The sequence below is a fragment of the Triticum urartu genome, chromosome 5A, assembly GCF_056163025.1.
Source record: "Triticum urartu cultivar PI428250 chromosome 5A, HENAU_Tu73, whole genome shotgun sequence".
In the NCBI taxonomy this organism is placed as follows: domain Eukaryota; kingdom Viridiplantae; phylum Streptophyta; class Magnoliopsida; order Poales; family Poaceae; genus Triticum; species Triticum urartu.
Genome location: NC_141877.1, coordinates 484,946,839 through 485,018,927, shown reverse-complemented (window position 1 = coordinate 485,018,927; position 72,089 = coordinate 484,946,839). Strand labels below are relative to the sequence as shown.

At 45.3% G+C, this 72,089-nt stretch overlaps 1 pseudogene; it reads left to right on the top strand.

The window, feature by feature from the left end:
• Positions 1-62,967: 62,967 nt before the first annotated feature.
• LOC147972145 (uncharacterized) lies at positions 62,968-65,875 on the top strand (annotated as a pseudogene).
• The last annotated feature ends 6,214 nt before the right edge of the window (positions 65,876-72,089 follow it).

Sequence of the window (72,089 nt, the reverse complement as noted above, 5' to 3'; positions counted from 1 at the left end):
TTGACTAAGTCGTGTGAACTCTTACAGTGGTAGACTAGCAGATGTAGGGGTTGTAGGTGGTACGGTCTACCCATCGTAAGGTGCAAACGCTTCTGAAAGACTATGTCTCGGTCATCCGTTTCTCAAACACCCTGTAGTGCGAGAAACCAAACGGAGGCGATCGAGTCTTGTGGGGAAAAGTGCGCAAACCTCTGCAGAGTGTATAAACTAATCATGGTTAGCCGTGTCCCCGGTTATGGACATCTTGAGTATCTAGTACCTGGATTTTCATGTGAATCTCAACATGTTACCCTAAATTAAGTTTGTGGGATTTTAATGATGTTACTTAATTGGGATTGAGAATGCTGTCAACCATTCTCAATGTTTAACAACCACCATGATAGTAATTAATTTTATTCCTTTGAAGTAGGGAAAAATTGGCTTTACGCAAAAACTGTAACCATAGAGCTTTCCACCAGCCAAATATGCATATAGTATAGCTGTTGCATTTCATTACTCTCTATGTGTTACCTTGCCAGCATATTCCATGTGCTGACCCGTTTTCGGGCTGCAACGTTAATGTTGCAGACTTTTCAGACGACGATTGAGGAGTTTTAGGTCGTGGTTCTATACTCAGTGATGCCGTTGGAGTTGATGGACTCACTTTTCTTCCAAGCCTTCCGTTGTTATCGTTATTAGATGGCCTTAAGCCATATTTATTGTAATAAGTTCTCTTTTGAGACACGATGTAATAAGTGTGTGATTGCTACTCTATTATAAATCCTCCGAGTACTGTGTGGTGTCAGCATTACTGATCCAGGGATGACACCGGAGCATAGAGATCAGACTGTTTGAGGTCTGGTCGCTACAGAGATGGTATCAGAGCACACGCTGACTGTAGGACACGACCACTAAGCTAAAGACCTAGATCACTCTCTTCTCTTCTGACTTCTCATCTTTTCTACTCTTTAGGATGGCGGATGCAAGGAACAAGTTCACCCAACCAGATGAAGATACACCCTTTGGACGCCACTTGAAGGAAGTCACTAGATACCTGAACATAGGAATACCAAGCTTCACGGGAACCTACAACACCACTTTACCTGAAGAAGAGCGCTGGATGATTCAAGTTCAAGTTCCAGGAAGGACGTTCATGCCAGTCACTGAGCCCATAGAGTTTTCTTTTGATGCCCCAACTTGGAGTCTAGGAAAGAGTATGGCAGCTCATATCGCCATGGGACGCATTGGAGAAGTCTACCGCAAGGATCTTAAGGATACTATCTACCAGATTTGTGGACGCCGAGATGAACACTGGGAGATGATCAACACCAGGAAGGATAGATCAAATTGCAGCTTTTATTCAGGAGTTAAACCAGCACATTCGACGCCAGGAGAATCAGATGTGCGCCGACATGATAGATCTGAAGGAGGCTAAGACTAGAATCAAGGAACTGGAGGAAGAACTCAAGGCTACACGCGAAGGTTATGAAGAAGAAATTGAAGTATTGGTGGAGAAGAATGACGATCTGATCAAGAAGATTGGAATATTTATGGGAGGCCCGACACCAGTAGATGAAGACGAGGAACCCAAGGAGATTAGCCCGGAGGACTACATCATCATTGACGCCACCGACTCGGAACAAGATAGTAGCGATGATGACTATGTGGATGAAGCAGGAGCAGATATTATGGAGTCTACAACCGTAGAATATTTCTAGTAGACCACCTCATCTGTAGTAGTAGACCACCATGTAAATATAGTAGTCCGAGCACTTTTGCGATAGCTAGATCGATTGTATGCCTTTGTTTGATTGATTGAAGTGAATTGTGTGCTTTTGCCTCATGTGCATACGGGTAGTGTTTTCCCTTTAGACCCCCTCTATTCTTATATCTCATCTTTTCTAAAACCCTCAGATGCCTCCGAGACGTGACCCCGGATTTGCCTTTCCGCCGGAGCTCACCCAGTTGATCCAGCAGCAGAACACCTTGATGCAGTTGCTAGTTCAGAATCAGAATCAGGGGAACAACAACAACAATCCACCACCACCACCACATGTTGACCACTTAGCCCATTTTCTTAGGCTGAATCCGCTGGTGTTTTCCAGCAGCACCGAGCCGATAGTAGCAGATGATTGGCTCCGCAAGATAGCTAGGGAGTTGACCACAGCAGGATGCACAGATGTGGAGAAGGTTAAGTTTGCCGCACATCAGTTAGAAGGACCCGCAGCATCTTGGTGGGAGAATTTCACAGCCACTTTCCCAATCGACACTGTCACATGGGACCAGTTTCAGCAGGCTTTTCGTACTGCACATGTTTCAGCAGGAGCAATGGCCATGAAGAAGGGTGAGTTTCGTAACTTGCGCCGAGGAGGACGGACAGTTGGCCAGTTTGTGGAGGAGTTTAGTAAGCTAGCACGTTATGCCCCAGATGACGTTGCTACAGATGCAGCTAAGCAGGAGAAATTCCTGGAAGGATTGAATGATGAGTTGAGCATGCAGTTGATGGTAGCCACCTTCAACAACTACCAGGAGTTGGTAGATCGTGCTCTTATGATTGAAGGGAAGCGACAACAAATGGAGAACCGCAAGAGGAAGTATGGACAAGGAAAGTATAATTCAGGAGCTCAGCAGAAGCCTCATTTTACCCCTAGACCAGGAGGACATTTTCAGCATACCCATGGAGTAGGTAGCTCGCACGATCACAATGGCACGAAGAATGGTAATGGGAATGGAGGAAGCAATGGACAGAACCGCAGCACCCCATCAACCCCAACCAAGAAAGATTTGAGCCACGTCACTTGCTTTAAGTGTCAGAAGACCGGACACTTTGCAAATGAATGCCCTGAAGGCCAAAACGGCAATGGAGGTTCTGGAAAGAAGCCAAACCCTTTCAACAGGGGACAGGTGAACCACGTTAATGTGGAGGAGGTTGAAGCTCAGCCCGATGCAGTAATAGATAAGTTTTTGGTTAAGGCATTTACTGCACTCGTTCTTTTGATACTGGTGCATCGCATTCATACATCTCAAGGGGATTTGTGGATAAGTATAACCTACCAACCCAAGCCCTTAGGTCACCCATGTTAGTAACCTCGCCCGGAGCAGAGTATGTGGCAAGTCTATGGTGTGATCGGTTACCATTAAGGATTGGTAACTATGTTTTTCCCTCAGACCTAATAGTATTGGAATCACAAGGATTGGATGTGATATTAGGCATGGATTGGTTATCAAAGTATGAAGGGAATATTGAGTGTGCTAGTAAGTCAATTTTTCTTACCACACCAGAAGGGAGAAGGATCAAGTATGTATCCCAGCATGCGCCAAACAGGACACAAGTAAATTGCCTAACAGGAGTTGTGCAGGAGGAAGTACCAGTGGTAAAGGATTTTCCTGATGTATTTCCCGAAGAATTGCCAGGCATGCCACCGGATAGAGACATTGAGTTTTTGATTGAGCTTTTGCCAGGCACTGGGCCAATATCAAAGAGACCATATAGGATGCCAGCAAAAGATTTGGTGGAAATTAAGAAGCAGATTAAGGAGTTAATGGATAAGGGATATATTCGCCCAAGTTCTTCGCCTTGGTGATCACCAGTACTTTTAGTGGAGAAGAAGGATGGATCGTTAAGGATGGTTGTTGATTATCGAGGATTGAACGAAGTAACGATCAAGAACAAGTATCCACTACCAATGATCAACGATCTGTTTGATCGATTGCAAGGAGCCAAAGTATTTTCCAAGATCGATTTGCGATTAGGATACCACCAGTTGAAGATTCGAGAACAGGATATTCCTAAAACAGCTTTTACCACCAGGTATGGGCTGTATGAGTATACCGTTATGTCATTTGGACTGACTAACGCGCCTGCCTATTTTATGAACATGATGAACAAAGTATTTATGGAGTTTTTGGATAAGTTCGTCGTAGTGTTCATTGATGATATCCTGGTATATTCGAAGAATGAAGAGGAACATAAGGAGCATTTGCGCTTGGCACTTGGAAAGCTCAGAGAACACCAATTATATGCCAAGTTCAGCAAATGTGAATTTTGGTTTAAGGAAGTAGGATTCCTCGGACACGTTATATCTGGGGAAGGTATAGCAGTAGATCCCGCTAAAGTTGAAACCGTGACCAAGTGGGAAGCCCCAACTACAGTTGGAGAGATCCGGAGTTTTCTTGGACTCGCAGGATACTACCGGAGATTTATTGAGAATTTCTCAAAGATTGCAAAACCTATGACGGAGTTGCTGAAGAAGGATACTAAGTTCAAATGGACTGAGGAGTGTGAGGCAAGTTTCCAGGAGTTGAAGAAACGTTTGGTTACCTCACCAGTGTTGATATTGCCTGATCAAACCAAGGATTATGATATGAAATTGCATTATCATCCCGAGAAGGCTAATGTAGTAGCAGATGCATTGAGCCGTAAGAGTCATGTCAATACACTAATGACGGGAGAAATACCCAAGGAGTTAGCAGGAAATCTTCGTGAACTATGTTTAGAAATAGTTTCGAGAGGCTATGTAGCAGCATTGGAAATTCAATCAACTTTGATGGATAGAATCAGAGAAGCTCAGAAAACTGACAAAGAGATTGCCGCTATAAAGGAGAAACTGAGCAAAGGAAAAGCTAAAGGATTTCGCAAGGATGAGCACGACACCCTATGGTTTGAAGACCGCGTTTACGTGCCCAACAACCCGGAAATCAGAAAGTTGATTCTGCAAGAGGCACATGATTCACCGTATTCGATTCACCCAGGAAATACCAAGATGTATTTGGATTTGAAGGATATTTTCTAGTGGACCAGAATGAAGAAGGATATTGCGGAGTATGTAGCAGTTTGTGACGTATGTCAGATAGTAAAGGCAGAGCATCAGAAGCCAGCAGGATTTTTGCAACCATTGCCGATACCCGAATGGAAGTGGGATAAGCTAGGCATGGATTTTATCACGGGATTACCAAGGACTCGTTCAGGCTATGACACGATTTGGGTTATAGTTGATCGATTGACGAAGGTAGCTCATTTCATCCCAGTAAAGACCACTTACACCAGTGCTAAGTTGGCAAAGATATACATGACCAGAATCGTATGTTTGCATGGAGTTCCGAGGAGCATCGTATCAGATAGAGGAACCCAGTTTACCTCAAAGTTCTGGAAGCAGTTGCATGAGACGTTGGGTACCAGGTTAGAATTTAGTACAGCTTTTCATCCGCAGACAGATGGACAAACTGAGAGAGTTAATCAGATTTTGGAGGATATGCTGAGAGCTTGTGTGCTAGATTATGGATCTAGTTGGGACGATAATTTGCCATATGCGGAGTTTTCTTACAATAATAGCTATCAGACCAGTTTGAAGATGGCCCCTTTCGAAGCTTTGTACGGAAGGAGGTGCAGGACACCGTTGTCATGGGACGAAGTTGGAGACCGCCAGTTGTTTGGACCAGATTTGATTAAGGAGTCTGAACGGAAGGTGAAGTTGATTCGTGATAGGCTCAAGGTAGCCCAGTCCAGGCAGAAGAGCTACGCAGATTCTAAACGCAAAGAGACAGTTTACGAAGTCGGAGATAGAGCTTATCTTCGAGTATCCCCACTTCGAGGGATTAAGCGGTTTGGAGTTAAGGGGAAGTTAGCGCCACGATTTGTAGGACCATATCGAGTTTTGGAGCATATGGGAGAAGTGGCCTACAAGTTGGAATTGCCAGAAGGATTGGCCGGAGTGCATGATGTGTTTCACGTTTCTCAGTTGAAGAAGTGTCACGCGGAGATGTCCGACATACCTTTGAGAGACACAGTACCATTGGAAGCAATTCAGTTGGATAACAATTTGACTTATGAGGAGAAACCAGTCAAGATCCTCGAGTTTGCCAGTCGAGTCACTCGCAGCAAGGTTATCAAGTTTTGCAAAGTTCAGTGGAGCCACCACACGGAAGATGAAGCCACCTGGGAGCGAGAGGAAGATTTGCTCAAAGACCACCCTCACCTATTTTCTAGCCAACCCGAATCTCAAGGGCGAGATTCATCTTAAGGGGGGTAGGTTTGTAACATCCCAAATTTTCAATTTGGAATGTTATACATTAGGTCATCATGCATACCATATTTTATTTTGCTTTTGGTTTTGATCCTAGAAAATCCTAAGCAACTCAAGGACCCACGGAGAGAGTTGGGGATTTCGTTATTTACATATTTGAGTTTTCTCAAATTATGTAAACAGGATCATTTGGTTTTATTTATTTTATCATCAATTATTTCTATTACAAAAATATGAGAGAGGGAATAAAATGACTTTCCCAAAATATAGAAATATTGAGGATTTAATAAAAAATCAAATAAGTTTTATTTCGGAGTTTTTCGGTATTTTTATTTGAATTTAGGAAAAATGCGCGTTTTTCAAAGTTGTAGTTTGGGCCCAGATAAATGTTCACTTTATCGGGCTTGATTTTAGGAACCCGGCAAAATTTATTTCGTGATTTTTGGAGTCCGTTTAGTATTTCTTTTTATTTTTCTTACGAGCGGAATTAAAAAAAACGCGAACCGACTACGGGCCGTCTTCGGCCTGGACACCGCCGGCCGGGGGCCTTTATATAGCGCCCGGGGGAGAGAGCCAGCCCACCGAACCGAACCCTAACCCTAGCCCCAGGCCGCAGCCGCCGCCGCCGCCGGAGCCGCGCGCCTTTCGAGGTTCGCCGCCGCCTCATTTTCCATGCAGTTTTTTTTTAAAAAAAATTCTGTTCGTCATTTTTATTTTTCGTCGGATTTTTCGTGGTTATTTTCTGATCACGATTTCTGATCCGATTTTTGTTTTAGTATAACTTTTCGCTCGTTTATTGGAATCAGGCGATTCAAGCGCCTGGAGTTTCGTCTCGCAACCCTCTTTCCGAATAATTAATTTAAACAAGTTTTTGCTACAGTAAAATTTGACCTAGATCCAGATTACTAGAACGAAGTTGTTTTCTTTCGCCGTTTGATTTCTTTTGCTTCGTTCGATTTGATTCTTTTTGCCAATAGGAGTTCTTAAGTTGAACCTTCTGGTTAGATCTTCTATTTGAGTTTTACCTGTGCATTAGATGAGTACTTATTGTATGCTTGTTGTTTGTCTGTGATAGAATACCCGGAGTGCGCCGCCTGTTACTTCGAATCTCTAGGTTACGCGGATCATCAGCAAGGCAAGTAACACTTTGATCATACCTTTTCTACAACCCAACTTTATTGCATTAGATCAACCCTCACACATTGCATGATTAGGATCTAATTAAATTGTGGGATGGGAAGTAGATGAGGTAGTACCTATTACCTGTTTATTACCAAACCTTTGGGAGTTACTTCTACGTTTGCTTAGTATGCCATGCTATGCTCGTAGACATGGATTGGGTGAGTGATATCCATGACAGTTGTGAGATTTATAATTAAAGGTTTATCTAAGGTGGCCACATAACACACATCTGGGTGGATTGAGGCACCTGGGGTATCCAGGACTTGCCTGTTTTTCTTTTGGACCGCCACCCAGGCCCAAAGGGATCATGAGATTATTCATACTAGAAACTTCCGTGTGCAGCCACAAGCTATTATGGGCTCTAGCATAGTTGACTAAGTCGTGTGAACTCTTACAGTGGTAGACTAGCAGATGTAGGGGTTGTAGGTGGTACGGTCTACCCATCGTAAGGTGCAAACGCTTCTGAAAGACTATGTCTCGGTCATCCGTTTCTCAAACACCCTGTAGTGCGAGAAACCAAACGGAGGCGATCGAGTCTTGTGGGGAAAAGTGCGCAAACCTCTGCAGAGTGTATAAACTAATCATGGTTAGCCGTGTCCCCGGTTATGGACATCTTGAGTATCTAGTACCTGGATTTTCATGTGAATCTCAACATGTTACCCTAAATTAAGTTTGTGGGATTTTAATGATGTTACTTAATTGGGATTGAGAATGCTGTCAACCATTCTCAATGTTTAACAACCACCATGATAGTAATTAATTTTATTCCTTTGAAGTAGGGAAAAATTGGCTTTACGCAAAAACTGTAACCATAGAGCTTTCCACCAGCCAAATATGCATATAGTATAGCTGTTGCATTTCATTACTCTCTATGTGTTACCTTGCCAGCATATTCCATGTGCTGACCCGTTTTCGGGCTGCAACGTTAATGTTGCAGACTTTTCAGACGACGATTGAGGAGTTTTAGGTCGTGGTTCTATACTCAGTGATGCCGTTGGAGTTGATGGACTCACTTTTCTTCCAAGCCTTCCGTTGTTATCGTTATTAGATGGCCTTAAGCCATATTTATTGTAATAAGTTCTCTTTTGAGACACGATGTAATAAGTGTGTGATTGCTACTCTATTATAAATCCTCCGAGTACTGTGTGGTGTCAGCATTACTGATCCAGGGATGACACCGAAGCATAGAGATCAGACTGTTTGAGGTCTGGTCGCTACAGAGATGGTATCAGAGCACACGCTGACTGTAGGACACGACCACTAAGCTAAAGACCTAGATCACTCTCTTCTCTTCTGACTTCTCATCTTTTCTACTCTTTAGGATGGCGGATGCAAGGAACAAGTTCACCCAACCAGATGAAGATACACCCTTTGGACGCCACTTGAAGGAAGTCACTAGATACCTGAACATAGGAATACCAAGCTTCACGGGAACCTACAACACCACTTTACCTGAAGAAGAGCGCTGGATGATTTAAGTTCAAGTTCCAGGAAGGACGTTCATGCCAGTCACTGAGCCCATAGAGTTTTCTTTTGATGCCCCAACTTGGAGTCTAGGAAAGAGTATGGCAGCTCATATCGCCATGGGACGCATTGGAGAAGTCTACCGCAAGGATCTTAAGGATACTATCTACCAGATTTGCGGACGCCGAGATGAACACTGGGAGATGATCAACACCAGGAAGGATAGATCAAATTGCAGCTTTTATTCAGGAGTTAAACCAGCACATTCGACGCCAGGAGAATCAGATGTGCGCCGACATGATAGATCTGAAGGAGGCTAAGACTAGAATCAAGGAACTGGAGGAAGAACTCAAGGCTACACGCGAAGGTTATGAAGAAGAAATTGAAGTATTGGTGGAGAAGAATGACGATCTGATCAAGAAGATTGGAATATTTATGGGAGGCCCGACACCAGTAGATGAAGACGAGGAACCCAAGGAGATTAGCCCGGAGGACTACATCATCATTGACGCCACCGACTCGGAACAAGATAGTAGCGATGATGACTATGTGGATGAAGCAGGAGCAGATATTATGGAGTCTACAACCGTAGAATATTTCTAGTAGACCACCTCATCTGTAGTAGTAGACCACCATGTAAATATAGTAGTCCGAGCACTTTTGCGATAGCTAGATCGATTGTATGCCTTTGTTTGATTGATTGAAGTGAATTGTGTGCTTTTGCCTCATGTGCATATGGGTAGTGTTTTCCCTTTAGACCCCCTCTATTCTTATATCTCATCTTTTCTAAAACCCTCAGATGCCTCCGAGACGTGATCCCGGATTTGCCTTTCCGCCGGAGCTCACCCAGTTGATCCAGCAGCAGAACACCTTGATGCATTTGCTAGTTCAGAATCAGAATCAGGGGAACAACAACAACAATCCACCACCACCACCACATGTTGACCACTTAGCCCATTTTCTTAGGCTGAATCCGCTGGTGTTTTCCAGCAGCACCGAGCCGATAGTAGCAGATGATTGGCTCCGCAAGATAGCTAGGGAGTTGACCACAGCAGGATGCACAGATGTGGAGAAGGTTAAGTTTGCCGCACATCAGTTAGAAGGACCCGCAGCATCTTGGTGGGAGAATTTCACAGCCACTTTCCCAATCGACACTGTCACATGGGACCAGTTTCAGCAGGCTTTTCGTACTGCCCATGTTTCAGCAGGAGCAATGGCCATGAAGAAGGGTGAGTTTCGTAACTTGCGCCGAGGAGGACGGACAGTTGGCCAGTTTGTGGAGGAGTTTAGTAAGCTAGCACGTTATGCCCCAGATGACGTTGCTACAGATGCAGCTAAGCAGGAGAAATTCCTGGAAGGATTGAATGATGAGTTGAGCATGCAGTTGATGGTAGCCACCTTCAACAACTACCAGGAGTTGGTAGATCGTGCTCTTATGATTGAAGGGAAGCGACAACAAATGGAGAACCGCAAGAGGAAGTATGGACAAGGAAAGTATAATTCAGGAGCTCAGCAGAAGCCTCATTTTACCCCTAGACCAGGAGGACATTTTCAGCATACCCATGGAGTAGGTAGCTCGCACGATCACAATGGCACCAAGAATGGTAATGGGAATGGAGGAAGCAATGGACAGAACCGCAGCACCCCATCAACCCCAACCAAGAAAGATTTGAGCCACGTCACTTGCTTTAAGTGTCAGAAGACCGGACACTTTGCAAATGAATGCCCTGAAGGCCAAAACGGCAATGGAGGTTCTGGAAAGAAGCCAAACCCTTTCAACAGGGGACAGGTGAACCACGTTAATGTGGAGGAGGTTGAAGCTCAGCCCGATGCAGTAATAGGTAAGTTTTTGGTTAAGGCATTTACTGCACTCGTTCTTTTGATACTGGTGCATCGCATTCATACATCTCAAGGGGATTTGTGGATAAGTATAACCTACCAACCCAAGCCCTTAGGTCACCCATGTTAGTAACCTCGCCCGAAGCAGAGTATGTGGCAAGTCTTTGGTGTGATTGGTTACCATTAAGGATTGGTAACTATGTTTTTCCCTCAGACCTAATAGTATTGGAATCACAAGGATTGGATGTGATATTAGGCATGGATTGGTTATCAAAGTATGAAGGGAATATTGAGTGTGCTAGTAAGTCAATTTTGCTTACCACACCAGAAGGGAGAAGGATCAAGTATGTATCCCAGCATGCGCCAAACAGGACACAAGTAAATTGCCTAACAGGAGTTGTGCAGGAGGAAGTACCAGTGGTAAAGGATTTTCCTGATGTATTTCCCGAAGAATTGCCAGGCATGCCACCGGATAGAGACATTGAGTTTTTTATTGAGCTTTTGCCAGGCACTGGGCCAATATCAAAGAGACCATATAGGATGCCAGCAAAAGATTTGGTGGAAATTAAGAAGCAGATTAAGGAGTTAATGGATAAGGGATATATTCGCCCAAGTTCTTCGCCTTGGTGATCACCAGTACTTTTAGTGGAGAAGAAGGATGGATCGTTAAGGATGGTTGTTGATTATCGAGGATTGAACGAAGTAACGATCAAGAACAAGTATCCACTACCAATGATCAACGATCTGTTTGATCGATTGCAAGGAGCCAAAGTATTTTCCAAGATCGATTTGCGATTAGGATACCACCAGTTGAAGATTCGAGAACAGGATATTCCTAAAACAGCTTTTACCACCAGGTATGGGCTGTATGAGTATACCGTTATGTCATTTGGACTGACTAACGCGCCTGCCTATTTTATGAACATGATGAACAAAGTATTTATGGAGTTTTTGGATAAGTTCGTCGTAGCGTTCATTGATGATATCCTGGTATATTCGAAGAATGAAGAGGAACATAAGGAGCATTTGCGCTTGGCACTTGGAAAGCTCAGAGAACACCAATTATATGCCAAGTTCAGCAAATGTGAATTTTGGTTTAAGGAAGTAGGATTCCTCGGACACGTTATATCTGGGGAAGGTATAGCAGTAGATCCCGCTAAAGTTGAAACCGTGACCAAGTGGGAAGCCCCAACTACAGTTGGAGAGATCCGGAGTTTTCTTGGACTCGCAGGATACTACCGGAGATTTATTGAGAATTTCTCAAAGATTGCAAAACCTATGACGGAGTTGCTGAAGAAGGATACTAAGTTCAAATGGACTAAGGAGTGTGAGGCAAGTTTCCAGGAGTTGAAGAAACGTTTGGTTACCTCACCAGTGTTGATATTGCTTGATCAAACCAAGGATTATGATATGAAATTGCATTATCATCCCGAGAAGGCTAATGTAGTAGCAGATGCATTGAGCCATAAGAGTCATGTCAATACACTAATGACGGGAGAAATACCCAAGGAGTTAGCAGGAAATCTTCGTGAACTATGTTTAGAAATAGTTTCGAGAGGCTATGTAGCAGCATTGGAAATTCAATCAACTTTGATGGATAGAATCAGAGAAGCTCAGAAAACTGACAAAGAGATTGCCGCTATAAAGGAGAAACTGAGCAAAGGAAAAGCTAAAGGATTTCGCAAGGATGAGCACGACACCCTATGGTTTGAAGACCGCGTTTACGTGCCCAACAACCCGGAAATCAGAAAGTTGATTCTGCAAGAGGCACATGATTCACCGTATTCGATTCACCCAGGAAATACCAAGATGTATTTGGATTTGAAGGATATTTTCTAGTGGACCAGAATGAAGAAGGATATTGCGGAGTATGTAGCAGTTTGTGACGTATGTCAGATAGTAAAGGCAGAGCATCAGAAGCCAGCAGGATTGTTGCAACCATTGCCGATACCCGAATGGAAGTGGGATAAGCTAGGCATGGATTTTATCACGGGATTACCAAGGACTCGTTCAGGCTATGACACGATTTGGGTTATAGTTGATCGATTGACGAAGGTAGCTCATTTCATCCCAGTAAAGACCACTTACACCAGTGCTAAGTTGGCAAAGATATACATGACCAGAATCGTATGTTTGCATGGAGTTCCGAGGAGCATCGTATCAGATAGAGGAACCCAGTTTACCTCAAAGTTCTGGAAGCAGTTGCATGAGACGTTGGGTACCAGGTTAGAATTTAGTACAGCTTTTCATCCGCAGACAGATGGACAAACTGAGAGAGTTAATCAGATTTTGGAGGATATGCTGAGAGCTTGTGTGCTAGATTATGGATCTAGTTGGGACGATAATTTGCCATATGCGGAGTTTTCTTACAATAATAGCTATCAGACCAGTTTGAAGATGGCCCCTTTTGAAGCTTTGTACGGAAGGAGGTGCAGGACACCGTTGTCATGGGACGAAGTTGGAGACCGCCAGTTGTTTGGACCAGATTTGATTAAGGAGTCTGAACGGAAGGTGAAGTTGATTCGTGATAGGCTCAAGGTAGCCCAGTCCAGGCAGAAGAGCTACGCAGATTCTAAACGCAAAGAGACAGTTTACGAAGTCGGAGATAGAGCTTATCTTCGAGTATCCCCACTTCGAGGGATTAAGCGTTTTGGAGTTAAGGGGAAGTTAGCGCCACGATTTGTAGGACCATATCGAGTTTTGGAGCGTATGGGAGAAGTGGCCTACAAGTTGGAATTGCCAGAAGGATTGGCCGGAGTGCATGATGTGTTTCACGTTTCTCAGTTGAAGAAGTGTCACGCGGAGATGTCCGACATACCTTTGAGAGACACAGTACCATTGGAAGCAATTCAGTTGGATAACAATTTGACTTATGAGGAGAAACCAGTCAAGATCCTCGAGTTTGCCAGTCGAGTCACTCGCAGCAAGGTTATCAAGTTTTGCAAAGTTCAGTGGAGCCACCACACGGAAGATGAAGCCACCTGGGAGCGAGAGGAAGATTTGCTCAAAGACCACCCTCACCTATTTTCTAGCCAACCCGAATCTCAAGGGCGAGATTCATCTTAAGGGGGGTAGGTTTGTAACATCCCAAATTTTCAATTTGGAATGTTATACATTAGGTCATCATGCATACCATATTTTATTTTGCTTTTGGTTTTGATCCTAGAAAATCCTAAGCAACTCAAGGACCCACGGAGAGAGTTGGGGATTTCGTTATTTACATATTTGAGTTTTCTCAAATTATGTAAACAGGATCATTTGGTTTTATTTATTTTATCATCAATTATTTCTATTACAAAAATATGAGAGAGGGAATAAAATGACTTTCCCAAAATATAGAAATATTGAGGATTTAATAAAAAATCAAATAAGTTTTATTTCGGAGTTTTTCGGTATTTTTATTTGAATTTAGGAAAAATGCGCGTTTTTCAAAGTTGTAGTTTGGGCCCAGATAAATGTTCACTTTATCGGGCTTGATTTTAGGAACCCGGCAAAATTTATTTCGTGATTTTTGGAGTCCGTTTAGTATTTCTTTTTATTTTTCTTACGAGCGGAACTAAAAAAACGCGAACCGACTACGGGCCGTCTTCGGCCTGGACACCGCCGGCCGGGGGCCTTTATATAGCGCCCGGGGGAGAGAGCCAGCCCACCGAACCGAACCCTAACCCTAGCCCCAGGCCGCAGCCGCCGCCGCCGCCGGAGCCGCGCGCCTTTCGAGGTTCGCCGCCGCCTCATTTTCCATGCATTTTTTTTAAAAAAATTCTGTTCGTCGTTTTTCTTTTTCGTCGGATTTTTCGTGGTTATTTTCTGATCACGATTTCTGATCCGATTTTTGTTTTAGTATAACTTTTCGCTCGTTTATTGGAATCAGGCGATTCAAGCGCCTGGAGTTTCGTCTCGAAACCCTCTTTCCGAATAATTAACTTAAACAAGTTTTTGCTACAGTAAAATTTGACCTAGATCCAGATTACTAGAACGAAGTTGTTTTCTTTCGCCGTTTGATTTCTTTTGCTTCGTTCGATTTGATTCTTTTTGCCAACCGGAGTTCTTAAGTTGAACCTTCTGGTTAGATCTTATATTTGAGTTTTACCTGTGCATTAGATGAGTACTTATTGTATGCTTGTTGTTTGTCTGTGATAGAATACCCGGAGTGCGCCGCCTGTTACTTCGAATCTCTAGGTTACGCGGATCATCAGCAAGGCAAGTAACACTTTGATCATACCTTTTCTACAACCCAACTTTATTGCATTAGATCAACCCTCACACATTGCATGATTAGGATCTAATTAAATTGTGGGATGGGAAGTATATGAGGTAGTACCTATTACCTGTTTATTACCAAACCTTTGGGAGTTACTTCTACGTTTGCTTAGTATGCCATGCTATGCTCGTAGACGTGGATTGGGTGAGTGATATCCATGACAATTGTGAGATTTATAATTAAAGGTTTATCTAAGGTGGCCAGATAACACACATCTGGGTGGATTGAGGCACCTGGGGTATCCAGGACTTGCCTGTTTTTCTTTTGGACCGCCACCCAGGCCCAAAGGGATCATGAGATTATTCATACTAGAAACTTCCGTGTGCAGCCACAAGCTATTATGGGCTCTAGCATAGTTGACTAAGTCGTGTGAACTCTTACAGTGGTAGACTAGCAGATGTAGGGGTTGTAGGTGGTACGGTCTACCCATCGTAAGGTGCAAACGCTTCTGAAAGACTATGTCTCGGTCATCCGTTTCTCAAACACCCTGTAGTGCGAGAAACCAAACGGAGGCGATCGAGTCTTGTGGGGAAAAGTGCGCAAACCTCTGCAGAGTGTATAAACTAATCATGGTTAGCCGTGTCCCCGGTTATGGACATCTTGAGTATCTAGTACCTGGATTTTCATGTGAATCTCAACATGTTACCCTAAATTAAGTTTGTGGGATTTTAATGATGTTACTTAATTGGGATTGAGAATGCTGTCAACCATTCTCAATGTTTAACAACCACCATGATAGTAATTAATTTTATTCCTTTGAAGTAGGGAAAAATTGGCTTTACGCAAAAACTGTAACCATAGAGCTTTCCACCAGCCAAATATGCATATAGTATAGCTGTTGCATTTCATTACTCTCTATGTGTTACCTTGCCAGCATATTCCATGTGCTGACCCGTTTTCGGGCTGCAACGTTAATGTTGCAGACTTTTCAGACGACGATTGAGGAGTTTTAGGTCGTGGTTCTATACTCAGTGATGCCGTTGGAGTTGATGGACTCACTTTTCTTCCAAGCCTTCCGTTGTTATCGTTATTAGATGGCCTTAAGCCATATTTATTGTAATAAGTTCTCTTTTGAGACACGATGTAATAAGTGTGTGATTGCTACTCTATTATAAATCCTCCGAGTACTGTGTGGTGTCAGCATTACTGATCCAGGGATGACACCGGAGCATAGAGATCAGACTGTTTGAGGTCTGGTCGCTACAGAGATGGTATCAGAGCACACGCTGACTGTAGGACACGACCACTAAGCTAAAGACCTAGATCACTCTCTTCTCTTCTGACTTCTCATCTTTTCTACTCTTTAGGATGGCGGATGCAAGGAACAAGTTCACCCAACCAGATGAAGATACACCCTTTGGACGCCACTTGAAGGAAGTCACTAGATACCTGAACATAGGAATACCAAGCTTCACGGGAACCTACAACACCACTTTACCTGAAGAAGAGCGCTGGATGATTCAAGTTCAAATTCCAGGAAGGACGTTCATGCCAGTCACTGAGCCCATAGAGTTTTCTTTTGATGCCCCAACTTGGAGTCTAGGAAAGAGTATGGCAGCTCATATCGCCATGGGACGCATTGGAGAAGTCTACCGCAAGGATCTTAAGGATACTATCTACCAGATTTGCGGACGCCGAGATGAACACTGGGAGATGATCAACACCAGGAAGGATAGATCAAATTGCAGCTTTTATTCAGGAGTTAAACCAGCACATTCGACGCCAGGAGAATCAGATGTGCGCCGACATGATAGATCTGAAGGAGGCTAAGACTAGAATCAAGGAACTGGAGGAAGAACTCAAGGCTACACGCGAAGGTTATGAAGAAGAAATTGAAGTATTGGTGGAGAAGAATGACGATCTGATCAAGAAGATTGGAATATTTATGGGAGGCCCGACACCAGTAGATGAAGACGAGGAACACAAGGAGATTAGCCCGGAGGACTACGTCATCATTGACGCCACCGACTCGGAACAAGATAGTAGCGATGATGACTATGTGGATGAAGCAGGAGCAGATATTATGGAGTCTACAACCGTAGAATATTTCTAGTAGACCACCTCATCTGTAGTAGTAGACCACCATGTAAATATAGTAGTCCGAGCACTTTTGCGATAGCTAGATCGATTGTATGCCTTTGTTTGATTGATTGAAGTGAATTGTGTGCTTTTGCCTCATGTGCATATGGGTAGTGTTTTCCCTTTAGACCCCCTCTATTCTTATATCTCATCTTTTCTAAAACCCTCAGATGCCTCCGAGACGTGACCCCGGATTTGCCTTTCCGCCGGAGCTCACCCAGTTGATCCAGCAGTAGAACACCTTGATGCAGTTGCTAGTTCAGAATCAGAATCAGGGGAACAACAACAACAATCCACCACCACCACCACCTGTTGACCACTTAGCCCATTTTCTTAGGCTGAATCCGCTGGTATTTTCCAGCAGCACCGAGCCGATAGTAGCAGATGATTGGCTCCGCAAGATAGCTAGGGAGTTGACCACAACAGGATGCACAGATGTGGAGAAGGTTAAGTTTGTCGCACATCAGTTAGAAGGACCCGCAGCATCTTGGTGGGAGAATTTCACAGCCACTTTCCCAATCGACACTGTCACATGGGACCAGTTTCAGTAGGCTTTTCGTACTGCCCATGTTTCAGCAGGAGCAATGGCCATGAAGAAGGGTGAGTTTTGTAACTTGCGCCGAGGAGGACGGGCAGTTGGTCAGTTTGTGGAGGAGTTTAGTAAGCTAGCACGTTATGCCCCAGATGACGTTGCTACAGATGCAGCTAAGCAGGAGAAATTCCTGGAAGGATTGAATGATGAGTTGAGCATGCAGTTGATGGTAGCCACCTTCAACAACTACCAGGAGTTGGTAGATCGTGCTCTTATGATTAAAGGGAAGCGACAACAAATGGAGAACCGCAAGAGGAAGTATGGACAAGGAAAGTATAATTCAGGAGCTCAGCAGAAGCCTCATTTTACCCCTAGACCAGGAGGACATTTTCAGCATACCCATGGAGTAGGTAGCTCGCACGATCACAATGGCACCAAGAATGGTAATGGGAATGGAGGAAGCAATGGACAGAACCGCAACATCCCATCAACCCCAACCAAGAAAGATTTGAGCCACGTCACTTGCTTTAAGTGTCAGAAGACCAGACACTTTGCAAATGAATGCCCTGAAGGCCAAAACGACAATGGAGGTTCTGGAAAGAAGCCAAACCCTTTCAATAGGGGACAGGTGAACCACGTTAATGTGGAGGAGGTTGAAGCTCAGCCCGATGCAGTAATAGGTAAGTTTTTGGTTAAGGCATTTACTGCACTCGTTCTTTTGATACTGGTGCATCGCATTCATACATCTCAAGGGGATTTGTGGATAAGTATAACCTACCAACCCAAGCCCTTAGGTCACCCATGTTAGTAACCTCGCCCGAAGCAGAGTATGTGGCAAGTCTTTGGTGTGATTGGTTACCATTAAGGATTGGTAACTATGTTTTTCCCTCAGACCTAATAGTATTGGAATCACAAGGATTGGATGTGATATTAGGCATGGATTGGTTATCAAAGTATGAAGGGAATATTGAGTGTGCTAGTAAGTCAATTTTGCTTACCACACCAGAAGGGAGAAGGATCAAGTATGTATCCCAGCATGCGCCAAACAGGACACAAGTAAATTGCCTAACAGGAGTTGTGCAGGAGGAAGTACCAGTGGTAAAGGATTTTCCTGATGTATTTCCCGAAGAATTGCCAGGCATGCCACCGGATAGAGACATTGAGTTTTTTATTGAGCTTTTGCCAGGCACTGGGCCAATATCAAAGAGACCATATAGGATGCCAGCAAAAGATTTGGTGGAAATTAAGAAGCAGATTAAGGAGTTAATGGATAAGGGATATATTCGCCCAAGTTCTTCGCCTTGGTGATCACCAGTACTTTTAGTGGAGAAGAAGGATGGATCGTTAAGGATGGTTGTTGATTATCGAGGATTGAACGAAGTAACGATCAAGAACAAGTATCCACTACCAATGATCAACGATCTGTTTGATCGATTGCAAGGAGCCAAAGTATTTTCCAAGATCGATTTGCGATTAGGATACCACCAGTTGAAGATTCGAGAACAGGATATACCTAAAACAGCTTTTACCACCAGGTATGGGCTGTATGAGTATACCGTTATGTCATTTGGACTGACTAACGCGCCTGCCTATTCTATGAACATGATGAACAAAGTATTTATGGAGTTTTTGGATAAGTTCGTCGTAGCGTTCATTGATGATATCCTGGTATATTCGAAGAATGAAGAGGAACATAAGGAGCATTTGCGCTTGGCACTTGGAAAGCTCAGAGAACACCAATTATATGCCAAGTTCACCAAATGTGAATTTTAGTTTAAGGAAGTAGGATTCCTCGGACACGTTATATCTGGGGAAGGTATAGCAGTAGATCCCGCTAAAGTTGAAACCGTGACCAAGTGGGAAGCCCCAACTACAGTTGGAGAGATCCGGAGTTTTCTTGGACTCGCAGGATACTACCGGAGATTTATTGAGAATTTCTCAAAGATTGCAAAACCTATGACGGAGTTGCTGAAGAAGGATACTAAGTTCAAATGGACTGAGGAGTGTGAGGCAAGTTTCCAGGAGTTGAAGAAACGTTTGGTTACCTCACCAGTGTTGATATTGCCTAATCAAACCAAGGATTATGATATGAAATTGCATTATCATCCCGAGAAGGCTAATGTAGTAGCAGATGCATTGAGCCGTAAGAGTCATGTCAATACACTAATGACGGGAGAAATACCCAAGGAGTTAGCAGGAAATCTTCGTGAACTATGTTTAGAAATAGTTTCGAGAGGCTATGTAGCAGCATTGGAAATTCAATCAACTTTGATGGATAGAATCAGAGAAGCTCAGAAAACTGACAAAGAGATTGCCGCTATAAAGGAGAAACTGAGCAAAGGAAAAGCTAAAGGATTTCGCGAGGATGAGCACGACACCCTATGGTTTGAATACCGCGTTTACGTGCCCAACAACCCGGAAATCAGAAAGTTGATTCTGCAAGAGGCACATGATTCACCGTATTCGATTCACCCAGGAAATACCAAGATGTATTTGGATTTGAAGGATATTTTCTAGTGGACCAGAATGAAGAAGGATATTGCGGAGTATGTAGCAGTTTGTGACGTATGTCAGATAGTAAAGGCAGAGCATCAGAAGCCAGCAGGATTGTTGCAACCATTGCCGATACCCGAATGGAAGTGGGATAAGCTAGGCATGGATTTTATCACGGGATTACCAAGGACTCGTTCAGGCTATGACACGATTTGGGTTATAGTTGATCGATTGACGAAGGTAGCTCATTTCATCCCAGTAAAGACCACTTACACCAGTGCTAAGTTGGCAAAGATATACATGACCAGAATCGTATGTTTGCATGGAGTTCCGAGGAGCATCGTATCAGATAGAGGAACCCAGTTTACCTCAAAGTTCTGGAAGCAGTTGCATGAGACGTTGGGTACCAGGTTAGAATTTAGTACAGCTTTTCATCCGCAGACAGATGGACAAACTGAGAGTCAATCAGATTTTGGAGGATATGCTGAGAGCTTGTGTGCTAGATTATGGATCTAGTTGGGACGATAATTTGCCATATGCGGAGTTTTCTTACAATAATAGCTATCAGACCAGTTTGAAGATGGCCCCTTTCGAAGCTTTGTACGGAAGGAGGTGCAGGACACCGTTGTCATGGGACGAAGTTGGAGACCGCCAGTTGTTTGGACCAGATTTGATTAAGGAGTCTGAACGGAAGGTGAAGTTGATTCGCGATAGGCTCAAAGTAGCCCAGTCCAGGCAGAAGAGCTACGCAGATTCTAAACGCAAAGAGACAGTTTACGAAGTCGGAGATAGAGCTTATCTTCGAGTATCCCCACTTCGAGGGATTAAGCGTTTTGGAGTTAAGGAGAAGTTAGCGCCACGATTTGTAGGACCATATCGAGTTTTGGAGCGTATGGGAGAAGTGGCCTACAAGTTGGAATTGCCAGAAGGATTGGCCGGAGTGCATGATGTGTTCCACGTTTCTCAGTTGAAGAAGTGTCACGCGGAGATGTCCGACATACCTTTGAGAGACACAGTACCATTGGAAGCAATTCAGTTGGATAACAATTTGACTTATGAGGAGAAACCAGTCAAGATCCTCGAGTTTGCCAGTCGAGTCACTCGCAGCAAGGTTATCAAGTTTTGCAAAGTTCAGTGGAGCCACCACACGGAAGATGAAGCCACCTGGGAGCGAGAGGAAGATTTGCTCAAAGACCACCCTCACCTATTTTCTAGCCAACCCGAATCTCAAGGGCGAGATTCATCTTAAGGGGGGTAGGTTTGTAACATCCCAAATTTTCAATTTGGAATGTTATACATTAGGTCATCATGCATACCATATTTTATTTTGCTTTTGGTTTTGATCCTAGAAAATCCTAAGCAACTCAAGGACCCACGGAGAGAGTTGGGGATTTCGTTATTTACATATTTGAGTTTTCTCAAATTATGTAAACAGGATCATTTGGTTTTATTTATTTTATCATCAATTATTTCTATTACAAAAATATGAGAGAGGGAATAAAATGACTTTCCCAAAATATAGAAATATTGAGGATTTAATAAAAAAATCAAATAAGTTTTATTTCGGAGTTTTTCGGTATTTTTATTTGAATTTAGGAAATATGCGCGTTTTTCAAAGTTGTAGTTTGGGCCCAGATAAATGTTCACTTTATCGGGCTTGATTTTAGGAACCCGGCAAAATTTATTTCGTGATTTTTGGAGGCCGTTTAGTATTTCTTTTTATTTTTCTTACGAGCGGAATTAAAAAAAACGCGAACCGACTACGGGCCGTATTCGGCCTGGACACCGCCGGCCGGGGGCCTTTATATAGCGCCCGGGGGAGAGAGCCAGCCCACCGAACCGAACCCTAACCCTAGCCCCAGGCCGCAGCCGCTGCCGTCGCCGGAGTCGCGCGCCTTTCGAGGTTCGCCGCCGCCTCATTTTCCGTGCAGTTTTTTTTTAAAAAATTTCTGTTCGTCGTTTTTCTTTTTCGTCGGATTTTCCGTGGTTATTTTCTGATCACGATTTCTGATCCGATTTTCGTTTTAGTATAACTTTTCGCTCGTTTATTGGAATCAGGCGATTCAAGCGCCTGGAGTTTCGTCTCGAAACCCTCTTTCCGAATAATTAACTTAAACAAGTTTTTGCTACAGTAAAATTTGACCTAGATCCAGATTACTAGAACGAAGTTGTTTTCTTTCGCCGTTTGATTTCTTTTGCTTCGTTCGATTTGATTCTTTTTGCCAACCGGAGTTTTTAAGTTGAACCTTCTGGTTAGATCTTCTATTTGAGTTTTACCTGTGCATTAGATGAGTACTTATTGTATGCTTGTTGTTTGTCTGTGATAGAATACCCAGAGTGCGCCGCCTGTTACTTCGAATCTCTAGGTTACGCGGATCATCAGCAAGGCAAGTAACACTTTGATCATACCTTTTCTACAACCCAACTTTATTGCATTAGATCAACCCTCACACATTGCATGATTAGGATCTAATTAAATTGTGGGATGAGAAGTAGATGAGGTAGTACCTATTACCTGTTTATTACCAAACCTTTGGGAGTTACTTCTACGTTTGCTTAGTATGCCATGCTACGCTCGTAGACGTGGATTGGGTGAGTGATATCCATGACAGTTGTGAGATTTATAATTAAAGGTTTATCTAAGGTGGCCACATAACACACATCTGGGTGGATTGAGGCACCTGGGGTATCCAGGACTTGCCTGTTTTTCTTTTGGACCGCCACCCAGGCCCAAAGGGATCATGAGATTATTCATACTAGAAACTTCCGTGTGCAGCCACAAGCTATTATGGGCTCTAGCATAGTTGACTAAGTCGTGTGAACTCTTACAGTGGTAGACTAGCAGATGTAGGGGTTGTAGGTGGTACGGTCTACCCATCGTAAGGTGCAAACGCTTCTGAAAGACTATGTCTCGGTCATCCGTTTCTCAAACACCCTGTAGTGCGAGAAACCAAACGGAGGCGATCGAGTCTTGTGGGGAAAAGTGCGCAAACCTTTGCAGAGTGTATAAACTAATCATGGTTAGCCGTGTCCCCGGTTATGGACATCTTGAGTATCTAGTACCTGGATTTCCATGTGAATCTCAACATGTTACCCTAAATTAAGTTTGTGGGATTTTAATGATGTTACTTAATTGGGATTGAGAATGCTGTCAACCATTCTCAATGTTTAACAACCACCATGATAGTAATTAATTTTATTCCTTTGAAGTAGGGAAAAATTGGCTTTACGCAAAAACTGTAACCATAGAGCTTTCCACCAGCCAAATATGCATATAGTATAGCTGTTGCATTTCATTACTCTCTATGTGTTACCTTGCCAGCATATTCCATGTGCTGACCCGTTTTCGGGCTGCAACGTTAATGTTGCAGACTTTTCACATGACGATTGAGTTTTAGGTCGTGGTTCTATACTCAGTGATGCCGTTGGAGTTGATGGACTCACTTTTCTTCCAAGCCTTCCGCTGTTATCGTTATTAGATGGCCGTAAGCCATATTTATTGTAATAAGTTCTCTTTTGAGACACGATGTAATAAGTGTGTGATTGCTACTCTGTTATAAATCCTCCGAGTACTGTGTGGTGTCAGCATTACTGATCCAGGGATGACACCGGAGCACAGAGATCAGACTGTTTGACGTCTGGTCGCTACAATACATATTGAAAGTGGGATCAATTAGCTAGAGTAGCTCCGTGTAGAGCATTGTTGACATAGAAATTTGCAAAATACGTACGGATCTGAATATTGCGGACCCGTTGACTAAACTTCTCTAACAAGCAAAACATGATCACACCTTAGTACTCTTTGGGTGTTAATCACATAGCGATGTGAACTAGATTATTGACTCTAGTAAACCCTTTGGGTGTTGGTCACATGTCGATGTGAACTATGGGTGTTAATCACATGGTGATGTGAACTATTGGTATTAAATCACATGGTGATGTGAACTAGATTATTGACTCTAGTGCAAGTGGGAGACTGAAGGAAATATGCCCTAGAGGCAATGATAAAGTTATTATTTATTTCCTTATATCATGATAAATGTTTATTATTCATGCTAGAATTGTATTAACCGGAAACATAATACATGTGTGAATACATAGACAAACAGAGTGTCACTAGTATGCCTCTACTTGACTAGCTCGTTGATCAAAGATGGTTATGTTTCCTAACCATAGACATGAGTTGTCATTTGATTAACGGGATCACATCATTAGGAGAATGATGTGATTGACTTGACCCATTCCGTTAGCATAGCACTTGATCGTTTAGTTTGTTGCTATTGCTTTCTTCATAACTTATACATGTTCCTATGACTATGAGTTTATGCAACTCCCGTTTACCGGAGGAACACTTTGTGTGCTACCAAACGTCACAACGTAACTGGGTGATTATAAAGGTGCTCTACAGGTGTCTTCGAAGGTACTTGTTGGGTTGGCGTATTTTGAGATTAGGATTTGTCACTCCGACTGTCGGAGAGGTATCTCTGGGCCCTCTCGGTAATGCACATCACTTAAGCCTTGCAAGCATTGCAACTAATGAGTTAGTTGCGGGATGATGTATTACGGAACGAGTAAAGAGACTTGCCGGTAACGAGATTGAACTAGGTATTGAGATACCGATGATCAAATCTCGGGCAAGTAACATACCGATGACAAAGGGAACAACGTATATTGTTTTGCGGTCTGACCGATAAAGATCTTCGTAGAATATGTGGGAGGCAATATGAGCATCCAGGTTCTGCTATTGGTTATTGATCGGAGACGTGTCTCGGTCATGTCTACATTGTTCTTGAACCCATAGGGTCCGCACGCTTAAGGTTTCCATGACAATTATATTATGAGTTTATGAGTTTTGATGTACCGAAGGAGTTCCGAGTCCCGGATGAGATCGGGGACATGATGAGGAGTCTCGAAATGGTCGAGACATAAAAATCGATATATTGGACGACTATATTCGGACATTGGAAAGGTTCCGAGTGATTCGGGTATTTTTCGGAGTACCGGAGAGTTACGGGAATTCGCCGGGGAGTATATGGGCCTTATTGGGCCATACGGGAACCGAGGAGAGATGCCAAAAGGAAGGAGGCGCGCGCCCCCCCTCTGGTCCGAATTGGACAAGGGGTGCATCCCACTTTTCCTTGTTCCTCTCCCCCTCTTTCCTTCTCTCCTACTCTAACAAGGGAAGGAGGAGTCCTACTCTCGGTGGGAGTAGGACTCCCCCCTTGGCGCGCCCTCCTCCTAGGCCGGCCGCCTCCCTCCCTTGCTCCTTTATATACAGGGGCAGGGGGCACCCCATAGACACAACAATTGATCATTGATCTCTTAGCCGTGTGCGCCCCCCTCCACCATAATCTTCGATAATATTGTAGCGGTGCTTAGGCGAAGCCCTGCGACGGTAGACTATCAAGATCATCACCACGCCGTCGTGCTGACGGAACTCTTCCCCGACATTCTGCTGGATCGGAGTCCGGGGATCGTCATCGAGCTGAACGTGTGCTAGAACTCGGAGGTGCCATAGTTTCGGTGCTTGATCGATCGGGCCGTGAAGACGTACGACTACATCAACAACGTTGTTATAACGCTTCCGCTTCCGGTCTATGAGGGTACGTAGACAACACTCTCCCCTCTCGTTGCTATGCATCACCATGATCTTGCGTGTGCGTAGGAAATTTTTGAAATTACTACGTTCCCCAACAAGGGGAACAGGGGGAAGAGAGAGTTGACCGGGGGGAGTGGGCCACTAGGCCGGCTCGAGTGGGCCGAGGCCCACTGGGAGGCCAGGGGCTCTGGCCCTTTCCCTTTTTATTTGCTTTCCCTTTTTCTTTCTTTTATTTTTTTAGCTTTTCTGTTTTAGCTATTTTAGGCCACCTACACATTTTGCAAAAATGTTGGTTCACCACCAATATTACCAGAAGAATACTTTCCACATGATGAACATTTTAGTTTTCATGTTTGAGCATTTTGAATTTCACACAAAATTTGAATTTGAGTTCAACTGGAATTTGAAAGAGAGAGGAGACAAAGATGATCACGCACTTGTTTAGCAAAATAATTAACTTAACCCCAGGGGTTACTGTAGCATCATTACACCGGGGTGTTACTCCCCGAACGGACTCCAGATCAGCCCTCCCGAGAGGTTTTAGGGCTTGGCGGTGGCTCCGTATCGTAAAACGCGATGAATCCTTCTTCTCTATTTTTTTCTCCCTGAAAGCAAATATATAGAGTTGGAGTTGAGGTTGGTGGAGCTCTAGGGGGCCCACGAGGTAGGGGGCGCGCCCAGGGGGGGCAGGCGCGCCCCCACCCTCGTGGCTAGGGCATGGGCCCCCTGGTCTTCATCTTTTGCAAGGATTTTTTATTATTTCCAAAAAGATGTTCCGTGAAGTTTCAGGTCATTCCGAGAACTTTTGTTTCTGCACGTAAATAACACCATAGCAATTCTGCTGAAAACAACGTCAGTCCGGGTTAGTTCCATTCAAATCATGCAAGTTAGAGTCGAAAACAAGGGCAAAGGTGTTTGGAAAAGTAGATACGATGGAGACGTATCAACTCCCCTAAGCTTAAACCTTTGCTTGTCCTCAAGCAATTCAGTTGACAAACTGATAGTGATAAAGAAAAACTTTTACGAACTCTGTTTGCTCTTGTTGTTTTAAATATGTAAAGCCAGCATTCAAGTTTTCAACAAGGATTATAAACTAACCATATTCACAAAATGCTTAGGTCTCATGTTTACTCATATCAATGGCATAATCAAGTAGCGAGCAATAATAATAAATCTCGGATGACAACACTTTCTCAAAACAATCATAATATGATATAACAAGATGGTATCTCGCTAGCCCTTTCTGAGACCACAAAACATAAATGCAGAGCACCTTTAAATATCAAGGACTGACTAGACATTGTAATTCATGGTAAAAGAGATCCAGTCAAGTCATACTCAATGTAAACTAACAATAATGAATGCAAATGACAGTGGTGCTCTCCAACTGGTGCTTTTTAATAAGAGGATGATGACTCAACATGAAAGTAAATAGATAGGCCCTTCGCAGATGGAAGCAGGGATTTGTAGAGGTGCCAGAGCTCGGTTTTGAAATAGAGGTGAATAATATTTTGAGCGGTATACTTTCATTGTCAACATAACAACCAAGAGATGGCGATATCTTCCATGCTACACACATTATAGGCGGTTCCCAAACAGAATGGTAAAGTTTATACTCCCCCTCCACCAACAAGCATCAATCCATGGCTTGCTCAAAACAACGAGTGCCTCCAACTAACAAGAGTCCCAGGGGGAGTTTTGTTTGCAATTATTTTGATTTAGTTTGCATAAAGCATGGGACTGGGCATCCCGGTGACCAGCCATTTTCTCGTGAGTGAGGAGCGGAGTTCACTCTTCTTGAGAATAACCTGCCTAACATGGAAGACACGGACAGCCCTAGTTGATACATGAGCTATTCGAGCATACAAAATAGGATATTTATTTGAAGGTTTAGAGTTTGGCACATACAAATTTACTTGGAACGGCAGGTAGATACCGTATATAGGTAGGTATGGTGGACTCATATGGAATAACTTTGGGGTTTATGGGATTGGATGCGCAAGCAGTATTCCCGCTTAGTACAGGTGAAGGCTAGAAAAAGACTGGGAAGCGACCAGCTAGAGAGCGACAACAGTCATGAACATGCATTAAAATTAATCAACATCGAATGCAAGCATGAGTAGGATATAATCCACCATGAACATAAATATCGTGAAGGCTATGTTGATTTTGTTTCAACTACATGCATGAACATGTGCCAAGTCAAGTCACTTAAATCATCCAGAGGAGGATACCACCCTAGCGTACCACATCACAACCATTTTAATAGCATGTTGGCACGCAAGGTAAACCATTATAAGCTCCTAGCTAATCAAGCATGGCACAAGAAACTATGATCTCTAGTTGTCATTGCAAACATGTTTATTTATAATAGGCTGAATCAGGAACGATGAACTAATCATTTTACAAAAACAAGAGAGGTTGAGTTCATACCAGCTTTTCTCATCTCAGTCAGTCCATCATATATCGTCATAATTGCCTTTCACTTGCACGACCGAACGATGTGGATAATAATAATAGTGCGCGTGCATTGGACTAAGCTGGAATCTGCAAGCATTCAATAAACATGAGAAGACCAGGCAGTATGGGCTCTTTTGTGAGATCAACAATAATGCATATAAGAGCCACTTCAACAATTTAATTATGGTCTTCTCCTATCGACCCCCAAAGAAAAGAAAAGAAATAAAAATATTTACACGGGAAAGCTCCCAACAAGGAAAAAGAAGAACAGGAAATCTTTTTGGGTTATATTTTTAATTACTACTACAAGCATGGAAATTAAAACTAGCTAAAAGCTACAACTATTTTTTTTGGTTTTTCTTAAGGTTTCTTAAAAACACAAGAAGAAAGCATAAAAAGGAAATAAACTAGCATGGATGATACAACGAAAAAGTATGAGCACCGACATCTAGCAATGAGTGTGTGAACATGAATATAATGTCGGTGAGAAATACGTACTCCCACAAGCTTAGGCTTTTGGCCTAAGTTGGTCTATGGCCACGGTTGGCCTGGCGGATATCCATAATAATAGTTGGGGTCGTACTGTGATGCAGCAGTCATTGCATCGTGGGCTGCAGCTTGGAGGCGAGCTATCTCAGCTCTCCTCTTATACTCTTTCGCCTCCTCTCTGGTTATAAAATATCTCCTTTTTGCCTGAAAGTCAAAGAAAGTAGAAGCAGGGAGAGCGACGTGATAGGTGCGTCGTCTGTTAAAGATTAGTCGGTACTGGAGGAACTGATCACTCCTCTCAACAAACTGATGACGAACCATAGCCTCATAATCCAAATAAGCAGGAGGCAACTCAATATCATCCTCACATATGGTTATACCAAGAAAATTAGCTATGCGGGTTGCATAAATTCCACCAAAGAAATCTCCATTAAATCTATTAAGATGCAACCTACGTGCAACAATGGCTCCCAAATTATAAGATTTATCTCCTAACACAACACTCCTAAGAATACTGAGGTCAGGGACACACATGTGACATGCCTCATCTTTACCATTAATGCATAGTGAATGCTCCCTATGGTAGCTTGTGTTATATCTCTAGATTCCCCCACAGTTATACTAGCAAGAAAATCTCTAAATTCAGATTTGCGAGGTTCACTAGTACTACCCCATTGTGGAAGTTTGCAAGCAGTGGTAAAATCCTCTAAGTCCAACGTATAAGATTTTTCATAAAGATCAAACAGGACAGTTGGAGAATTGCGTGAAGATGAAAATTCAAACCTCCTCACAAAGGAACTAGTGAGATAGTGGTACTGACGGCACTTTTCCTCCTCGAAGCTCACAAGATCAGCGTTACGCAAATATGCGTTAAATTCTTCCTTGATTTCCGCTCGATCCATAAAGTCCTCTGAAGGCCATTCACAGGGCCGCACTGGAGCGTCCCTTGGTGGCTCATCATCAGCATCACGCATTGCAAGCCCGGGTTCTTGTTTCCTTGAAGAGCCACCTTGGTACATTTTCCTAAACATATTTCTTCCTCTGATTTTTTTTTGAAATTTTTAGTAACTTCAAATAAAAGTGAACCAAGCTCAACAAAATTGATAGCAACTACTCCTACAAGTGCCTAGAGCCTATATCATGCATCAAAACTACTTGGAACCACATAAATTTGACATGCAAGCTCAAGAACATGGTCACCTAGGCAACACAAATTTGCAATGAATAAAGCACTAGAACGAAAAACTAATTAGACCAATGGAGGAGTCACATACCAAGGAACAACCCCCCAAGCAATTTTGTGAGAGGTGCTTTGACCAAGGAGATCGAAAATGGCAGCAAAATGAGCTTGGACTCGGGTTTGAACTGGATAATCGTGTTTGTGGGAGGAAGAAGGAGTGTGTGGGTGCAGGAATAGGTGAAGGAGGGCCACCATGGGCCCACGAGGTAGGGGGCACGCCCTCCACCCTCGTGGCCAGGTGGATGCCCCCCGTGCTGTGTTGTTAGTGCCAAATATTCTCAAATATTCCAGAAAAAATCATATTTAAATTTCAGGGCATCTGGAGAACTTTTATTTTCGAGGTATTTTTATATTTCACGGATAAATCAGATAACAGACGGAAAATACTTATTTTTATTTTATTTAATATAAATAACAAAAAGTAAAAGGAGGGTACAGAGAGTTGTGTTTTCTAAATTCGTCCATCTCATGATCAGAGTTGTGTTTTCTAAATTCGTCCATCTCATGATCATCAAAAGGAATCCATTAACAAGGTTGATCAAGTCTTGTTAACAAACTCATTCCGAATAACATGGGACCGGAGAATTTTCGAATAACACTAGGTTACCTCAACGGGGATATGTACATCCCCAACAATAAGAATATCATATTTCTTCTTGACAGTAGGTAGAGGAAATTCAAAACCTCCAAAAATAATCGATGGAATTTTTCCAATAGAATTGATACTGTGAACTTGAGGTTGTTTCCTCGGCAAGTGTACCGTATGCTCATTACCATTAACATGAAAAGTGACATTGCTTTTGTTGCAATCAATAAAAGCCCCTGCAGTATTCAAAAAGGGTCTTCCAATAATAATAGACATACTATCGTCCTCGGGAATATCAAGAATAACAAACTCCGTTAAAATAGTAAAGTTTGCAACCACAACAGGCACATCCTCACAAATACCGATAGGTATAGTAGTTGATTTATCAGCCATTTGCAAAGATATTTCGGTAGGTGTCAACTTCTTCAAATCAAGTCTACGATATAACGAGAGAGGCATAACACTAACACCGGCTCTAAGATCACATAAAGAAGTTTTAACATAGTTTCTTTTAATGGTGCATGGTATAGTGGGTACTCCTGGATCTCCAAGTTTCTTTGGTATTCCACCCTTAAAAGTATAATTAGCAAGCATGGTGGAAATTTCAGCTTCCGGTATCTTTGTTTTATCATAACGTATCTTCCTAGCAACAAAGTTTCTCTTATCATAACGTTGATTCTTTGATTGTGAGTTATCAAGGTCAACAGCAGGTTCAATTTCTACATTATTATCATTGCTAGGTTGAGCATCAACATGAACATTATCATTAACATTAACACTAGTTTAAGGTTCATTAACAGATTGTGTTTCAGCATCAGAAATAGAAATATCATTTGGATTCTCAGGTGTTTAAGCAATAGGTTCACTAGAAGCATGCAAAGTCCTATCATTTTTCTTTTTCTTCCTTTTAGAAGGACTAGGTGCATCTATATTATTTCTCTCAGAATCTTGCTCAATTCTCTTAGGGTGGCCTTAAGGATACAAAGGTTCCTGAGTCATTCTACCAGTTCTAGTAGCCACTCTAACAGCATAATCATTATTCTTACTATTCAATTCATTGAGCAAATCATTTTGAGCTTTAAGTACCTGTTCTACTTGAGTGGTAACCATAGAAGCATGTTTACTAATAAGTTTTAGTTCACCTTTGACATTAGCCATATAATCACCCAAGTGTTCAAGCATATCGGCACTACGTTTTAATTCTCTACCAAAATAAGCATTGAATTCTTCTTGCTTAACCATAAATTTATCAAACTCATCTAAGCATGGGCTAGCAAACTTAGTAAATGGGATTTCATCTTTATCATATCTATAGAGAGAATTTACCTTTACTACCTGTGTCGGGTTATCAACACTATTGGAATTAGCTTATTTGCCGTCTGCCAGTTCTTTGTCATCCGTTTACAGAAAACTGACGACAAAGAACAGGCTGATGGCAAATAAGGTCTTTGCCATCAGTCTGTTCTTTTCCGTCCGCTGGCCGACGGCAAAGAGAGAGCTGGCCCCACTAAACGAGCTAATTGGAAAAAAAATTAACGGCCCCCTCTTTGCCGTCTGCTAGCAGACGACAAAGAGGAAACAAAGCGGACGGCAAAGGGTTGGCGGACGGCAAAGAAGTGACCTAACTAACGGCGGAGCCCCACCCCGCCCCTTCTCTTTGTTTCTCTCCCTCTCTCCTCCCCGACGACCAAAGCAGCCCCCGCCGCCCGCCGCCGACCCCACTACCGCCGCCGCCCCCGCCACCCGCCGCCGCTTGCCCCATCGACCCACCACCCCGCCGCCCCCACGCGCCGACGCCTCTTCGCACCACCACCCCGCCGCCCTGCCACCCCACCGCCCCACCATGTCATTGCCCGACCGCCCCATCGCCCCGGCGCCCCGCCGCCCCCACCAGCCGCCCACCGCCGCGGCCCCATCGCCCCCGCCTCCCTGCCGGCTCGGCGTCGCCGCTCACCGCCCCGGCGCCACCGTCGCCCCCGGCGCCGTCGCTCCGGTGAGTTTTTTCTTATTTTTTTTGCTATTAGATTTAGTGTTAGATTCAGTTTAGTTTTAGTGTTAGATTCAGTTTAGTTTTAGTGCTAGAATATGTAGAAGGGGAAGAAGAAGAAGAAGAGGGGAGAAGGGAGGAAGAGGAGGAGGGAGAAGAATAAACAAAATAAGAGGAAGAGCAAACCCTAAACCCTAGTTTTAGTTATAGTTTTACTTTAGTTTTATTTTTTATTTTTAGTTTAGTTTATTTTAGATTAGTTTTAGTCTTAAGAAGAGGGGAGGAGGGAGGAAGAGGAGGAGGGATAAGAAGAAAGAAAAGAAGAAGAAGAAAGAAGAAGAAGAAGAAGAAGAAGAAGAAGAAGAAGAAGAAGAAGAAGAAGAAGAAGAAGAAGAAGAAGAAAGAGGAGGAGGAGGAGGAGGAAGAGGAGGAAGGGGAAGAAGAAAGAAAAGAAGAAGAAGAAGAAGAAGAAGAAGAAGAAGAAGAAGAAGAAGAAGAAGAAGAAGAAGAAGAAGAAGAAGAAGAAGAAGAAGAAGAAGAAGAAGAAGAAGAAGAAGAAGAAGAAGAAGAAGAAGAAGAAGAAGAAGAAGAAGAAGAAAGAAGAAGAAGAAGAAGAAGAAGAAGAAGAAGAAGAAGAAGAAGAAGAAGAAGAGGAGGAGGAGGAGGAGGAGGGAGGAAGGGGAGGAGGAAGAGGAGGAAGAGGAGAAGAGGAGGGAGGAAGAGGAGGAGGAGAAGAGAAGAAGAAAAGTTGTCACGTGCACCGACCGCGACCGACACCCCAACCCCGACCCCGACACCCCGACCCCGACACGCCACCCCGGCCTGACACCCCGACCCTATTAGCAAGACACGCATCAGGTCTGGTACACAGCATTGCATACATGATAGAGCCTATGGCTGAAGCATAAGGAACATCTTTCATTTTCTCTCTATCTTCTACAGTGGTCGGGCATTGAGTCTAACTCAACTTCACACCTTGTAACACAGGCAAGAACCCTTTCTTTGCTTGATCCATTTTGAACTTCTTCAAAATCTTGTCAAGGTATGTGCTTTGTGAAAGTCCAATTAAGCGTCTTAATCTATCTCTATAGATCTTTATGCCTAATATGTAAGCAGCTTCACCGAGGTCTTTCATTGAAAAACTCTTATTCAAGTACCCCTTTATGCTATCCAGAAATTCTATATCATTTCCAATCAGTAATATTTCATCCACATATAATATCAGAAATGCTACAGAGATCCCACTCACTTTCTTGTAAATACAGGCTTCTCCGAAAGTCTGTATAAAACCAAATGCTTTGATCACACTATCAAAGCGTTTATTCCAACTCCGAGAGGCTTGCACCAGTCCATAAATGGATCGCTGGAGCTTGCACACTTTGTTAGCTCCCTTTGGATCGACAAAACCTTCCGGTTGCATCATATACAACTCTTCTTCCAGAAATCCATTCAGGAATGCAGTTTTTACATCCATCTGCCAAATTTCATAATCATAAAATGCGGCAATTGCTAACATGATTCGGACAGACTTAAGCATCGCTACGGGTGAGAAAGTCTCATCGTAGTCAACCCCTTGAACTTGTCGAAAACCTTTTGCGACAAGTCGAGCTTTGTAGACAGTAATATTACCGTCAGCATCAGTCTTCTAGCAGCATGATTTCCAGAACAGGATTACCGTACCACTCTGGCGCGGATCTCACTCTGGTTGATCTACGAGGTTCAGTAGTATCTTGTCTGAAGTTTCATGATCATTATCATTAGCTTCCTCACTAATTGGTGTAGGTGCGCAGAAATAGTTTTCTGTGATGTACTACTTTCCAATAAGGGAGCAGGTACAGTTACCTCATCAAGTTCTACTTTCCTCCCACTCACATCTTTCGAGAGAAACTCCTTCTCCAGAAAGTTTCTGAATTTAGCAACAAAAGTCTTGCCTTCGGATCTGTGATAGAAGGTGTATCCAACAGTTTCCTTTGGATATCCTATGAAGACACATTTCTCCGATTTGGGTTCGAGCTTATCAGGTTGAAGCTTTTTCACATAAGCATCGCAGCCCCAAACTTTCAGAAACGACAACTTTGATTTCTTGCCAAACCATAGTTTATAAGGCGTCGTCTCAACGGATTTTGATGGTGCCCTATTTAACATGAATGCGGCCTTCTGTAAAGCATAACCCCAAAACGATAGTGGTAAATCAGTAAGAGACATCATAGATCGCACCATATCTAGTAAAGTACGATTGCGACGTTCGGACACACCATTACGCTGTGGTGTTCCGGGTGGCGTGAGTTGCGAAACTATTCCGCATTGTTTCAAATGTACACCAAACTCATAACTCAAATATTCTCCTCCACAATCAGATCGTAGAAACTTTATTTTCTTATTACGATGATTTTCAACTTCACTCTGAAATTCTTTGAACTTTTCAAATGTTTCAGACTTATGTTTCATTAAGTAGATATACCCATATTTGCTTAAGTCATCTGTGAAGGTGAGAAAATAACGATATCCGCCACGAGCCTCAATATTCATCAGACCACATACATCTGTATGTATGATTTCCAACAAATCTGTTGCTCTCTCCATAGTACCGGAGAACGGTGTTTTAGTCATCTTGCCCATGAGACACGGTTCGCAAGTACCAAGTGATTCATAACCAAGTGGTTCCAAAAGTCCATCAGTATGGAGTTTCTTCATGCGCTTTACACCGATATGACCTAAACGGCAGTGCCACAAATAAGTTGCACCATCATTATCAACTCTGCATCTTTTGGTTTCAACATTATAAATATGTGTGTCACTACTATCGAGATTCAATAAGAATAGACCACTCTTCAAGGGTGCATGACCATAAAAGATATTACTCATATAAATAGAACAACCATTATTCTCTGATTTAAATGAATAACCGTCTCGGATTAAACAAGATCCAGATATAATGTTCATGCTCAACGCTGGCACCAAATAACAATATTTAGGTCTAATACTAATCCCGAAGGTAGATGTAGAGGTAGCGTGCCGACCGCGATCACATTGACTTTGGAACCGTTTCCCACGCGCATCGTCACCTCGTCCTTAGCCAATCTTCGCTTAATCCGTAGTCCCTGTTTCGAGTTGCAAATATTAGCAACAGAACCAGTATAAAATACCCAGGTGCTACTGCGAGCATTAGTAAGGTACACATCAATAACATGTATATCACATATACCTTTGTTCACCTTGCCATCCTTCTTATCCGCCAAATACTTGGGGCAGTTCTGCTTCCAGTGACCAGTCTGCTTGCAGTAGAAGCACTCAGTTTCAGGCTTAGGTCCAGACTTGGGTTTCTTCTCTTGAGCAGCAACTTGCTTGCTGTTCTTCTTGAAGTTCCCCTTCTTCTTCCCTTTGCCCTTTTTCTTGAAACTAGCGGTCTTGTTGACCATCAACACTTGATGCTCCTTTTTGATTTCTACCTCCGCAGCTTTCAGCATTGCGGAGAGCTCAGGAATAGTCCTATTCATCCCTTGCATATTATAGTTCATCACGAAGCTCTTGTAGCTTGGTGGCAGTGATTGGAGAATTCTATCAATGACGCAATCATCTGGAAGATTAACTCCCATCTGAATCAAGTGATTATTATACCTAGACATTTTGAGTATATGCTCACTGACAGAACTGTTCTCCTCCATCTTGCAGCTATAGAACTTATTGGAGACTTCATATCTCTCAATTCGGGCATTTGCTTGAAATATTAACTTCAACTCCTGGAACATCTCATATGCTCCATGACGTTCAAAATGTCGTTGAAGTCCCGATTCTAAGCCGTAAAGCATGGCACACTGAACTATCGAGTAGTCGTCAGCTTTGCTCTACCAGACGTTCATAACATCTGGTGTTGCTCCTGCAGCAGGCCTGGCACCCAGCGGTGCTTCCAGGATGTAATTCTTCTGTGCAGCAATGAGGATAATCCTCAAGTTACGGACCCAGTCCGTGTAATTGCTACCATCATCTTTCAACTTTGCTTTCTCAAGGAACGCATTAAAATTCAACGGAACAACATCACGGGCCATCTATCTACAATCGAACATACATAAGCAAGATACTATCAGGTACTAAGTTCATGATAATTTTAAGTTCAATTAATCAAATTACTTAAAGAACTCCCACTTAGATAGACATCCCTCTAATCCTCTAAGTGATCACGTGATCCAAATCAACTAAACCATGTCCGATCATCACGTGAGATGGAGTAGTTTCATTGGTGAACATCACTATGTTGATCATATCTACTATATGATTCACGCTCGACCTTTCGGTCTCCGTGTTCCGAGGCCATATCTGCATATGCTTGGCTCGTCAAGTATAACCTGAGTATTCTGCGTGTGCAACTGTTTTGCACCCGTTGTATTTGAACGTAGAGCCTATCACACCCGATCATCACGTGGTGTCTCAGCACGAAGAACTTTCGCAATGGTGCATACTCCGGGAGAACACTTCTTGATAATTTAGTGAGAGATCATCTTATAATGCTACCGTCAATCAAAGCAAGATAAGATGCATAAAATATAAACATCACATGCAATCAATATAAGTGATATGATATGGCCATCATCATCTTGTGCCTGTGATCTCCATCTCCGAAGCACCGTCAGGATCACCATCGTCACCGGCGCGACACCTTGATCTCCATCGTAGCATCGTTGTCGTCTCGCCAATCTTATGCTTCCACGACTATCGCTACCGCTTAGTGATAAAGTAAAGCATTACAGCGTGATTGCATTGCATACAATAAAGCGACAACCATATGGCTCCTGCCAGTTGCCGATAACTCGGTTACAAAAAATTATCATCTCATACAATAAAATTCAGCATCATGTCTTGACCATATCACATCACAACATGCCCTGCAAAAACAAGTTAGACGTCCTCTACTTTGTTGTTGCAAGTTTTACGTGGCTGCTACGGGCTTAAGCAAGAACCAATCTTACCTACGTATCAAAACCACAACGATAGTTTGTCAAGTTGGTGCTGTTTTAACCTTCGCAAGGACCGGGCGTACCCACACTCGGTTCAACTAAAGTTGGAGAAACTGTCACCCGCAAGCCACCTATGTGCAAAGCACGTCGGGAGAACCGGTCTCGCGTAAGCGTATGCGTAATGTCGGTCCGGGCCGCTTCATCCAACAATACCGCCGAACCAAAGTATGACATGCTGGTAAGCAGTATGACTTATATCGCACACAACTCACTTGTGTTCTACTCGTGCATATAACATCAACACATAAAACCTAGGCTCGGATGCCACTATTGGGGAACGAAGTAATTTCAAAAAAATTCCTACGCACACGCAAGATCGTGGTGATGCATAGCAACAAGAGGGAAGAGTGTGATCTACATACCCTTGTAGATCGACAACGGAAGCGTTTGGTTGATGTAGTCGTACGTCTCCACAGCCCGACCGATCAAGCACCGAAACTACGGCACCTCCGAGTTTTAGCACACGTTCAGCTCGATGATGATCCCCAGACTCCGATCCAGCAAAGTGTCGGGGAAGAGTTCCGTCAGCACGACGGCGTGGTGACGATCTTGATGTACTACTGTTGCAGGGCTTCGCCTAAGCACCGCTACAATATTATCGAGGACTATGGTGGCAGGGGGCGCCGCGCACGGCTAAGAATATGATCATGTGGATCAACTTGTGTCTCTCTGGGGTGCCCTTGCCTCCATATGTAAAGGCTCAAGGGGGGGGTGCGGCCGGCCTAGAGGTGGCGCGCCAGGAGGAGTCCTACTCCCTCCGGGAGTAGGATCCCCCCCCAATCCTAGTTGGAATAGGATTCGCGGAGGGGGGAAAAGAGAAAGGGGGGCCGGCCCCCTCTCCTTGTCCTATTCAGACCAAGGGAGGGGAGGGGCGCGTAGCCCATCTCAGGCCACCTCTTCTCTTTTTCACTAAGGCCCACTAAGGCCCATATAGCTCCCGGGGGGTTCCGGTAACCTCCCGGTACTCCGGTAAAATCCCGATTTCACCCGGAACACTTCTGATATCCAAACATAGGCTTCCAATATATCAATCTTTATGTCTCGACCATTTCAAGACTCCTCGTCATGTCCGTGATCACATCCGGGACTCCGAACAACCTTTGGTACATCAAAACGTATAAACTCATAATATAACTGTCATCGAAACCTTAAGCGTGCGGACCCTACGGGTTCGAGAACAATGTAGACATGACCGAGACATGTCTCCGGTCAATAACCAATAGCGGGACCTGGATGCCCATATTGGCTCCTACATATTCTACGAAGATCTTTATCGGTCAGACCGCATAACAACATACGTTGTTCCCTTTGTCATCGGTATGTTACTTGCCCGAGATTCGATCGTCGGTATCCAATACCTAGTTCAATCTCGTTACCGGCAAGTCTCTTTACTCGTTCTGTAATACATCATCTCGCAACTAACTCATTAGTTGCATTGCTTGCAAGGCTTAAGTGATGTGCATTACCGAGAGGGCCCGGAGATACCTCTCCGACGATCGGAGTGACAAATCCTAATCTCGAAATACGTCAACCCAACATGTACCTTTGGAGACACCTGTAGAGCACCTTTATAATCACCCAGTTACGTTGTGATGTTTGGTAGCACACAAAGTGTTCCTCCGGCACACGGGAGTTACATAATCTCATAGTCATAGGAACATGTATAAGTCATGAAGAAAGCAATAGCAACATACTAATCGATCGGGTGCTAAGCTAATGGAATGGGTCATGTCAATCAGATCATTCAACTAATGATGTGATCCCGTTTAATCAAATGACAACTCTTTTTCCATGGTCAGGAAACATAACCATCTTTGATTAACGAGCTAGTCAAGTAGAGGCATACTAGAGACACTCTGTTTGTCTATGTATTCACACATGTATTATGTTTCCGGTTAATACAATTTTAGCATGAATAATAAACTTTTATCATGATATAAGGAAATAAATAATAACTTTATTATTGCCTCTAGGGCATATTTCCTTCAGCACGACACCCTGACCCCGAGCCCCGACATCCCGACCCCCGACCCCTGAGATCACACCCCGACCCCGACACCCAGACCCCGAAACAGCACCCCGACCCCGACACGCCACCCCGACACCCCAACCCCGACCCCCAACACCCTGACACCACACCCCGACCCCGACACTCCGACCCTGAAACAGCACCCCGAAACATCATATATAATTGTGTTGATCGGGTAGATTTAAACATCATATATATATATTGATTTTGTTATGAAAAACATCATATATTATTATTCATGTCGGTATTTTTTATGTTGTATTAATTTCGTTTACTCTTTGTCATGGCAGGTGTTGAAAGATGGTGGGCACTGGTCCGGAGCGCTCCGGGGCCCCTTCTTCGTCGGCGCGTGGTGGGAGGTCTTCCATTCCACCCGCACAAATCCGCGGAGCGTTGTTGGACAGTATGGCGACACCATCGGGCCCTTCTTCGTCAACCGCGGTGCCCTGTAGGGGACGAGGAAAGGGAGGGAAGAAGAGAGGAGTTGGAGCACGTGGTCACGGGAGAGGAGGTAGGATGACTGCTAGGGTGCCTTCCTCGCCGCCACCCCCAGCCGTTTCACCCGAGCACGTGACTGCTAGGGTGCCTTCCTTGCCGCCACCCCCAGCTGTTTCACCCGAGCACGTGACTGCTAGAGTGGACTCGTCCGAGGAGGAAGCTACACGGACTCCGGTCCACGAGCCTTGGGTCCACGGGCCTTCGGCCCATGATAGTTGGGCCCACGAGACCCCGGACGAGCACACATCTGGATGGGGTACCTGGCCGGATTAGCCTGAGGGGCCGAGTGGCCATGCTGATGATGGCGGGGAGTCGACTGATATTGAGGAGGAGGGGGGCACCGTCTACCAGCGTGGTTGTACACGGCTCCCGTCCGTGCCGGTGACCCGCGAGCAGAGGTGGTTGATTTTCCCTGATGGGGAGAGGTAAGTGCATTTAATATTTTTGTACCTTCTGCATTCACGTTTCTTCAAATATCTAATGTGTTGGCCTTGTTATGCTGCAGGGGTTGGGACCACCATGAGAAGGTCCGCCGGCCCAACTCCGTCCTTGGAGTGCTTTGCCGGCAAAACTTCCCGGGGTTTGTCACGTTGCCTGGTGAGGGTCGGCTTCCAGAGCTTGGATTGAGCTGGGAGCACTACTTGGCTGCCCCGGCCCCACCAGGTGAGATTATCGATGGTGTCTTGTGCGACACGAGGGCAGACGTGGTGATCAGAAAGTTCTGGGTAATTTCTCCTTTACACAATTAAAAATCTTCAACTAGCTAGTTATTAATTGTACTAATCAATATTGTCTCATTTGATTGCAGACATTCTACAGGTGTGAGGAGGGATACGAGGAGGAGGCGGCAAATGTTATCGAGAACGTCTGCAAGCGCCTACTACAGAACTTACGGCACGAGGCTCGGGTGCAGGCTGTTCGAGACTACTATGCCTTGCGTGGTATCAAGAAGCCCAAGCCGGCGTGCCGCGAGAAGTTCCTGAGTAAGGAGCAATACATGAAGGTAATTCTTAAGGCCTTGTACTTACTTCCTTCATTTAGTAATTCATAGCCGTAGCGCTCAAGTTTCTATTTGCTAACTTAGGCGCCTCCGAGATGGTGTGCGGATCGGATGGATTGTTGGGAGGTGTTGGTCAATGAGTGGTGCTCAAAAGAATGGCTAGCCGTCCACAACGCGACCAAGGACAAACGTGCCCAAATGGAAGGTGTGCCACACCATCAAGGCAGCTCCAACTTATATCAGTTCGGGCGGAACTGGGTGTGTGGTTTGCTTCATGATTCATGCAATTCATTCAACATGCTAGCTTGAGCCCTTTAATTACTAATTTACGTTGTTTCTCTCTTTCAGGCACGCTACAATAAGGCAGATAAGGTGCCAGAGGTGTACGACCTCTATGCCATGGCCCATACTGCCTCTTACAAGAAAGTCAAGGCATTCTCTCTGTCTGACCACGATGATGCAAACAACTTCACCAACATCTCCTCCCACGACAAGCTTGTGAAATATAGATATCAAGGGAAGGCGAGGAAAGGGGAGGACTTTAACTCGAGCCAGGGTCCCATTGATCCAGAGCTGGTGATGATAGCTGGTGGCGGGAGGTCCCATGGCTCGATAGCCATTGGAGATGGACTTATCCGTTGTCCTAGCACTCTCCCGGAGATCAAGGCGCGCTAGACGAGATCCGCTCCTGAGATAAGGCCTCGTGAACGGCCAGTCCAACTCGCCTTCAAGGTTAGTTATACGTACTTAGCTATCTTTCCCCATTACATTGCGTGCGCTTCCATCAATGAATACAAATGCTAACGAGGAGTGGTGTTGCAGGCTGCTATACAGAGTGAGAGAGATAGAACGGAGAAACTTCTATCGGAGGCGGCGGAGAGGCAGCGGGAGTTGGAGGAGAGGACAACAAAGATGTTGGAGGAGGAGAGGAAATGGAATGACATGCAGGCAAGGGCAATGTACGAGCTCCTTGTGGTAAGTTTCTTTTGTTGATTAGCCAAAACATTCATGTAGTGTTTGTCTCATTACTAACTAGTATGACTGAGTCGTCAAAACCAAATGTGCAGTCTGTGTGTGAGAAGTCCGGTCAGACCGCTCCACCGATGCCAGTGATTGCTCCTAGGACGACGGTGTGTTTAATTTGAATGGACACTACTTGCTAGTCTGAACATTTGAGTGTCATCATGCTAACGAGACATTGGAAATGATCTTTGGTGCAGCGTAACTCCAGACAAGCATCGCACGATCCTTCTCCACGTACCGGCGCGAGCCAGCCCGCTCCCACACCTCCATGATCACGATAAGTTTCTCTAGTGTTTTGCTTAACAAATGCATAAAGACCTAGACTTAGCTTTATTTCCTCCAAAATGACTTAATAAGCTTACTGACCTCCAAAACCATCCATTTTACCTAAGTTAGCTCTAAAACGATCTATACTTAGCTTTGTTTCCTCCAAAATGACCAAAGTTAGCTCTAATATGCTTAGTTAACTAGGTTTGCCCAATAATGACATGTACTTAGCTTACTTATGTCAAAAATGTCATAATTAGCTTAGTTAGCTCATAAATGATCCATTTTACCTAAGTTAGTTCTAAAATGATCCATTTAACCTTAGTTAGCTTATAAATGATCCATTTTACCCAAGTTAGCTCTAAAATGACCCATTTTACCTTACATGGCTCATAAATGATCCATTTTACCCAAGTTAGCTCTAAAATGACCCATCTTACCTAGGTTAGCTCCTAAATGATCCATCTTACCTAGGTTAGCTCTAAAATGATGCATTTTACCTAAGTTAGCTCATAAGCGATCCATTTCACCTAGGTTAGCTCATAAATGATCCATTTCACCTGTGTTAGCTCACAAACGATCAATTTCACCTAAATTAGCTCATAAATGTCATATATTCTTCTTCTTCTTCTAATCTTCTTCTTCTAACTTTCTTATTTCCCATTTTGCAGAATTCATTCGCTTCACGGAAGCTTGCATAGATGGAGTGCTTGTTTGGATGAACTATGTTTCTTTTGTATCGATGAACTATGCATGTATGGTAGGATGACACTATTGTAATATGTATGGTTAGATGGATGTATGTGGAACTTGCTATGTATGGTTGATGGAACTATGCATGTATGATGAAATTATATGTGTTGGATACCTCATATGTTTGCTATGAACTTGCCATGTGAAAAATACATATGTATCATCTATTTGTTGTGAAAATGGTTGGGTATATGAAAAAACAGGAAAAAAAGAGGCAATGGAGGCTCTTTGTCGTCTGCCACCGACGGCAACGGGCTCTTTGTCGTCCGCCGCGGACGGGAAAGAAGCCACGTGGCAACCACCTGTGTTTCCTGGCAGCTGACCATTTGGTCAATTTGCCTACAGTGGCAGACGGCAAAGGTCTGATGCTCTTTGCCGTCAGCCACGAACGACAAAGACTGTCATTATCCACCTAACGGACTAACAACGAATTTATTGCCATCGGCTTTCTTTGCCGTCCGCCGCTGATGGCAAAGGCTCCTTTGCAGTCCGCGCCAGGAAGCAGACGACAAAGAAGGTCTTTGCCGATCCTTTCTTTGCCGGCGCCTTTTGCCGTCCACGTCAGACGGCAAAGGCCTTTGCCGTCCGCCTTCCATGCCTTTGCCGTCTGCCTTGCCAGACGGCAAAGTAGCTGATTCCTGTAGTACAAGACCATGTATTTCTTCAATAGGTGATGGATTAAAACCATATATTTCTTCAACATGTGGTAAATTAAGACCATGTATTTCTTCAGTAGGAGGTAAATTCTTAATATCTTCAGCTTTAATACCCTTTTCCTTCATGGATTTCTTTGCCTCTTGCATATCTTCAGGACTGAGAAATAGAACACCTCTCTTCTTCGGAGTTGGTTTAGGAATAGGCTCAGGAAGTGTCCAATTATTTTCATTTGTCAACATATTATTCAATAGAATTTCAGCTTCATCCGGTGTTCTTTCCCTGAAAACAGAACCAGCACAACTATCCAGGTAATCTCTGGAAGCATCAGTTAGTCCATTATAAAAGATATCAAGTATTTCAGTTTTCTTAAGAGGATGATCGGGCAAAGCATTAAGTAATTGGAGAAGCCTCCCCCAAGCTTGTGGGATAATATCTTCTTCAATTTGCACAAAATTATATATATATATATCCCTTAAAGCAGCTTGTTTCTTATGAGCAGGGAAATATTTAGCAGAGAAGTAATAGATCATATCCTGGGGACTACGCACACAATCAGGATCAAGAGAATTAAACCATATCTTAGCATCACCCTTGAATGATAATGGGAATATTTTAAGGATATAAAGTAGCGAGTTCTCTCATCTTTAGTGAATAGGGTGGCTATATTATTTAATTTAGTAAGATGTGCCACAACAGTTTCAGATTCATAGCCATAAAAAGGATCAGATTCAACCAAAGTAATTATATTAGGATCAACAGAGAATTCATAATCCTTATCAGTAACATAGATAGGTGAAGTAGCAAAAGCAGGGTCAGGTTTCATTCTAGCATTTAGGGATTGCTGCTTCCATTTAGCTAATAACCTCTTTAGATCATATCTATCATTGCAAGCTAAAATAGCTCTAGCAGATTCTTCATCCAGAACATAACCCTCAGGAACAATAGGCAATTCATATTTATTAGGGGGAGTGTCGGGACCCCGATCCTAAGTCACACCGATCTAGCATGTAACACTTCATATCACTTTGCGGCCTCACGCAAGGTATTCCCACAGGTGCCACCTTACCTGGCCCGGGACCGTTTGCGCCTTTTGGCTCACATATATGATAGTGTCGCTAGCATCCATATCACAGAGAACCCGGGCCGACATGACTAGTCGTGAACCCAAAGTGGCACTAACTTACAGGGACAGGCATACATGAATCAACCTCGAGCATGTCGGTCAACAGCGTATGAATCCAGGCTGTAGCAGGCTAGGCAGGACTCCGGATGTCACCGCATGACATTTCCCTGAAGGGACAGACACATGAACGAAGTGAATCACATGCCGGCCAGTCAAGTGTTCCGGAGCAGTAGTGCTTGTTGGGGAACGTAGTAATTTCAAAAAAATTCCTACGCACACGCAAGATCATGGTGATGCATAGCAACGAGAGGGGAGAGTGTGATCTACGTACCCTTGTAGATCGACAGCGGAAGCGTTATGACAACGCGGTTGATGTAGTCGTACGTCTTCACGGCCCGACCGATCAAGCACCGAAACTACGGCACCTCCGAGTTTTAGCACACGTTCAGCTCGATGACGATCCCCGGACTCCGATCCAGCAAAGTGTTGGGGAAGAGTTCCGTCAGCACGATGGCGTGGTGACGATCTTGATGTACTACTGTCGCAGGGCTTCGCCTAAGCACCGCTACAATATTATCGAGGACTATGGTGGCAGGGGGCGCCGCACACGGCTAAGAATATGATCACGTGGATCAACTTGTGTCTCCGGGGTGCCCCTGCCTCCGTATATAAAGGTTCAAGAGAGGAGGAGGCCGGCCGGCCCCTATGGCGCGCCAAGGAGGAGTCCTCCTCCTAGTAGGAGTAGGACTCCTACTAGGAGGGGGAAAGAAGTGGGGAGGGAGAAGGAAAGGGGGCGCCGCCCCCCCTCTCCTAGTCCAATTCGGACCAGGGGGGAGGAGGCACGTGGCCCACCTTTGGCTGCCCCTATTTCTCACCACTAAGGCCCATATGGCCCATTACTTCTCCCGGGGGGGTTCCGGTAACCCTCCGGCTCTACGATTTTCTCCGAAATCATCCGGAACACTTCCGGTGTCCGAATATAGCCATCCAATATATCAATCTTTATGTCTCGACCATTTCGAGACTCCTCCTTATGTCTGTGATTACATCTGGGACTCCGAACAACCTTCGGTACATCAAAACGTATAAACTCATAATATAACTGTCATCGAAACCTTAAGCGTGCGGACCCTACGGGTTCGAGAACAATGTAGACATGACCGAGACATGTCTCCGGTAAATAACCAATAGCGGGAACTGGATGCCCATATTGGCTCCTACGTATTCTACGAAGATCTTTATCGGTCAGACCGCATAACAACATACGTTGTTCCCTTTGTCATCGGTATGTTACTTGCCCGAGATTCGATCGTCGGTATCCAATACCTAGTTCAATCTCGTTACCGGCAAGTCTCTTTACTCGTTCTGTAATACATCATCTCGCAACTAACTCATTAGTTGCATTGCTTGCAAGGCTTAAGTGATGTGCATTACCGAGAGGGCCCAGAGATACCTCTCCGACGATCGGAGTGACAAATCCTATTCTCGAAATACGTCAACCCAACATGTACCTTTGGAGACACCTGTAGAGCACCTTTATAATCACCCAGTTACGTTGTGACATTTGGTAGCACACAAAGTGTTCCTCCGGCACACGGGAGTTACATAATCTCATAGTCATAGGAACATGTATAAGTCATGAAGAAAGCAATAGCAACATACTAAACGATCGGGTGCTAAGCTAATGGAATGGGTCATGTCAATCAGATCATTCAACTAATGATGTGATCCCATTTAATCAAATGACAACTCTTTGTCCATGGTTAGGAAACATAACCATCTTTGATTAACGAGCTAGTCAAGTAGAGGCATACTAGTGACACTCTGTTTGTCTATGTATTCACACATGTATTATGTTTCCGGTTAATACAATTCTAGCATGAATAATAAACTTTTATCATGATATAAGGAAATAAATAATAACTTTATTATTGCTTCTAGGGCATATTTCCTTCAGTGCTGGGCTAGCAGGACTCCGGTGAACTGGGCTGTAGCGGACTACTATGGCTCATGGAAGCACAAGACTACATTTCCCCATAAGAGAGGCTACCAGGGATAAACAACTATGTTGTCGGATCCCACACATAGCAATACATGTTACAGTATGCATAACATGCAAGTATGTGATGTACAACATGGCATCACAACATAACTCAAACTCATATAGATAAAGGCCCAGAAGAGCCACATAGCATTCAATACAAACAGGGGTCTCACGACCCATCATTCAGAGCATACAAGCAACAGAAGCATTACATGTCTGAGTACAGACAACTACAAAAGGAAAAAACTAAGAAGCCTGACTAAACACGACCCTCCCGAGGGTACAAGATCGTAGCTGGGAAACAAGCTACTCGTCGAAGTCACTAGTGTAACCAACTGCAAAACATAAATAAGCAAACGTGAGTACAAAGGTACTCAGCAAGTCTTACATCAGAACTATCTACATATGCAACATTATCAACAAGGGGGGTGGTGGAGTTAACAGCAGCAAGCCAGCTTTGACTCAGTGGCTAACCAATACTACGAGTATCAGAAACTTCTTTGAGGTGAGAAGATGCACACGAGTCCACATATTCACCATATCAATACTCCACTATGGATCCGTTCCCGTCTCCCTACGAGAAGGCCATCCATAGCACTCACGCTTATCTTGCGGATTTTAGAGTATCCACTTCAAGTTGGCTATGTACTACATAAGTCCTCCAAGTTTCCATATCCGAGGAAAACGGCTATTCAAATAGATAATGTTGACCCTGCATGGGTGTACTTCTTCACACACGCTCTCTCCACTTATAGCCCTGTACACGTCATGTACCTCGGCAACCTTCAAGCGGAAGCCGGGCGAGGGTGTCGGCCACGACCTGACTAACCACACAAGTCTCTCATCTAGGTTTATCGCCTATTCGGGTTCCATCCGCAAGGAGATCCGACCGGGGTGTCGCTCATGGCCCCAAACGATGTGAACAGGGTTCCCAAGCCCACCATCCGGGTGCCACTTGGTACACCGTGCCACGGTACCTAGTCTGTCCCAAGCCCGTCCCGTCGGACACCACCTGGTAGACAAGTAGCCCTACCTACAAACGCCAGAAACTAGTTGCAACTCCTGAACAGAGATCAAGTGGATTAATAAGACGAGAGGGGCCGGATAACCGGAACCCAACATGTGGTAGTAACTGGACTTGGATAACATACATAGAACTCGGTGCTTAGGGATAGTTCCAATGAGACAAACCACCATGTACTCCTACATGGCCTCTCATCGCTACCTTTACCAAAACGTGTTCACACACTTAGCCTTTATCGGTAGGACATGTTCACCACTCCGATTCATTCCCGATGAATCAGACCTGACACAACTCTAAGCATAGCTGGCATAAAGTAAACAATCATGGATGAGTAGGCACATCAAGGCTCAAGCAAATCCTACTCATGCTAGTGGGTTTCAACTATTTACTGTGGCAATGACAGGTCATGCAGAGGAATGGGTTCAACCACCGCAGCAGAAAGTAGCAGTTTGAATCGTTGTTGTCCTAATGCAGTATAAGGAGCAAGAGCGAGAGAGTGGGATTTATCGAAATGCTCAAGGGGGTTTGCTTGCCTGATAGAACGACGAAGGGGGTACGGCTCCTCTGACAGGTACTCGGGAACACCTTCCAGAGCGGAACCTATCGAGAAGAAACGGTGCCGGCAATCAATATACAAACAAATGCAACAATATGATGCATGACAATGGCATGTGCAAATGCTAGTGTTTGGGCTAATGCAAGATGCTACCAAGTTGGTTGAAGCCCATTTGAATCCAAGATTCAAATGCAATTCAAAATGAAGCATTTAAAATGCCCATATTATGTTTTCACTTATACAGCATGTATAAGTTGGTTTTTCATGCATGTAACTGGCATAAATGGATTCCTTGCATTTTTCTGATAATTTTTCATATATAATTTATTTCATTCTGAGCTACGGTTGAATTATTATGATTTTTTGAAGTTTAGGCAATATTCTAGAATTTCCTGAGTTAAAATAATTCCAAAAAAAGAATAACTGTGCCAGCACTACGTCAGCATGACGTAAGTGAGTCAACGGGGCTGACTAGGTGACCCAGTCAACTAACTAAGTTAGTTAGTCCTAACTAACTGGGCAGGGCCCACTAGTCAGTGACTGTAGTAGCTAACTTAGTTAGTTAATTAGTGCTAACTATAGTAGTTAGTCGGGCGGGGCCCGCAAGTCAGTGAGAGAGAGGGGGGAGGTCAAACTGGGCCGTGGGGTCAACCCACGCCGGTCAAAAGTCAGCGGTCGCCGGCGTTCAGCCGCCGGCGAGCGCAAACGCGGCGGTGCGCTGCGGGTTTGGCCTACAGGGAGCCATTTGGCGCGCGGAGTGCAGCTACGGGATGCGGACGCTCGTCCGCATCCAGCCGTGGTGGTGGCGCGGCCGGCGAGCGGCCGGAGTGGCGTCGGCAATGACGAGTGCGGCGGCCGAAGTTTGGCCAGGAGAGCGCGGGGTGTTTTGGGGTACAGGAGGAGCTGCGAGCGGGTCCGCTCGACTCGCCAGAGTGCACTGAGTGCAACGAAGAGCTCGGCTGCGAGCTGCGGGGGCTGTGGCCATGACGGCGAGGGGCTGCGGTGGTGATGGCTTCGGCCGGGGTGGAAAAAGTGGGTACACGGCGCAACAGAGCACGATGAGAGAGGGAAACGGCAGAGGAGCTCATAGTGAAGCTAACGGAGGGCTCGGCAGGCGCGGGGACGGCCGGTGGGCAGCGAATCGACGGCGAGGATCTTCGGTGGCCGACGAGGGGAACGGCGGTGCTTGCGGCGTCCAGGGGCTTCCGGCGCCGTGCGTCTCGTCGAGGAGGTGTAGCCCACAGCGGCGGAGCGCGTGGACACGGCGGAGGGACGAGGGGGAGGCAGTGGCCACGGCAACGGCGAGCGGTGGCATCGGCTGCGCTTGGGTGCGGGCAAGAGAGGGTGACAGAGGAGAGGAGAAGCACGGAGGAGAGTGAGAGGGGGGTCGGGGAGACTGCGTGGCGTCTCCAGGGGCTTCTAGAGGGAGGCGGCAAGCAGGAGGTGGCTGGGCGTGCGCCGGCGTGCGTCGGCCACGCGCTTGGCGTCCTCCTGGCACGGTGGAGAAGACGACTCGCAGGGCCAGCTGGCTGGGCCGGCCAGCTAGGCCGCCAGTGCCAGGCCTCATGTAAGGCCCAGGTAAGCCTTTTCCCTTTTTTTGTTTTCTTTTCTATTTTTCTGGCATTTGTTCTGATTTAGTAAAATACTAAATCATTTTATTTTCTTCTCACAATTTTTGCAGGGACCTAAGGGGTTATTCCAAAGCCCCTCAGCAACAATCAGAATTTTTGGACATATATAAAATATATCACATATATATATATATCCAAGGCAAATAATTGTTGTATTAATTCCAAAAGGCCAAAATAAATATTTATGGGCTCCTAAAATTATTGGTTTGATTTTTACCTCTGACCAATATTTTCATAGAGCAACATGAACATTTTCTTGGTCCCTTTTGGAGCACTTTTTATCTGGGTCATTTCCAGAAATGAGTTCTGAGGGTTTCACAAATCCCCATTTCAAATTTAAATGGATTTTAAACATGATGCACAAATGACTAGCTAGTCTAGGTCATACCAGAACTAGGGATGTGACAACTCGCCCCCACTTGGAAGAATCTCGTCCCGAGATTCAAGAGTTGGCGGAAAGAAAGCGGGGTACTCAAGTCGAAGACGATCTTCTCGATCCCAAGTAGCTTTTCTCTTGGAATGATGAGACCACTGAACCTTGAGAAACTTGATGTTATGGCGTCGAGTGACACGCTCTGCTTGATCCAGAATGTGAACGGGGTACTCTCGATAAGTGAGGTTATCTTGGAGATCAAGCGTTTCATGGTCCACTCCGCGGATGGGATCCGAGAAGCAACGCCTGAGTTGAGAGACGTGGAAGACATCATGAACTCGAGAAAGATGTGGGGGTAGTTCCAACTGGTAGGCAACCTCTCCTCGTTTAGCAAGAATGCAAAAAGGACCAATGTAACGAGGAGCCAACTTGCCCTTGATACCGAATTGATGGGTACCCTTCAAGGGAGTAACCCGAAGGTAAGCCTTGTTGCCAACTTCATAAGCCACTTCCTTATGATGGCGGTCATACTGGCTCTTTTGACGAGATTGGGCTGTTTCAAATTCTCATGAATGATGTGAACTTGCTCTTCTGCCTCCTGGATCATATCAGGTCCAAAGAATTGTCTTTCACCGGTTTCTGACCAGTTCAAAGGTGTTCGACATCTTCGTCCATACAGAATCTCGAAGGGTGCTTTCTTAAGACTGGATTGATAGCTATTGTTATAAGCAAACTCGGCGAAAGGAAGACATTTCTCCCAATCCATACCGAATGAGATAACGCAAGCTCTAAGCATGTCTTCGAGAATTTGGTTGACCCTTTCCACCTGACCACTTGACTGAGGGTGGAAAGCGGTACTAAAAGAAAGATGAGTTCCCATGGCATTCTGGAAACTCTCCCAGAAATGAGAGTTGAAAAGACTGCCACGGTCTGAATTGATCTCTAATGGAACATCATGGAGTGACACTATTCGGGAGATATATAAGTCAGCGAGATGACTAGCAGTGATACTCTCTCGAACAGGTAGGAAGTGAGCCACTTTGGAGAGACGATCAATGACTACGAAGATAGCATTATTTCCTTTCTTGGTCCTGGGAAAGCCGGTGATGAAGTCCATATCAACTTTGTCCCATTTCCACTCGGGAATAGCTAAAGGTTGAAGGGTGCGAGCAGGTCTCTGATGCTCTGCCTTAACGTGACGACAAACGTCACAGTTGGCAATATACTGAGCGATTTCTCTCTTCATCCTAGTCCACCAGAACCTCTGGCGTAGGTCCTGATACATCTTTGTACTACCGGGATGAATCGTGAGAGGGGATTCATGGGCCTCCTTAAGGATTAGTTGCTGCATCTGTTGACATTTGGGAACCACCAAACAGTTTCCAAAGTAAACAACACCCTGTTCATCCATAGAGAAACAGTTGGCAACTCCCTTGGAAATATTTTTCTTGATCCGGGAGATTCCCGTATCATGCTTCTGAGCCTCTATGATCTGATCTGTAAGGGTAGGTTTCGCCACCAAGGTAGAAAGGGGACCATGAGGAGCTATGTGAAGGTTAAGCTTACAGCATTCCTCATGGAGGGGTGGTTGACATTGTTGCAACATGAGGTTGTTGCAATAGGATTTACGACTTAAAGCATCAGCCATGACATTGGCTTTGCCTGGGGTGTAGGTAATTCCTAAGTCGTAATCCGAGATCAACTCCAACCAACGTCTCTGTCTGAGATTCAGATCCGGTTGGGTGAAGATATACTTGAGACTCTGATGGTCAGTGTAGATTTCGCAATGGTTACCAAGAAGGTAATGTCACCAAGTCTTAAGTGCATAGACTATGGCTGCAAGCTCTAGATCATGTGTAGGATAATTTTCCTCATGTGGATGCAACTGTCGAGATGCATAGGCAATCACAAGACGATGCTACATAAGAATGCAACCTAGTCCTTGACGCGAAGTGTCGCAATAGATAACAAAGTCTTTAGTGAAATCCGGTGGCACGAGTATGGGCGCAGAAGTCAGGCGTCTTTTCAGTTCCTGAAAACTGTGCTCATACTGTGGGGTCCACTCAAACCTTTTATCTTTCTTGAGAAGCTCCGTGAGGGGTTTGGCCACTTTGGAGAAGTTTTCAACGAAGCAGCGACAATAACTGGCTAGACCAAGGAAACTCCTAACTTGTTTGACCGTTTCGGGTGGAGTCCAATCGAGAACGGCTTTAACTCTCATGGGATTGACAGCAATGCCCTTACCAGAGATCACGTGGCCTAGATAGGTCACTTCTGGCAACCAAAATTCACACTTGGAGAACTTGGCATAAAGGCGGTGCTCTCTGAGTTTTTCTAACACAAGTCTAAGATGTTCGGCATGCTCTTCCTCGTTCTTCGAGTAAATAAGAATATCATCGAGGTAAACCACGACGAACTTATCTAAGTACTCCATAAAGATCAAGTTCATCAAGCGGGACAAAGTAGTTGGAGCATTGGTTAGGCCGAAAGACATCATGGTGTACTCGTATTGACCATAACGAGTGACAATGGCCGTTTTGGGAATATCCCCATTCCCGATCTTGATTTGGTGGTAGCCTAACCTCAAATCCATCTTGGAAAAGACTGAGGATCCAGCGAGCTAATCATACAGGTCGTTGATCCTGGGGAGCGGATACTTGTTCTTTATCGTGACCAAATTAACGGGACGATAATCTACAACCATCCGATCCGTACCATCCTTCTTCTTAATGAAGAGGACAGGACAAGCCCAAGGAGAAGAACTGGGACGGATGAAACCCTTTTGCAAGGACTCATCAAGTTGTTTCTTAAGCTCGGCTAACTCCAAATGTGCCATCTTGTATGGTCTCCTAGAGATTGGAACAGTTCCTGGGATAAGTTCTATGACAAACTCTACATCTCGGTCAGGTGGAACACCTGGCAGTTCTTCTGGAAAGACATCCGGAAAGTCACGGACTACCGGAATATCTTCAAGGTCTGGAAGAGGGCTGGCATTAAGGGAATAGAGTTGATGCCTTGCAACTCTAGTGGAGACGGTGACTATTTTGCCAGATGGATGTGTAAGTTGAACAGATCTGGTGTAACAATCGATCTTGGCATGATGAGCTGGCATCCAGTCCATACCCAAGATGATGTTAATATCTGAGGACTTGAGAGATATCAAAGAAGTGAGGAATACCAGTCTGTCAACAAGGATTTCATTACCATGGCTTACCTTAGAGGTTTGCCATTTGGAACCAGGAGTCTGGATTATTAGTGGAGTTGGCATATCACAAAATGACATGTTGTGCAACCGAGCATAACCTTCGGATATGAAGGAGTGAGATGCTCTAGTATCGAACAGAACTGAAGCTGGGTGACAATTGACAAGAAGTGTTCCCAATACGACGTCGGGATCATCTTGAGCTTCTGTAGCTGAGACGTGGTGCACACATGCTCATTCAATGGAGGCTGGCTTGGTACTGATCATCTTGCCTAATGGCTTTTCACGGCCAACAGACCTCACAGACTGGGGTGGAGTATAACTGGACTGAGGGCAGTCACGTGCATAGTGTCCTGGTTCTCCGTAGGTGAAGCAAGTTCCTGAGGTAGGACGTGGACCTACATTGGCAAGTGGTACACTAATAGGCCTGGGTGGAGCATGTTGCTGAGTTGGGTGAGGCACCACATCGGATGGCCTCAGTGCATATCCAGGTGGAAGAGCCGAGTTCGGAATCCAAATCCGTCGCTTCTGAGAGCCAGAGCGGGAGGAAGAACCCAGATCACGGTTGTGCTTACGAGACTCCTCGTAAGTGAGTTGAGTTGTCTCTGCATTAATGGCCTTGTTCACAAGAGCCTGGAAAGTATCACAATGATGCAGGTGGAGATCACGACGCAACTTAGGGTTGAGACCCTTCCGGAACCTAGCCTGCTTCTTAGCGTCCGTGGACACTTCTTCTGTAGCATAGCGGGCGAGGTTTCCAAACTCTCTACTGTAAGCATCAACAAGCAGCTTACCCTGTGTAAAACTATAGAACTCTTCCCTCTTGCGGTCAATGAGAGCCTGAGGAATGTGGTGCTCCCGAAAAGCCTCAGTGAAATCCTTCCAGGTAGGAATCTGACCAGCTGGTAGCATAGCCTCATAGCTCTGCCACCAAATACTATCAGGACCTTCCAGGTGATAGGTAGCATAGGTGACCTTGTCACCTTCAGCTACATTCATAGAATGCAACTTGTGAGTGATGCTTCGGAGCTAGTCATCTGCATCGAGTGGCTCAATGGAATGATGGAAGGTGGGTGGTTTCAGACCAATGAAGTCGGTGATGGAAACCAACTTCTTACGCTGATGTGCGGTGTTCTGCTCAATCTGTGCCAGCAAGCGGTTAGTCTCACGCTTGTTCCTCTCGGATGCTAACAAGAACTCTGCCATCAAAGGCTGGTCAGGAGGATCCTCATCCCTACCATCTCCGTGGTTCTTGCTATGAGCAACTGAACCTCGGTTAGGAGACGACATCCTGGCACAGAAACCAAGGAAACAAGGATGGAATTAGCATCGACATAAGGATGCGGAATGTAATGCAAAAGCATTGGAAACTCTTGAAATCCTAGGACAATTTCGGCAGCATAACGGCTGTAAATGCTCAAAAGGATTTTGAGACATTCATCAAAGGAATAACATAATCAATCAGCATCATAATATCAAGGGTCTGGGTCAAACCGAGGACACACGGAAGTAGTAGAACTGTACGGAGACACAACCCAACAATCCTAAGACTTTACGGTTTAGTAACACGTCATCCTGAGAGATAGAGGAGAAGCCTAGGCCTTAACCCTCATAGAAAAAAAGAGGTTGGCTCAGAAAGAATGACATGAGGTAAAGGAGTAAAAGAGCCTTACGTTCCCTTCCACAATCAATTCCCTTATATAACTAAAGCATTTCTAGACTCAACTTCGACCAGTTTGGCATGGTAATCCTACAGTCAGTCAGGCTCTGATACCAACGCTGGCGGGACCCTGATCCTAAGTCACACCGATCTAGCATGTAACACTTCATATCACTTTGCGGCCTCACGCACGGTATTCCCACGGGTGCCACCTTACCTGGCCCGGGACCGTTTGCGCCTTTTGGCTCACGTATATGATAGTGTCGCTAGCATCCATATGACAGAGAACCCGGGCCGACATGACTAGTCGTGAACCCAAAGTGGCACTAACTTATGGGGACAGGCATACATGAATCATCCTCGAGCATGTCGGTCAACAGCGTATGAATCCGGGCTGTAGCAGGCTAGGGAGGACTCGGGATGTCACCGCGTGACATTTCCCCGAAGGGACAGACACAGGAATGAAGTGAATCACATGCCGGCCAGTCAAGTGTTCCGGAGCAGTAGTGCTGGGCTAGCAGGACTCTGGTGAACCAGGCTGTAGCGGACTACTATGGCTCATGGAAGCACAAGACTACATTTCCCCATAAGAGAGGCTACTAGGGATAAACAACTAGGTTGTCGGATCCCACACATAGCAATACATGTTACACGTACGCATAACATGCAAGTATGTGTTGTACAACATGGCATCACAACATAACTCAAACTCATATAGATAAAGGCCCAGAAGAGCCACATAGCATTCAATACAAACAGGGGTCTCACGACCCATCATTCAGAGCATACAAGCAACGGAAGCATTACATGTCTGAGTACAGACAATTACAAAAGGAAAAGACTAAGAAGCCTGACTAAGCACGACCCTCCCGAGGGTACAAGATCGTAGCTGGGATACAAGCTACTCGTCGAAGTCACTAGTGTAACCAACTGCAAAACATAAATAAGCAAACGTGAGTACAAAGGTACTCAGCAAGTCTTACATCAGAACTATATACATATGCAACATTATCAACAAGGGAGGTGGTGGAGTTAACAGCAGCAAGCCAGCTTTGACTCAGTGGCTAACCAATACTACGAGCATCAGAAACTTCTTTGAGGTGAGAAGATGCACACGAGTCCATATATTCACCATATCAATACTCCACTATGGATCCGTTCCCGTCTCCCTACGAGAAGGCCATCCATAGCACTCACGCTTATCTTGCGGATTTTAGAGTATCCACTTCAAGTTGTCTATGTACTACATAAGTCCTCCAAGTTTCCATATCTGAGGAAAACGGCTATTCGAATAGATAATGTTGACCCTGCAGGGGTGTACTTCTTCACACACGCTCTCGCCACTTATAGCCCTGTACACGTCATGTACCTCGGCAACCTTCAAGCGGAAGCCGGGCGAGGGTGTCGGCCACGACCTGACTAACCACACAAGTCTCTCATCCAGGTTTATCGCCTATTCGGGTTCCATCCGCAAGGAGATCCGGCCGGGGTGTCGCTCACGGCCCCAAACGACGTGAACAGGGTTCCCAAGCCCACCATCCAGGTGCCACTTGGTACACCGTGCCACGGTGCCTAGTCTGTCCCAAGCCCGTCCCATCGGACACCACCTGGTAGACAAGTAGCACTACCTACAAACGCCAGAAACTAGTTGCAACTCCTGAACAGAGATCAAGTGGATTAATAAGCCGAGAGGGGCCGGATAACCGGACCCCAACGTGTGGTAGTAACTAGACTTGGATAACATACACAGAACTCAGTGCTTAGGGATGGTTCTAATGAGACAACCCACCATGTACTCCTACATGGCCTCTCATCGCTACCTTTACCAAAATGTGTTCACACACTTAGCCTTTATCGGTAGGACATGTTCACCACTCCGATCCATTCCCGATGAATCAGACCTAACACAACTCTAAGCATAGCTGGCATAAAGTAAACAATCATGGATGAGTAGGCACATCAAGGCTCAAGCAACTCCTACTCATGCTAGTGGGTTTCAACTATTTACTGTGGCAATGACAGGTCATGCAGAGGAATGGGTTCAACTACCGCAGCAGAAAGTAGCAGTTTGAATAGTTGTTGTCCTAATGCAGTATAAGGAGCAGGAGCGAGAGAGTGGGATTTATCGAAATGCTCAAGGGGGTTTGCTTGCCTGATAGAAGGACGAAGGGGGTATGGCTCCACTGACAGGTACTCGGGAACACCTTCCAGAGCGGAACCTATCGAGAAGAAACGGTGCCGACAATCAATACACAAACAAATGCAACAATATGATGCGTGACAATGGCATGTGCAAATGCTAGTGTTTGGGCTAATGCAAGATGCTACCAAGTTGGTTGAAGCCCATTTGAATCCAAGATTCAAATGCAATTCAAAATGAAGCATTTAAAATGCCCATATTATGTTTTCACTTATACAGCATGTATAAGTTGGTTTTTCATGCATGTAACTGGTATAAATGGATTCCTTGCATTTTTCTGATAATTTTTCATATATAATTTATTTCATTCTGAGCTACGGTTGAATTATTATGATTTTTTGAAGTTTAGGCAATATTCTAGAATTTCCTGAGTTAAAATAATTCCAGAAAAAGAATAACTGCGCCAGCACTACGTCAGCATGACGTAAGTGAGTCAACGGGGCTGACTAGGTGACCCAGTCAACTAACTAAGTTAGTTAGTCCTAACTAACTTAGTCAGCATGACGTAAGTGAGTCAACGGGGCTGACTAGGTGACCCAGTCAACTAACTAAGTTAGTTAGTCCTAACTAACTGGGCAGGGCCCACAAGTCAGTGACTGTAGTAGCTAACCTAGTTAGTTAATTAGTGCTAACTATAGTAGTTAGTCGGGCGGGAGAGAGAGGGGGGAGGTCAAACTGGGTTGTGGGGTCAACCCACGCCGGTCAAAAGTCAGAGGTCGCCGGCGTTTAGCCGCCGGCGAGCGCGAACGCGGCGGTGCACTGCGGGTTTGGCCTATAGGGGGCCATTTGGCGCGCGGAGTGCAGCTACGGGATACGGACGCTCGTCCGCGTCCAGCCGTGGTAGTGGCGCGGCCGGGGAGCGGCCGGAGTGGCGCCGGCGATGACGAGTGCGGTGGCCGGAGTTCGGCCTGGTGAGTGCGGGGTGTTTTGGGGCACAGCAGGAGCTGCGAGCGGGTCCGCTCGACTCGCCAGAGTGCACTGAGTGCAACAGCGAGCTCGGCTGCGAGCTGCAGGGGCTGTGTCCACGACGGCGAGGGGTTGCGGCGGCGATGGCTTCGGCCAGGGTGGAAAAAGCGGGTACACGGCGCAATAGAGCACGAGGAGAGAGGGAAACGGCAGAGGCGCTCACAGCGAAGCTAACGGAGGGCTCGGCAGGCGCGGGGACGGCCGGTGGGCAGCGAATCGACGGCGAGGATCTTAGGTGGCCGACGAGGGGAACGGCGGTGCTTGCGGCGTCCAGGGGCTTTCGGCGCCGTGCGTCTCGTCGAGGAGGTGTAGCCCACAGCGGCGGAGCGTGTGGACACGACGGAGGGACGAGGGGGAGGCAGTGGCCGCGGCAACGGCGAGCGGTGGCGTCGGCTGCGCTCGGGTGCAGGCGAGAGAGGGTGAAAGAGGAGAGGAGAAGCACGGGGGAGAGTGAGAGGGGGGTCGCGGAGACTGTGTGGCGTCTCCAGGGGCGTCTAGAGGGAGGCGGCAAGCAGGAGGTGGCCGGGCGTGCGCCGGCGTGCGTCGGCCACGCGCTCGGCGTCCTCCTGGCGCGGTGGAGAAGACGACTGGCAGGGCCAGCTGGTTGGGCCGGCCAGCTGGGCCGCCACTGCCATGCCTCAGGTAAGGCCCAGGTAAGCGTTTTCCCTTTTTTGTTTTCTTTTCTATTTTTCTGGCATTTGTTCTGATTTAGTAAAATACTAAATCATTTTATTTTCTTCTGACAATTTTTGTAGGGACCTAAGGGGTTATTCCAAAGCCCTCAGCAACAATCAGAATTTTTTGACATATATAAAATATATCACACACATATATATCCAAGGCAAATAATTATTGTATTAATTCCAAAAGGCCAAAATAAATATTTATGGGCTCCTAAAATTATTGGTTTGAATTTTACCTCTGACCAATACTTTTAGAGAGCAACATGAACATTTTCTTGGTCCTTTTTGGAGCACTTTTTATCTGGGTCATTTCCATAAATGAGTTATGAGGGTTTCACAAATCCCTATTTCAAATTTAAATGGAATTTAAACATGATGCACAAATGACTAGCTAGTCTAGGTCATACCAGAACTAGGGATGTGACAGGGAGAGTCTTCATCATCACTTTCATCAATATTATCAGTTTCAATAATTTCATTCTCTCTAACCCTAGCAAGTTGTTCATCAAAAATTCACCAAGTGGCATAGTAGTATCAAGCATAGAAGTAGTTTCATCATAAGTATCATGCATAGCAGAAGTGGCATCATCAATAACATGCGACATATCAGAATGAATAGCAGAAGCAGGTTTAGGTGTCGCGGGCTTACTCAAAACAGAAGGTGAATCAAGTGCAGAGCTAGATGGCAGTTCCTTACCTCCCCTCGTAGTTGAGGGAAATATCTTGGTTTTTGGATCTCTCAAGTTCTTCATAATGATAAGCAGTAAATCCCAAGTGACTCAAAGAATAGAGCTATGCTCCCCGGCAACGGCGCCAGAAAATAGTCTTGATAACCCACAAGTATAGGGGATTGCAATAGTTTTCGAGGGTAGAGTATTCAACCCAAATTTATTGATTCGACACAAGGGGAGCCAAAGAATATTCTCAAGTATTAGCAGCTGAGTTGTCAATTCAACCACACCTGGAAACTTAATATCTGTAGCAAAGTATTTAGTAGCAAAGTAATATGATAGTAGTGGTAACGGTAGCAAAAGATAATGATAACAAAAGTAATGTTTTTGGTATTTTGTAGTGATGATAGTAATAGCAACGGAAAAGTAAATAAGCAAATAACAATATATGGAAAGCTCGTAGGCAATGGATCGGTGATAGAGAATTATGCCGGATGCGGTTCATCATGTAACAGTCATAACCTAGGGTGACACAGAACTAGCTCCAATTCATCAATGTAATGTAGGCATGTATTCCGAATATAGTCATACGTGCTTATGGAAAAGAACTTGCATGTCATCTTTTGTCCTACCCTCCCGTGGCAGCGGGGTCCTAGCGGAAACTAAGGGATATTAAGGCATCCTTTTAATAGAGTACCGGGCCAAAGCATTAACACATAGTGAATACATGAACTCCTCAAACTATGGTCATCACCGGGAGTGGTCCCGATTATTGTCACTTCGGGGTTGCCAGATCATAACACATAGTAGGTGACTATAGACTTGCAAGATAGGATCACGAACTCTCATATACTGATGAAAACATAATAGGTTCAGATCTGAAATCATGGCACTCGGGCCCTAGTGACAAGCATTAAGCATAGCAAAGTCATAGCAACATCAATCTCAAAACATAGTGGATACTAGGGATCAAACCCTAACAAAACTAACTCGATTACATGGTAAATCTCATCCAACCCATCACCGTCCAGCAAGCCTACGATGGGATTACTCACGCACGGCGGTGAGCATCATGAAATTGGTGATGGAGGAAGGTTGATGATGATGATGGCGACGGATTCCCCTCTCCGGAGCCCCGAACGGACTCTAGATCAGCCCTCCCGAGAGGTTTTTGGGCTTGGCGGAGGCTCCGTATCATAAAATGCGATGAATCCTTCTTCTCTATTTTTTTCTCCCTGAAAGCAAATATATAGAGTTGGACTTGAGGTCGGAGGAGCTCCAGGGGGCCCACGAGCTAGGGGGCGCGCCCCCACCCTCGTGGCTAGGGTGTGGGCCCCCTGGTCTTCATCTTTTGCAAGGATTTTTTATTATTTCCAAAAATATGTTCCATGAAGTTTTTGGTCATTCCGAGAACTTTTGTTTCTGCACATAAATAACACCATGGCAATTCTACTGAAAACAGCGTCAGTCTGGGTTAGCTCCATTCAAATCATGCAAGTTAGAGTCCAAAACAAGGGCAAAAGTGTTTCGAAAAGTAGATACGACGGAGACGTATCACCTGGTTTAACTAAATCTAATCAGAAAATAACCCGATGTTATTTAGTTGGCGGGTCCCAGATGTCAGCGGTTGATGTGATTAAACTAAACGTGATTATGCCCTAATGACGGTGCCACATTATCACCACCGGGGTGTAAACGCTGGCGACCAAATCCCCTGCGGGGGGGGGCGTCGGACTTTCGCTACAGGGCCCAATTTTAAGAGCAGCTTGCACCTACGTGCTCAGTGGGGTGACGCGCATCCGATGGAGCAAACAACGGAGGCGGGGGTGGCCGGAGTTGAGCACGGCGTCGAGTGTTGCGGCAGCCGGAGTTTGGATTAGCGCGGGCGAGGCGCTACGCTTGGCTGACGAGCGAGCTAAGCAGCGGGGCGGACTCCTGGGAGCTCCAGGAGCACGCTGGTGCCACTGGACCGAGCGGAGGTGCTCAGGAGCGAGGATCTCATCGGCCATGGCGGACAACAACGCTCGGGACTCGCCGGGCGGTGGGTAGCGCGCAAATTAGAGCACGGGGTGAGGGGAAAGACGGAGGAGCTCACAACGGGCTCGTAGAGGTGGTCGGCGAGCTCGAGGGAGGCCGGACGGCGTCGAATCGTTGGCGGTTGTCATCGGATCCTACGTAAGAAGATGAAGGCTAGGACGACGGCACGGGGCTCCCGGCATCACATGGCTTGGCGATGATGAAGAGGGCGTCACGGCGGAGCCGTTGGACGGTACGGATAGGGGTAGGGTGGACGGTGGCCACGGTGATCGTCGTTGGTGGCGGTGGCCGCGTTCGGGTGTGCGTGAGAGAGCGAGTCAGAGGAGGGGGAGGAGCACGGGGAGTGTAAGAGAGAGACCAGGGAGGTGCATGGCGACGCGAGGGAGGTCCAGGCAGGCAGGGAGAGAGGAGGTGGCCGCAGCGCGTGCGCGCGTGAAACACACGCCCTCCTACCTACTGGCAGGAGGATGAAGACGGTGCAGCGGCTGGGCTGGGCCAGCTACAATGCTGGGCCGGCTGGGCTGGACAGGTAAGGTTTCTGTCCTTTCATGTTCTTTTCTAATTCTGTTCTGTTTTCTATTTTGCAGGTTTGTTTTGAATTTGGTTTTGGAACCAATTCAATTTGGTTACTTCTGAAAATATTTTTGGAAGCTAAAAGAATTAAACCAAAGCTCCACAAAATATTCCAGAATTATTGGACCTATATTTATTTAATAGTATATATAAATCCAATTCAAATAGCTATTGATTTAACTCAAAGGCCCAAAATAAATGCGTCTGAGACACCAAAAATATTGCTTTGGATTTTACCTCTTGCCAATATTTCTAGAGGATAACAGGAACATTTTTTTGGACTTATTTGAAGCAGTTTTATCTTGATCATTTTTAAAAGGATTTTGAGGCTTTGAAAATTCGTCAATTCAAATTTAATTTGAATTTAAACATGATGCAACAACCAAGCTAGTCCAAGGCCAAGGCAAAGCTAGGGATGTGCACTTGCTTAGGCTAGTTCCTGACAATTGGTATACAGAGCCAGCGATCCTCGGAGGCGGTCGGATTTGGAGAGCGTTAGGGTTGGGATCTCTCGTAAAATCCCCTGACGACCTCGAGTCCCGGTGGCGGTGAAGTAGGGAGGCGGCCGGAGTGGCTTCGATCTGGTGCAGTTCGTGTCCAGCCTGGTTGCCGAGGAACCTTTCCCGATGGTAAAATCCCAGCCACTATACGCGAACCGTGCATCACTTAGGCGGGCGTCGGCGGCGGTAGACTAGGAAGCAGAGCGCTCGGGTTAACCCACCCAACCCAGCCCTTCTCTTCTCTCGATGGCATCAAGAACTCGGCGACCACCATGACCAAGGTCGCGGAGTCTGTGGATACAACGGACCTGCAGCTGGAGTCCCTAGAGCTCGACATCAAAACCTTGCAGCGAAACAGGGAGGAAGACCGCATGGAATTTCAAGAATTTCAGACCATGGTCAACAAGAACTTTGCAATGATGCAGTCCAATTTCGATAAGATTCAAACAAATTTCCGCCATCTTCTGATGGAACCTGACCCAACAGATGACATGGATGGACAGTCTGCACAAGGCAGTGTGCAGCCTAAGAACAACCAACTTCAATTGTCGACCAGTGCTCCAGGCAGACCGAAGGAATTGCCACCACCAACACCCACTTCTCTTCATGAGAAAAATTCACATCAGACAGGGGGTTCAGCAACACTCAGAGACCACACAGGCAAGGAGTTGAACTTGGATGGCACACCCAAAGCACCCTACAGGCACCCCACTTTCGGAGCTAACAAAGTTGACACCTTGCAACAGGTAGCTCCCCACCTCCCACCTAATCAGAACACCCTAATAGATGTAGGAGAAGAAGAGCTAGTGGATGGGCAAGTCAGGAGACAAAGGCCAAGTACACCAGTAGAACATAGAAGACCAGTCTTAACTGTCAAACATGCAAGACTCAACATATCGAAGTTTGAAGGGCATAATGTTGATGCTTGGATTCAGAACTTGGACCAATACTTTGCTTCTGCCAGGACACCACTAGAGCATAGGACTGAGCTAGCTATATCTTATGTGAAAGGAGCTGCTATACAATGGTGGAGAGGGACAGGTTATGTTGCAAATAATGTTCCTTGGCACAGATTTTGTGGGTACTTGCCGGGGAGACTCTCTACCACTTCTGTGTGTGAGAATGTAAGGAATTTCCATACTTTGGTTCAGTCCTCTACGGTCTCTGACTACATAGAGCAATTTGAACAAGGCATGAACTTAATGAGAAGGGACAACCCAGCAATCCCTGAAGATTATTATCTCAACAATTTTATATCTGGCCTGTCACCATACATCCAGAGACACCTTGAGTGCCTCAAGCCTAAGGATATGCAAAGTGCCATATGGTATGCCAGGAGAATGGAAAAGGCCAGCTTGGCACAACAGCAAAAACTGTACACTCCTCAAGTGAGAACACAAGTAATTTTTGATCAACCAAACAACCTATTGTCCCTACTGTAGCTCCCCCTCCTACAAATAGGAATGCAATAATAGAACAAGCCAAACTGAATCAAGTTTGCTATAAATGCAGAGAACCTTGGGTGCCTGGGCATAGGCAGGTCTGCAAGGTGAGTCAAAAGGCCTAGATTAATGCTTTACAAGCTCAACATCTAGATGACAGTGAGATCATCTTTGTGCATGATTATGAAGATCCTGAGATGGACAACACCCCTTCCCCCGATGAGACTGTACTGCAGGTGTCCATGCATGCTGCCATGGGTATTGGAGCCGCCAAAAGCACCTTTTGTGGTTTATCTCCAGTTTGGTACTGTTATGGCCACTACCCTGATAGATAGTGGCAGTACTTCCACATTCATCTCCCCTGAAATGGCACCTCAATTGCTAGCTCCTACTACATCAAACCCAAGAGTTAAAGTGCAAGTGCCATTGGAGAAGTACTATGGACGGAGTTTACAACCTTTAATTGCCCTTATACCATCCAACAAGAGGAATTTCAAGACACATTCAGAGTTCTGCAGCTCAAAGGTTATGATGTAATTTTAGGAGTGGATTGGCTCAGAAAGTACAGTCTAGTGCAACTTGATTTCATCCAGATGGAAATGAAAGTTAAACATCCAAGAGGGGATATGATCACCTTCATTGATGAGACTGTTCCTCACACCAAACTCAAGGAAGTTACAGACCCAGCAGAAAAGCTGATGGAACAGGTTGTATGTGGTTTATTCCTATATATATCGAAACCATATGAGCAGGAAAAGGTAATACCCAATGCCCCCGAGTTTCTTCAGACAATTCTGGACAAGTATATCACTGTGTTCAGTGAGCCCTCTCAACCTCCTCCGAGTAGGCCTTGTGATCATAAAATACCCCTCACTCCAGATGCAAAAAAAATTCAACCAAAGGGCCTACAGAATGCCTCATCATCAAAAGGACGCTTTGGAGAAAATCATTCTAGAATTAATCATGCAAATGATCATTAGGCCCAGCAATAGTCCATACTTTTCCCCTGCACTTTTCGTGAAGAAGAAGGATGGGACATGGAGACTTTGCACGGATTATAGGAAGCTGAATGCTATCATAGTCAAAAACAAATACCCTATACCTGTTATTGGGGATTTACTGGATGAGCTGAAAGGGGCCAAAGTACTTTCTAAAACTGACATGAAAAGTGGCTACCATCAGATAAGAATGTCTCCTGAGGACATAGAAAAAATAGCCTTTTCCACACATATGGGATTGTTTGAATATTTGGTTTTTTAGAACTGATGACAGTGAGTTTCTCTCACTGCCTTTATATTAATGATAAAAAGTTAGGGGGTTAGAGTGTCCAGCACTATACAAATTACATGGGGGTGAGGGGGGTTTAGCTAAGTAGCCTAACAAAACAGAAGAATCAAAGCAATTTGACTATTGAAAGAATGTAAGGGCCCTGCTCCTGTTTTGATCGATGAACCAGAATGGCAAAGTCCTTCTTGGATCTGCTCCTCCAAGAAACAAAAGAAGGATGTATCCCTCTGAAGTGCTTATCATTCCTCTCCTCCCAGATCCCCCATGCAGCCACTGCAAAAACATCTAAAAACATCGGCCTTGCCCACCTGTTCTTGCCCTCATGCATCATTCTAATCCAGTCAGTGTCATTTGACCAATGTATCCCCAATGCAGCCCAGCATCTCTGACTGAAAGGGCAATCGAAGAAGATATGAACAATGTCTTCCTCAGGCGGGTGGTTGCAGAGTAGGCAGGTATAGTCGTCATTATGGATTCTGAAATGCCTTCTCCGGAGCATATTTCTAGTGTTCAACCTGTTAGCCAACAGCAGCCACAGGACCACCTTCCATTGCATTGTGCATTTGGTTTTCCATATCCAACCAAAGATCTCATCAACTTGTATCTGACTAAAATAGTGGGCATAGTATTTTGAAGATCAAAAAGCTCCATCTTCCCAAACACAAGACCACACATCCTTGTCATCAGTCATTGAGGTTTCCAGGGTTTCTGATTGTAGTTCAACCACCTCATTCTTAGCCTCCAAAGATAGAGGCAAGTGGAACACATCTCCTAATCTCTCAAAAGACAGGAGATGCCTCACAGATATGTCTGGTTCCTTAGCAAAGGAAAATGCTCTCGGGTATCTATCTTGAAAAATCTCTGAATTCCAATTGTCTTTCCAAAACAGGATCGTGTCCCCAGCAAACACCTCCGATTTGGTGACCCCTCTGTATATATCAGACATTTTCATGAGATGTCTCCACCAAAAGGATCCATATGGGTCAGAAGCATGCGGTATTTTGCCCACATAGTATGTATCCCAAACCAAATTAACCCATGGAACATCATGTTTGTTATAGAACTTGTGAAGTTGTTTCAACAACAGCCCTTGGTTTTGGGTCTTAAGATCAATGATCCCCAGACCTCCCTTATTTTTGGGTTTGCACACCATATCCCAAGCTGCCAGCGAGCTGCCCTTAACCCCATCGTCTGACTTCCTCACCCAAAGACATGATCTGCGCAGTTTATCAAGGTGCTCAATTATCTTGGGGTTTATCTTGATGTAACACATGGCATATATAGACAAAGAGGTGACCACAGAGTTGAGCAACGCTAGCTTGGAGCCATAGTCTAGAAGCGAGGCTGCAGCAGGCACCTTCCTCTGAACTGAGGAGACCAGTGGCATCAGGTCAGTCACGCTCGGGCGCGTGGTGCCCATGGGCAGGCCCAAGTAAGTAAATGGCATGTTGCCAATAGAGCAACCAAAAATTTCAGCAATTTCCTCTGCCAGCACCGGATCAGAATTGATGGGGACCAGAGTCGACTTGTGGAAGTTGATTTTTAAGCCCACCGACTTCGCATAGTGAACCAGGGTAGATTTCAGAACTTGCGCTTGTGAAATACAAGCCGGGAACACAACGATCGTGTCGTTAGCATACTGAATTACAGGGTAGTTACTGTCGAAAGTGGGGAGGGGTAGCTGCAGCAAACCAGCCCGACTGGCATCATTGATCGCTGACTGTAATAGGTCCGCTGTGAGAACAAAGATCAATGGCGACAAAGGATCTCCCTGCCGGACCCCACAAAGACAATCAAACTGTTTCCCTGGGGTTCCATTAAGCAACACCGAGGAGCTTCCGGAGGAAAAGATACATTTGATCCACCCCAACCACTTCTCATTGAAGCCCATATGTTGCATGATCTCAATCATCGGTTCATGCTGGATGGTATCAAAAGCCTTCACGAAGTCGAGTTTCAGGATACAACAGGCTCTCCCCGAAGCTTGGCATTGGTGGATGTACTCAAACGCCCAGGCCAGACAGTCCTGGATCGATCTCCCTTTCAGGAAACCGTATTGATTCCGATGAATGATCTTGAGCACTAGTTTCTGCAAACGGTTAGCCAGCAATTTAGTTATCAATTTCAGAAAGCAATTGAGCAATGTGATGGGCCTAAAATCATTAGCAGTCTCCAGCGACTAGGTTTTTGGGATGAGATTTATATAGCCCGAGTTCAGACTCTGGAGATCAATGACACCATCATAGAAATCATTGCATAATCTATAGAAATCGTTTTTGATAATGTGCCAGCACGATTTCAGAAAACAACCATTGAAACCATCCGTGCCAGGCGCTCTATCCGATGGCATTTCTCTAACAACTCTGTCAATCTCATCATGTGTGAAAGGTGTGGTTAGCTCCTCAAGACCCTCCACCTTTTTAATGATTCTAGATAGATCAAACTTCATTTTGTACTCTCCTTTCTTGCCCAATCTCTCCCTATAAGTGTCGAACAATTCTTTTGCTTTACCCAAATGATCAGTTACTACCGTGCCATCCTGAAGTTTCAGTGAAGCTATGGAATTCTTGCGATATCTCTGAGAAGCAGCAGAGTGAAAGAATTTGGTGTTATCACCTCCACAAGAGAACCATTGGACTGTGTACCTCTTTTCCCAATATTCTCGTTTATAACCAAGGAGAGTAACTAGATGGTTTTTGAGAATCGCCCTGAAGTTAGCTTCCGGTAATGTGAGGGATCTTTTGTCTTTGATATTGTCAAGTTCCAGAAGGGCCCAGTTGGAATTATCAATACACAGATTCAGCCGAGAGATCTGTTTACTCCAACATTTAAGAGCGTATCTTAAGTTCTTAAATTTCTTACACAAAAGTTGAGCCGAATTTGGTGCAAAGCAATGTTTCTCCCAGGTGGATCGCACCAACTCAAAAAAACCTGGATGAGATATCCAGAAGTTTTCAAACCTAAAAACCTTACTCTTAGGGACCGAGGATTCAATTGAAATCATACAAGGAGTATGATCAGACACTGGTTTGGGAAGGTGACCCACTGTGGTGTTTGGATAGTTTGAAGTCCAGTTGGATGAGGTGAAGAACCAATCAATTTGTTCGAGCAGTGGATCTGTCTGCATATTGCTCCACGTGTATTGCCTACCCTTAATAGGTAACTCAACTAGCGCTTGAGAGTGAATGAAATCATTAAAAGTAAGCATATCATTAACATCCCCTCCTGGCTTATTGCGATTATCTGGCGCTCTAATGTAGTTGAAATCCCCACAGATTAACCAGTCCTCATCATCAGGTATATCCAGATCAAACAACCATGATGTGAAAGTAGTTCTGCCTGACCCAACGCAAGGTCCATAAACATTAACAAGTTTCCAAGACTTGGCTGATTGCAAAGAAGTAAACTGAATGCCCAACGCAAAAAATTCAGAGCAAAACACACTGCCAGAGAAAACAGATCTATCCCATAGCACAATTAAACCACCAGAAGCCCATGTGAGGGCACGAACTCAAACTTATGAAATTTTTCGGGACAGAAGAGTTTAACAAAAGCTGGATCAAAGGTAGCACGCTTAGTTTCTTGCAAACAAATAACTGAACAACCACTACTACTGATAGCATTGCGCAACGCCAATTGCTTCTTGTCGGAGTTGATCCCTCGGACATTCTAGCAGAGAACTTTCCACGCCTTAAGCTGCATCGGGATCACCGGCATCGCTCTTCTGCCCACCTTGGATAGCAAGCAACTTCCCTACGCTTAACTAGCTTAGATGAACACCACACATATTAGTCCCAATGGACTGAATAGCATGGATAGAAGTAGGAGGTGGGACGGTGTCAGATACCTTGTCATGCCTCCTAGCGTTAGGTGTGCCAGCAGTGGAGGGGCCAAGAAAAGAAGGATCTTTCCTAGGCTTGGCCTTGGAAGTTGCCATTCTCTTGTCAGTAAGTGGAGGCACCCTGAACCCGTCGTATTTGTTTGAGCGTGCACTACGACGAAGGAGAACAGTGTCCACATGGGCTGGCTCCTTGAGCATCATACGCCCGATTGGGCCTGCAACATGATCCACACAGACAGGCGCTTCCAAACTCACAGTGGGGGCAGACATTGGGTCATCAAGGACTGGCAACTCAGAGGTAGAATCTTCCAACAAAGTAGACATAACAGTCACATTACCCACACGAAAAACTGAACCGAAGATGCGCCCAAAAACATCAGTTTCTGGCCGCACTTGGGCGAGCAGAGCCATGCAGACACGATCAAGTTGAGACTGAATAATCGTGAATGGATTGAGAGGGAAACATGTTGTACTGGGGAGCTCAGCAGGTAATATAGCTCAGGTATAGATCCTCTTTAGCATACCACCCATCCACGAGAGCAGATCACTGTCAGAAACAAAGAACATAGCAGAACCAGAGCCTCCAGCTCTGACAAAGGCATGAGCCACAGAGGGAACACCATTGATGAAATTGTCAGCCAACTCCTCCACATAAGAAAATTCAGACCAAACATCAGACAGGTTGTCCACCAGGTTGTGCTCTTGTGACACACCATCCATCAGAGATGGTCCATCATACTCAAAGTAAGTTCTGAAACTGAAACCCGTGTACGGCGACGGTACCACTGGCCATGAACTCCAACCATTGGCTTGCACCTGATCCTGGACTTGCTCATTGCCATTCCACGCCGCCTCATTAGCTGCTTGATGGGCCTCCATCTCATTGATCCTAGCTTGCTGCATGATCGTATAGTATGGCAGAGTGTACGGATGCGGAGATGCATTCAGAAGAGGCGGAGTATCTTCAGTTCCTTGCAGGCCAGGTACCATGTCCCTACCATTCAGAACACATACAGGGACGGACCAGGAGCGGCCCAGCCCCGGCAGCAAACCAACTTTGGTGACAAGCAGACTATGAGGGACTTCTGCAATATCTTTGATGTGGCATTTAACAAGAACCCTAGCTTTGTTCTTGTTCGGTCTCGGCCAAGACGGTAGCTTGCCAAAGCGAGAAACCGCCTTATGAACATAGTGTTCAGTCATGTAATCCATAGGTTCATCATGAGGGATTAAAGTGAAGTAGGAATCCTCAGTTAAAGCATGCGGCCCCTCTCTAATGGCGTCATCTCTACTCTGAACGTCAAGAAAAGCAACACAGCCTACTGCAATCGGATAGACAAACTCGTCCTCAATCTAATATTCCAGATCCTCCCTCATGATCCGACAAACTTCATCTAACCAGTACCTCTTCTGATGATCTGGTACAGGGGGTGATCTCAATCAGAGCGTACCTTTCATGGTTCCGCGGCAGCTCATCCACAACCATAGTGCTCCTCTGCAGACGATGATCTGGCCCGCGCTTAATGTGTGAACCGACGGGGGTGAAGGCAAAAGGCCTGACCGGAAAGTTGGCCATGGCGGCACCACTAGGGTTTTTCGAGGGCTCCGGTCTTGGAACAGGGGAAGGCGAGGCAGGAGCAGAGGAGGGAGAGGAGGTGGATGAAACTGGGAAGACTGCGTCTGATTGGGCCCCCAGGGCGGTGGAGTTGACAGCTGCGGGGGGGAGTCGGAGCGACAAGCAATGAGGAATAGCCACGTCAGTGTTACACGAGATTTTCTGTTTCACTTTCCATAACTGACCCTGGTTTCTACCGTGTGTATCCCGCCGACCTAGGCAGCTGATATCTTTCCGTTCCCCAAAACCAGGCATAGGTAGTTTGAAGCTCTTGGGCCGCCAACAATAAGTTGGCCCATTCCAACCCCCACGGCAAGAAGTATGACCCAATAAGCTACACGAACGACACCTCTGGAGCCTAGGACAACTAGAACTATGATGATCATTACGATTACACGCTATACACACTACCAAAAAAGATTCATCCGTGACATTTTGGGCCGAACGAAAAAAATTCTGTCATACATATGACACTTCTATGACGATAATTGTGACAAAACCCGGTATCATCATAGATGTGGTGGGCTCCTACTTCTATGACAAAAAATCATGACAGAAAATGGGCTTTTCGCCCTGGGCGGGCCGGAGACGCAGCTGCATGACATTCTTTGGGACGTCCATGACGGAAAAAACCCGTGGTAGAAGCGAGGGGGAGGAAAATTTCGGGGAGTTCCCGCTTATGGTGGGAGGTCGGGGGCCGAGCGATGCGCATTTCTCTCGTACAGGTACGCGCGTGTGTGCGAGGCGTTGGCTCTAATTGAACCCGAGCGATTGCACTGCAGGGTGCGCGTTACTGAACCCGAGCGATCGATCGATGGCTGTTAACTGAACCCGATCGAGCAATTCCTTCGCTATTGCTACTAACTGAAGCCGATCGATGGGATGAACAGTGAGCGGTGGCGTTGCCTCTGGATGAACAGGACCCCATGGTGTGGTGGAGGGCTGGATGAACAGTAGACGGTGGAGGGGTGCCCGTGGAGGGGTGGATGAACAGGACCTCGTGGTGTGGAGGGCTGGATGAATAGTAGAAGGTGGAGGGGTGGTTGAACAGGACCCCGTGGTGTGGAGGGCTGGATGAACAGTAGAAGGTGGAGGGGTGCCCGTGGAGGGGTGGTTGAACAGGACCCCGTGGTGTGGAGGGCTGGATGAACAGTAGAAGGTGGAGGGGTGGTTGAACAGTAGCCGATGGAGTAGTGCGCAGTGGAGGCT